This window comes from Medicago sativa, chromosome 4, assembly GCF_051527215.1.
Source record: "Medicago sativa cultivar Bolivia chromosome 4, Bolivia_mono, whole genome shotgun sequence".
Classification (NCBI taxonomy): domain Eukaryota; kingdom Viridiplantae; phylum Streptophyta; class Magnoliopsida; order Fabales; family Fabaceae; genus Medicago; species Medicago sativa.
In genome coordinates, this window is record NC_140752.1 from 5,229,760 (window position 1) to 5,292,781 (window position 63,022).

Consider the following 63,022-nt stretch of genomic DNA (forward strand, 5'->3'; position numbering starts at 1 on the left):
CATATATAAATGTTAAACAGTGCTGATTAACCCTAATCCCGCCACTGTTTAACCTAATCCCGCCTTTTTTGAGGGTTTAAAAAATCTTTATGAAAAAACTCTTCGCAAGGATTCGAACCCACAACATTATAGTTCCATGTAAGCACTCCAACCACTAAGTCAATAATTGTTTTTGTGATATAATTTTGATTCCACTACCTCATATCCAATACCAAACACCCTCATTAAAAAACTAATTAATCCCTTTTTCTTTCTTTACAAAATTGAACATTGAACGTTTGTGAACCCTTATTCCTTTGATCTCAACCCAGAAGGCAGCGGTTTCCATCCATTTCTTCCCTTTTTTCCTTCAATTTATCCTAAAAATTGTGACTGTGATGCATATTTCGTCCATACTAACTTATTAATGGTATGATCACTAAACTAATTTTGATATAAATGCTATTTTATTCATTTTGATTTTGTGGATTGTGATTGTGTCAGTTTTGATGAAAGTTGATGCTTGAAATCCTATTGTGATTGTGTTAATTTCCTTGGTTGTCAATGCTTTAAATAATAAGACACTTAAGGCTTTAAGTAATAACACACTCATGCTTTAAATTGTAATGGTTACTATTGACACTTTCAATTCCAAATCGTATTTTCGAATGTTTAATAGTTACTTATCTACTCTTTTTAGACTGAATGTAACTTGATTTGTGATATTGAAAATGATTTTAATTTGAATTATTCAATAATATAATTGTAGTATTTATTGAAATCTAATACAAAATACATTTATCCAATTTGATGTTTATATTGTCAAAAAAATTTAAACAAACAAAAAATACCCGTGCATCGCACGGGTCAAGGTCTAGTTGTCAACAAATCTTAGATCCAATGGGCATGACTCATGATTTTTCACCCAAGCAAATCTATTTTTTGAATCAGATTTTACAAATAACTAATTTTTTATTTTTTAAGAAAATTATGACTCAGTTATAGATCAAGAGCACACACACTACCATTGTTAGGTACTCTGCTGCATTCAAGTCTTTCATATGACACCAATGCTAAAATTTACGCAAAATCTCCACCTATTCTAACTTCACTTAATATATGAATTTAGCAATTAAGTGTCAATGAATGACACTTAAAGAATGAATTACAAAAGCTATGTTTTCATTCATAAATATTAATAGACCTGAATTTTGTATTACACTCTCATCATATAAATGTCATACACAAATAGCATGATGTAGATACACAAATAGCATGATGTAGATATAAAACTTTTACATACTGCTGCAGTGTTGTAAAAATATCATGTCATGCTAACCAAGTAAAAATACTAACCAAAGCCTTTCCAATGTCTGATGAATGTTTTTATCTAAATTATTAAAGAAAACAGCACAAACCAAAACTTCAAGCCAATTTTGAAAACCTGTCCAAATATTAGAGTGGATGTAATATTACAATCCATGCTTCATTTCTTATAGAAGAATTTATTAGAAATACAGTGGATGTAAACTTAGATGAATGAACATTAGAAAGGTCTCCATTTGTAATTTTCCAAAATTTGCAAAGAGGTAGGGTTTTTTGATAATTGTAACAAGACATGTGTCTAAGTGAATTTCCACACCTTTTTCTTTCATATTGCAAAGCCCATACATAAATTAGTGTGGTTAAGTTTATTTGATACTTTTGTTTATATCCCTCAACTTTTATACAGTTGTTTATACTAGAACATACTACACTTCTAAATCATAGACCATGCTACAATTTGTCGTCAAAAACATTGAAACTAAGATAACTCAGAATACGTATTGTGCTGAATTGTCAGTCTCAGCAACCGAAAACACTGACAAAGACGTAATCCAAAATGTCTATCTTCTGTATAAGAAAATAGTATTATCCTTTGAATAACAATTTGCAAAATTATTGTTCAAAAAACAATTTGCAAAATTAAATGAAAGGGCAATGTAAAAGAAAAATTAGAAACTTAAACTACTTATTGTTTGATTAATTTTTCTACCGGGACTCTCACGACTCATAATATTTGGTTCGACGTACTGTGCTTGAACATAATTTCAAGAGTCGATAAGATTTCCAAGACATGCCCTGCAGGATCAAAAGTAACAAAGTATCATAATCACAAACTAATTACAAATTATAAATTGTAAATAACCAACTTTTATACAAATGGTCATATATAGGTACTTAAAATTAATCTTAGAATTAGATACAACATAATAAGACTGTTGAGGAAGCTAAATACATCACATAAGAAATAGAATTCCTATTAACATACCATCATGCTAAGGTAAAACTATCTGGTGTCCAAAAGCAAGCAAGTATGACTAAAGAATAAAAACTTAAGCTTTTCCCTTATCCACTATCACATGCTTTATGTCTTGTAAAACACCCTTATTTTTGTGCTTACTTCATTTCCTTTCTTATGAACACAACAAAGTTGGTATTGTCTTTTCCTTGGGAATCGTTCGATTTATTGTCATTTTCCTTTACGGATTTGTGTTCTCAAAGTGAACTTCACAGTGACAAGTGTAAGAATAAGTGAAAAACACTCGTCTAGAGAATTGAAGGAGCTCACATTGTCATCGTTTGTTAGTTTTTGATATCTTGTATTGTTCTTATGATTCCCGACTATACCATCATTACAACAAAAACAACAACAACAAAAAATCCAAGCCTTATCAAAGTAAGTAGATTTAATCATAATAGATTTTGTAGATTTGATCTTCTAAGGAAAAAAAAATACTTAAGCAGATAAACAAAGATGTTTTATAGAGAGATTTGATTGAGTTTATTTATATATTCAAAAAGTACAACACATAAAAGTGTGCTATAACTTTGGACTTTGAACGTGTTGTTGAGGAGTAAGGATCATCTCCATTTAGGCTTTGTTTGCGAGTTTGAAGGGGAAGGGAGGGGAAGGTTTGGGAAAAGGGGAATGAGAAAGTGGAAGAAATAGATGAAAATGGGAGAGGAGGGCTCTAGGGGGTTGTTTGCGAGTTTGAAGGGGAAGGGAGGGAAAGACTTGGGAAAAAAGGAATGAGAAAGTGGAAGAAATAGAAGAAAATGGGAGAGGAGGGCTCTAGGGGGTTGTTTGCGAGTTTGACGAGGAAGGGAGGGGAAGACTTGGGAAAAAGGGAATGAGAAAGTGGAAGAAATAGAGGAAAATGGGAGAGGAGGGCTCTAGGGGGTTATATTTTCTTCATAATACTAAACTCTCCTCGTTTGGGGGAACTAAAAAATTGTATTGGAGAAGAGTTTTTGGAGGTTTTGGAGGGTTTATATGAATTCTTCAAATTTAATTTATGTTGTTATATTATTTTTAAAATTAAAAATATAGTAGTCATATGCATTAATTTATCATTCTTTAAAAAAACTACTCTTTTAAAAAAAATTGAAAGATTTCTCTATTTTCCCTCATATTTTTCACCCCTCAAAGTTTTCCCTTCCCCACCCCTCCAAACTCACAAACAAAGCCTTATGAAAATGAATAGAGATTGTCATTAAGAAAGAAATAGACACAAAAAGTAATGGTGGGTTCCACTATCATTAATTATTTTCAAGTTTGATTGTGCCTTTATCTTTTCAAATGGAAGAAATGGAGAAGATCCTAAATGAAGAGGATCCTAACTCGTTGTTGAGAGGTTCCGAAATGGTGTCTAGTTTGTAGGTCAATTTCTGCAAAAGTTGTTTGATTGGTGTTAATGTGTCTACACAGTTTATGGAGTTGGCATGTGGTTTTTTATTTTGTAACAATCGTTTCTTCTGTTTAGATATCTGGCTTACCGATAGGTGCGAATCCTGGAAGTGCAACAACTTGGAAACCCTTGCTTGATCATCTAAGGCTTAACTTGAATTCTTTTGAAGTATTGTGTTGAATTCAGTTTATATTGTTTACCTTTAATATGTTGAAGATCCCGATTGGGGTGTGGAAAAAGATTGTTTCCAAATGGAGTTTCGTTGGAAAGGTGTGAAGGGAGATAGAAAAATTTGTTGGATAATGTTGAATTCGGTTTGCCAACCAACGGAGAAGGGAAGTCTTGGCGTGAGAAATGTTAGAAAAGGTCAATTTATTTGAGCCTATTGGCAAATGGAGGTTACTCCAAGGAGGACAGTGATCTTTGGAAGGAAGTTCTTGTTGCTAAATATGGGAACCGGGTTAGGAGGAAACTTGGTGTAAATTCAGAGTGCAGAACACTAAATTAAGAAAAAACATTAATTAAGAAAAAACATAAATTCAGAATTCGGCCTTAGCAAATACATACACTGTAAAATAATTATACTGCTCTACAAGTACTAGAAATAATCAGACTTCATAAGAGAATACATTCCCAAGTTCAACAAATTATCATTGACAGATGAGTAACTAAAATTCACCAATACCATACAAATTTACATATCAAGGTGCAATCAAATAAAACAGAAGATAAATACTTTTGCCTTCATCCGAAATATGTACAGCTTAGTATGTGTAAAACATATTGTTTAATTTTGACAGCAAGAGCATACAATATGTGATCCTCAAGAATGGAAATTTGTTGTTTGTAGATGAGACGACTTCATTGGAGAATATATATGCTTAGTTGATGCAATGCTCTTGACTTATGAGAGATACATATGCTCGTCACACACCATCTGGCATAGATATAGAAATAAAGAGGTAGTTTTGGTGAGCCAATTTTGTAAAGGAATACCTTTTAAAATCCCCTGGCAAGAAAATTTTAAAATTTAACATTTTTCTAGGAAAATTATATTTTTTTTTTCTCTTTAAAGTAGGACAAGGAAAACTGGGTTGAAATCAATTTATTGAAATTGTACATGCCACTGACAATACCTTACAAGTCCACATACTAGTAATTACTAATTTGAACCAGAAAATCTTTTACAACTTATTTTCTTCAATTTTATAGATCAAATGTAAACTTATTCTTCTAAATTTCATCGATTCGGATCGAAATCAGTAATGTCACATAATCAAATGTAATTATACTGATTGATATTACTCTGCTGATGAACCACGTGTTCACTGTTGATTGAAGCCGAACCCTGATCTTGTTGTTGTTGTTGTTGATTATTAACCTCTTCTTCTTTCACTGTTGAATCTACTGAGATTTTTTGAGCTAGTAAATCATCTTCTGAACCAAAACTGTTAATAAACCTTGAAAAAAACTCGCTCTGTTTCTGGACTTGATGGTTTATTGAAAACATGCTCGTAGAATTTTTTGTCAATGATGTTGTTGAAATATGAACTTGGTGTTGATTTAAACCTTGTTAAACCTGAAGAATTTACTTGTGGTTGTTGTTGTTGATGAAGATCTGACTCCATAGTTTTCTACCAAAGCTTTTTTTTTTCACACAGAAAAATTTTTCTTAAATTTTTTTTCCTTAGCCTTTGTATTCCTTTGTAAAGTTGATAGTGGGTTGGAGAAAACCAACCCTTAGCTTTTGATATTTTAAGGATCTTCTCTTTTGGTTTTCCAAGACTCACCCAAGTTCATAAAGACTCTCTTTGATGTGTTTCTCAATCCTATGAATCTCTCCTCAAAAGGAACCAACACAAAGACGATCAACCTGTATCATCTAAGTACCCTAATGTTGAATTTTGTTTTGAAGTTGTTTGAAATTGTTATTAGTCCCACATTGCTTAGGTTTCAGAGCTGTTGAATCTTTAAATATGTTTGAGTACTTTTATCCTTTGAGTTAACTTTTGGGTTGAGATTCAAGCTCATTTAACATGGTATCAGAGTCGGGTTAAGAATTGCAATGTGGGAATTGTACTCAGATCCATGCTAAACGCCTATAGTGTACTCAGATCCATGCTAAAACGCCTATAGTGTACTCAGATCCATGCTAAACATGAGGGTGGAGGATGTTGAAGTTGATTTTGACGTTAAACATGAGGGTGGAGGATGTTGAAGTTGATTTTGACGTTAAACATGAGGGTGGAGGATGTTGAAGTTGATTTTGACGTTAGTACACAATACAGTACTAAATGTTATCCAAAATTGTGCCATGATTTTATCCTCGCATGGCAAAAATTTTGCCGTGACAAACCTCCGAATTGTTGATTCAAGTATCACGATTTTGCTGATATTATCTTCTTTTGGGGTTCTGGCTTAGTAGTTGAAATCAACTAATGGATATTTTTATTCATTGCAACGTTTTATTAATAATATTGTGCCACGATTTTATCCTCGCATGGCAAAAATTTTGCCGTGACAAACCCCTGAATTGTTGATTCAAAACTGTATCACGATTTTGCTGATATTATCTTCTTTTGGGTTTCTGACTTAGTAGTTGAAATCAACTAATGGATATTTTTATTCATTGCAACGTTTTATTAATAATTTCTCATCAGTTCATTATTATCATTTCTTTTTTCTTTTTCTTTTTTAGAGGATATTATCATTTCTCTTGTTATTGGGTTTGTATGGTCTTTTGTAAAATATCAAATATATTTGTTACATTCCTTTAATTTGTTAATTTCTTTTTTAGTTTTACATTTTTTTTTTGACAAATTTTTCAGTTTTACATGTTTTCTTTGTATGTCGAAAATCATTTTGTTACTCTTGATTTTAAATTTAATTTTTCTTCTTTCGTTTAATATGATTGTGCAGTATGTCAGTCAAAATAATCTCTAAAGCTAAAAAATAATTTATCAATGATCACAATAACACTCTTTTCATATATGGACCGAAATGACAGTAAGTGATTATTTATAAGAACTGATATGATAATAAATAAATATAATAAAGGATTAATATGACAATATTAACGAAACATTTTAATGTCAATGACTATTTTAACTAATAAAGTATACAATGAAAGATTATTTTAAAATTTTGATAAATTGAAACTATTATAACTACTCCTTACATATTAAGGATATGGTTAAATATGTTTTTGGTCCCTATAAATATGTCAACTTTAAAGTAAATTCATATTATTTAATGAAATTTTGCAGAAAAATACATAATATTATAATAATCTCTCCCAAAAAAAAATAGAATTTTTTAACAAAACATGAATTGAATATGAATTTTTATATTTTTGACCTTTAAAAATTCATATTTATATTTAATTTGTGTTTTGTTAAAAAATTCTAATTTTTTTTTACAATATTATACACATTTCTGCACAATTTCATTAAAAAATACAAAAATTAACTTAAAAATAGGGACCAAAAATAGTGATTGAAAATATTATAAGAACTAAAAATTGAAGGAAAACTTAAGAGGGATTAAAACGAAAATTTAATATATTTATAGGGATCAAAAATATAATAATTAACCCTTAAGGATAATAGTGACCTTTTTTATGATTTGATTTGATAAGTAAAAAAAAAAAGAGAATGAAGTGGCAAAACAAAAGCAATACTATATTAATATTAGATTTCTTCATTTGATGAGAAGTTAGAAGGGGTGAAAGGTGACACTTCAGTGACATTAATGTCACCGTGTCATTGCATCTGAGTCACACATTGTTATTGTTATTGCTTCTGGGTCACATAACAAACACATCTAATGTCACCCAATGTGTGGCGCAGATTTAGGGTGTGTTTGGTTATGAGAAGAAAATGGTAAGAGAGAAAAAGGTGAGAGAGATTTTGAGAAGAGAGAAGTTGATGAGAAATATAGTAGATTTGATATATGGTTTGGTTTAAGAGAAAGAAGAGAGAAATAGGAGAGAGAGAAGTTTGTTTATTTTCTAATGGTCAAAAATACCCTTGAGTTAAAGTATTAATAAATAATTGTTTATAATATAATTTAATTAACTTAATTAACCTAAATTAATTTAATTAACTACTTAATTATTATTTTTTGTTACCCACTTAAATATAAATTAGTTTGGACGTTTTGTATTTTATGTTAAAATAAAAAAAATTCTGAAACATCTAATTAGTTTATTGAAATAAATATACTTTTTTTTACCAAATTAAATTAAATACACTTAACTTACTCTTCAACCCACAAAATTCCCAACCTGTTCTTTTTCCAAACCCCCCTAACTAGCGTCATTCTTGGTTCACATAATCACATCCTCGTTTTTTAATTCAATATATGATATGATTTGAGGATGTGCTTTTTGTAATACCCATATCTAGATTCGTTTACAAATTGGTATTTTTGAACTGCTGTGGTATAATAAATGGGAACAATGTCTCTGTTCACTAGTATGATTTCATCAATATATATTATTGTCTAGCTATTGCCATGGCTGTCTTCTGCATCGGTGCTTCATTTCATTATTTCTTGTTTTTGTTGAAAGCTCTTTTCTTTGCAATAAGGGTATAATTGGTAAATAAGACTCTCTCCCCTATTTCTTCCCACCTGAGAGGAGACTAAAAAAAGTGTGGGTCCCACGGGTTTTTACTCTCTCTCCTCTGTTTCTCTTGTCTGCCAAACTATAGAAGTGGGCAACTTCTCTTCTATCTCTCTCCCTTCAACTTCTCTCTCTCCTAATTCTCTTCAACCAAACACAGTGTTAATGTCACCTTGACATTAATGTCACACAAGTATTTCCCGGGTGTGAAAGAGAGTAAACATAAAATCATCATCGTCCTCGTCGAAACCCTAATTCCAAAATCAGAAATTGAATGGAAGAAATGACGTTATCTTATCCCAACGATGAAGAAACTTTGGTCTCTTACTTCCTTGAAATCGCTAGAGGCCAAACCGCTGCCACTGCTAAACACTTCCTTCAGGTTCGTTCATTGCTTCATTCCTATACTTATGTCTATGCTTGTTGAATCTTTCATTTTTTAAAGCGTTTTTAAGTTGTTATTGTTTTAATTCAACAGGCTACGAGTTGGAATCTAGAGGAGGCTCTTAAACTGTTCTTATCTGGGACTAAACCGCCATTAAAGGATACTGCAAATCAAAGTGATCCTTCTTCTCCTTTGCCTCTTATTAGGGAAACTCTTGAATCGGAGCAAGGTGCTTCCTCTACATCAGAGAGTGACAAACTTGCTTCTCTCTATCACCCTCCTTTTCATCTAATGTTCAATGGTTCTTTTATTAAGGTAAAAATACTTTCCTTGTATTATCGGTGGCGGTATTTTGTATGTCGCATGGTTTTGTAAGGATGAATTAGACAGACCCAATATAAAAATTTAATAAAGAGAATTCGTGAGATTTGAGTTCAATTTTGCCCTATTTAACTATGCATGTATGTATTTGATAATGTTTGTGTGTAAAAGCTGTGACTTTTGTGTAAAAGCTGTGACTTTTCATTATTGACTATTTAAATCTTTATTTTTGGGTATTATTTTTTTTTTCCTGAGAATTAATGTGTATCTACTATGCAGTTTAAATTGTAAATTATTTGTCTTATTCCCGCTATCTGCTATTGGAAGTATCTGCACAAACGAGTTAATAAGCTCTGCAAATGCAATTTTACATACATTTATACATGTGCATTTCAAAAGGACTAGCACAGAAACTCATAATCTAATAGTTGATTGTAGAATATTGAATTTGCTTGCATATACTATGTGGCGGGGTTCACTCTAAATGGGTGGTAGTGCATATATTGTGAAATGGTGAAACATGTAACTTATATGCAAATTTTGACCAAGGTTTGATCTTTGAGTGCAGGCAAAGTTTGCTGCTTCTATGCAGGACAAGTGGTTGATTGTGAACATACAATCTACCAAGGAATTCAGTTCACTTATGGTATTATATTCTTGGTGCTCCATTTTTCAATTTTCTTGAATATTTGTTTCAGCACTGTCACTGCTGGTGACATTTGTTTTTCTTTGTAAAGCTTAATCGGGATACATGGGCAAACGATGCTGTTTCTCAGATCATTAGTACAAACTTCATATTTTGGCAGGTCAGTTTGTTTCTCTATTCACTTTAACATTGGTGGTCAAGGGCTCAATTTTAATTTTAAATTTAGTTTTGCAGTGTTACTATGAATGGTGGGTACCTTTGGACATATCCTAACCACGTCATTTTCTCAGTCTCTGTAGAGAAGTTAATATATATATAGGTAGGGGATATCTAAGGAGATTATCTTTTTACGTGAGAATGATAGGAACAATTAAGAACCTTTAGATTATGATAGATGGTTATGATTAAACGACTCATTTTAAACAACACATGTGTCTCTCCTTATTCTATTATTCCTTGTGTGAGCGCTATTCTTTTCATCTTTTCTGCTCTGAATGCAATCTTTACTCCACATTTTCCAGAACTCTCTTTTTCTTACTCCGACGTTGCACAAGAATCATTAATTTCTTTGCTTCATTTTTTTTTTTTGCAAAAAAATTTGATCATTTCCACAACTCTTCAAATCTAGAAGCTGTTGGCTAGTGGTGTCTTTAAACATGAATGTTTTTTTTCTTTCTTTGGGGTGTTAATGGTGGTGGGTGAGAAAGATGATATCGAGAGGGAAAATTGATTGAAAGATGAATCAGACTATTTCTTATAATTTTAAGTGTTAATGATGATTTACGTGATAAGGCCTTGTTTGGCTAGATATATTTGAGACTAACTAAGCGTATCTATGTGTACTTCAATAAGGATACTCCTAAAAACTGAAAACAAACAACAGAAAAAGCAAAATATCAAAGAAGCACATGCGCCCAATCCCTAAACATACTTGAACTACACACTCCCTAGATTTTTATCTGTGGAGGACTTGTTAAACTTCTGTGATGCTTCTAGAGTTTGCAGATTGCAATCCTACTCTATTAGATATTATTCCGCAAATTAAATCCGATGGTTAATTTGGGGGAAATAGTTGCGTTGCAGATATAAATGTTGGAAATCTTACCTTGTTAGCTAACTTCACTGGTTATGGAATCATGGTATGGCATTATGTATTTGGGACTTGTTCTAGGGGTTAATCTATAGGTTGTTAGTATCTTGGATCCAGTGGTTTATAAGCTCTCCGATCAAAGAACCTTGATAATTCGGACCAATTCCTTTTTGCTTTAGAAGTTTGTTATTTTATTCACCCATAGGTGATCGTTTTCTTAGTTCTGTAGGCATAGTCAAAGGACTGAGGTGGTTATGTTGAAATTTGTTTGACCAGGATTGGGAGAGAAAATATGGGTGGGTTGGTTGGTTGGTTGGTATTGTCTGTTTGTAGGTTTAAGAAGGGAAGGTTGGGTCTTAGTGATTTGGACTTGCATAAACATTGCTCTGATTGTAAATGGCATGGCTACTGCTTTAGTTTGTGAATTGACTCTAATTCCTTGGTATTTCAAATGCTTAAAGTGAATGTAGCTTTGGCGTTCATTTGGGCTATATTGTGACATTTGAAACAGTTTTTGTTGCTAATATTTAACATATCATGTATTGTGCACTATTGTCTTGTATGCAATTTGCCTTTGTCAATTTTTTATTGTTTGTTTTTTGCATACAGGTATATGATGATACAACTGAAGGCCACAAGGTCTGCACTGATTACAGACTGGATTTGATTCCTGTCGTGCTTATTATTGATCCCATCACTGGTCAAAAGATGCGCTGCTGGGGAGGAATGGTTCAACCTGAAATTTTAATTGAAGTATGTGATATGTGATACAACTTTATAGCTTACTATGAATGAAACATTTTCTAGGGAAACTGAAACGTTATTCACACATAAATCTTGGGCTCTGTTGGTTTTAATATTTCATACTGATTTGACGAGCCTTGTGGTTTGTTTAGGGTCTGCTAACATTCCTTGATGCTGGTCCTAGAGGAAGTTCCAGCCGACCAAAAACTAAAGGTTTGTCGCTACTCTCTTTTTTGCTGCCGGTTTGTTCAGTTTCAGGTCAGCTCAATGTTGAAGGTTTCTTTATTGTATTGTTGACTAATTTGCTTCTTTTTATATATCAACAATACATATAATTGATATCTTCTACATCGTTGTTAATAGATGGACTTTGCCAACCTACCTTATTTCATTTGGTTTTGTGCTAAAAATCTTTTCTACCAGAATCTTATGCCCATTACGGATGGTAAAACTGTATTTGTCATCGTCATAATCTTGGTTGATGTTACAGCTACTGTAGATTCAGAATCGAGTGAAGAGGAGGATGAGGAAGTTCAAAGAAAACTGGCAGCTTCATTGGAAAGCGTGAAAGAATCAAGTGAAATGACCGGAGGAGATAATAAAGATGCAAATGTTGCTGGCAACTTGCAAGAAACAGCCTCACTAGAGTTTGAGAAACTCAGGATATGACGAGAGGGAAAGTTGGTTAGATCAGAAATTTAATTTTGATAATTTGAAAAAATATCCAGTAGCATATTTTTGAAATTTTTTTTTTTTTTTTGGATATTTCTTGGATATATATATCCAAGTGTACAATAGAATTATCAGTGTTTGATACGTGTATGACATAGACACTTATCTCATCTTGGAGTTTCCGATCTTCATATGGTACCAATGTTAAATAGAGAAATGTTAGGGTCACACATTTTGACACACTCTATTAACAGACACCAATCATAACTAACCACATCATTCACTTATTTTAAATACAAGTTGCTAAACAATTATCATTATTATTATTTTTTCTCACTAGTTTGACTGCAACTTGTCTTCTCCAAGTTCAACGCGTCAAAACAATGAAAAACAAGAAGCTTCATGGCCCATTCTCCTTCTCATCTTCCTCTGGCTCCTTCTCCTTTGGATTCAGTCTGTCACTCCTTCCGATTTGTATCAACAAACTATGTTGTACTTCTCATTACATCTGACCCATCCCGTCTCTGTTTCCTTCTCATCCCGTCTGTTTCATTCTGTTAACCATCTTAGATCTTTTCTTCTTATCTGTCTATGGGTCCTTCGATTTGTATAGGGCAAGCGTTGTTGTCACTTTTGTCGATTTGACCCATCTGGTCTCTACTGTTTTCTACTTAAGTTCTGTTTAATGTTGCAGAAATTATTTGTTAGGTTCCTGTATTCTATAATGTTCCCAATTCAGTTATTTTCCTTCCATATAATTGTATCGAAAGAGAGAAAAAAAATCCAAGATGTTTCTTTTGGGTTTTGCTTTGGAACTGAAAATCTATAGGAACATTCTTTTGAAGTTATGTTGTTTTTCTGTGCAGAATTTCGTACTCCACTTATTGGTATACTTCTAGTTTGTTTTTAACCATCACACAATAAGTAACTTTTGTTTCCTCTTTTCGCTTGGTTCAATTAAGTGGCAAGTTGCCATTCAATAGCTAGCGAGTTCGGTTCGTGTTACTGCTCCATCAAAGTGTTTTTGCTAAATTTGGGAGGAAGATTAATAGACAATTTTGTGCCTCTCAGTTTTGTGAAAGAAATAAATTCCTTTGTGAAAGAACTTGACTGTGTTTGTGGGACTGGGAGCTTCAAGAGAGAAGATGAAAAGTTAAAATCTAAATTAAAAATAAAAAAATAAAATAAATTGCAACACTGCAAGATTAACAGGTCAAATGGATTAAAAAAGTGGATGATGCAGGTTCAAGATAGTCAAAAGTACTAAACCCAAATGCAGTCAATTTTAAATATTAAGCTACCAGAAGCTAAACCCAAATTAAAGTAGGTTCAGCATAGTCAAAAGTAATAAACTATAATTAGACAAGTCTTTAATTCACCATGAGCGTCCTTCTATGACTTAACTGTGCACTAGGATACTATGGTAAATAAATTACTAATGATAGGTGTAAGTGTAGATATATATCTCTGGTAGGTAATTGAGCAAGTGACGTTACATGCACACTGCTGAGTTCACAAATTTCTTACAAACAGCTGTTCCACCATTTCAAAAACAAGTATTCTGGGTTATGTGGAAATTAGAACCCAAATGTCTCTTATTATTTGGAAGACCTGCATGTTGTTTATGGAAAATATTGAACTTATTCATCTTCACTGTGGGAAGCTATCAGTGTATTATTTTGTATTCTCTTCACCAGTTCATTTGTCTGTTTTGGATTTTCAGTGACCCTTTATTGGTAGTGGTCAATTAACACCGACACTTTATTAAACTTACTTTGGTTGGTATGATGGTGTTGCTTGGAACTATAGAGTGTGCTTTTCTTTAAGGTTTCGATTCTTGTCGACAATGGTTTTAATCATAATTGAACAAGACCACTCAATATCCATGCAAGACAACAAGAACATACATTAAACATAATTCGACAATGGTTTTAATCATAATTGAACAAGACCACTCAATATCCATGCAAGACAACAAGAACATACATTAAACATAATTCAACAACGTTAAACACTAAATAAAACACAACATAATACATCATAGATCAACCAAACTAACAACTTTATCTGGTTCTTCCATGCAAGCCCTGGTTTCTTCATAGGTCTTGAGTCGAATCAAACTTTCTCGAATATCATGCAAGCCTTGATTTAGAACTGTACTGACCAAATATTGAAATCATATTCTCACGTCGTCGTTGGTCATGAGCTTCATATATGGTGAACATGACGTTTCAGTTTGAGTCTTTCGATGTACAAAAATACACAACATTGTCCACCTTCCTCGTGTCTATGTGGTTAAGTCGATGATTGATTTGGTCCAGCTAATCCTTCAATCCGCACAACATGAGATCAACTCAGACCCTAAACATATTGGGTTTTCTCCGTTGTAGTAAAATGCGGCTAACTTGGTGTTCAAATTTATTGGATAAGTGATCATGGTTCTTGGTTGTGTTTTACAACAAATGAACCAAACACTTCAATTTATAGAAGTTTTTGTGCGTCATGGACCACTAAAATTGCCGATGCGACCTGAACCACAAAACAAAACCTACAACGATGGCTAACAGTCGCAGCTGGCTACAACAGTTAACTATTGTTGGTACCTAAGTTAATTGTCGTTTCTATCAGTTACAGAGGTAGAAAGATTGACAGAAACTCGGATTTTTTTTATATCAATACTTCATTCGTTCGTTCAATCGTTCATTCATATATTCAATCTTTCATTCATTGAATCATTTATTCATTCAATAATTCATAAAATAAACACAAATTCTTGAAAAATATATTTATCCCTAATAATAATAATAATAATAATAATAATAATAATAATAATAATAATAATAATAATAATAATAACAACAACAACAACAACAATAATAGAAGTTATAATAAGTAGATTAAAATTATTTAATTAATCTAAAAAATTATTGAAAAATTATAAAATTTCAAAATGAATATGAAATTTGAAGGCACATCGACAAAATAACGGTTGAACTTGTGGCTATTATGTAATGAAAAACACATGAATTCTGCTCTTCTCCGAGCAAGTTTCGCTCTCACCCAGTCAAACTGACCAAAATACCCCTGCGTTAGTTAACTAACGCAAGTGTAAAACAAACATTACTTAATTTTACACATGCGTGAGTTAACTCACGCTAGTTTCATTTATACATGTATGTCTCTGTTCAATCATCACCTACCTAAATCATCAAAGAGAGCTTTGTAATGCTAATGTGACACACAAAACCATGTAACCAAATCTACGTGTCATATTGGATTATCTCCACATGCACTGAGCTTTGTAATGCTAATGTGACACACAACACCGAAACCATGTAACCAAATCTGCGTGTCATATTGGATTATCTCCACAGGCACTCCATTATTAATTTGTTTCATTGGATTACATTTTGTTTGTACCTTCAAGACAAGAGAAAAACAAAACTAGTCTCCTAGGCAGTTGTCCAGAATCTATACGAAAGCCACAAAAGGATCAATCTAGATGATTTAAAATGTAGCAAGAGAATCAATGTAGATGGCAGTTATTAGAGATATGTAGAACTAGCGTTAGAGAAAGCCACGATATGGTTACATGGTTTTGGAATTTTAAAACTGGCAGTCATGCTTTTGGAATTTTAAAACTGGCATGAGTTAACTTACGCGGTGTGACTTAAGTCACGCATGTGTAAAATTAAGTAACGTTTATTTTACACCTGCGTTAATTAACTAATGCAGGGATATTTTGGTCAGTTTGGCTGGGTGGGAGCGAAATTTGCTGGGAGAAGAGCAGAATTCAAAACACATTACGTTGGTTATCTAAGTTTCATTCTATCAAGTGGCGTGAAATCTCAGCTACACAAGTTAACTTGATAGTTCAAAAAGCCATATAATGTGAACCATGATCACTCACTATCGAAGATAAACTTTGCGAGATAGTTGCTCAGAATAAACTGCTCTAAAGCGATTCTGTTGAATGTTTTGGGCTATTTTTATTCTTGGACATTATCTTTTATGGGATTGTTGGACATGATTGTTAAATAATTAATCATTTCAATTTCAATATCTTTTATGCAAATTCACTTGATTATTAAGGCTAGGTACGATATATCTTGCATTCATCAATTCTTGTTCATTTTATTCTTGGAAAAGATTCTTTTTAATAGCTAATTTTTAATCTTATTTGACAATCCAACCATGTGAAACATGCATGAGAATCGGTCATATAACTCACCATTAAAACCATGGGCATGTTGAGAAAGATGAATGATGAGTTCCTGTAAGGATTCCATTTTTCATGCAAAAACTCTATAAAGCTTGGGCACGATCTTTTAAAATGCATGAGAACAAGGTAGTTAAAATTGAGATTTTATGCAAAAGCAGAAAGGGGAAGTCAAATCGTAAAAAAACTTAAATCACACTTGAAATATATATGTCACAATTAAAATTCCCAAGCATAGTAGTACACATAACAGCATAGTTGCATAACACTTTTGTGTAATTGAAACTTAAAATATGTAAGTATTTAAGTAATTAAAACACTAACACTCGCATAACACCTGAAATACTTATGTAATTAAACGGTAAATCAAACTCATCAGTCTCAAATAAAACAACTAAAGTTTCTTCAAAAGTCGTCTAGGTGCCTCGACACAAACGCCCTCACCACTACCTTCTATCCTGCTCAAGACTGACTCCACGTCTTCCATGGCCACTTGTTTAACATATTCCAAATCATCATCAGGCTTCACCAAATATAAACTAGCGCCAGCAATAGCATGTTCAAGTCCCTGCAATAACAGGAAATCTTATCAAATCTTTGATTCTCTACACATTTTTAAACATAAAAATGAAGATAAACATAATTGGATATAATCTGGCATAAAAGAAGTCAACTCAATATCACCACGTACCTGGGCAGTGATCTTGATGCCCATCACAGCTTTGATTTCTTTGTGATGCATAAATGATCCCTGAAATTCGAGAACCGTTACTTAGCTGGAAGGCATACTAAATAATCAAATACAGCTCCTCTGTTGAAGACCCCTCAGACTAAGAGGGTGTTTCCCAATTCCCATCCCCTCGATTGACATAGTTCCAAATTCCTTCCAGCATAGTAATATGAATTATGAAGTATGAACCATGAACAACTACACTTGCTATATCTCAGTTCCTTCATGTTAAGAATATAATAATCATTTCCTAAGTTTCCAACACTTAGTATTTGCACCCATTCAAATTTCTAAATGCCTTTTTCCTACCCCAAACCATACTTTAGTACCAAATTGAATAAAATATGTCAAGTCAACCAAGACCAAAATAGTATCTGGTCCACATGCACACTAGATAGTTATGGACCAATGCAGACTAGATAGTTATGGACCAAGGTTACATTGTTTTCCTATAAAGCAACAAATTTGATAGTAAAATTAAATTAATCAAATGCAAAAGATATAACAGTACCTTAATACAAAGTTCCTCCATTGGATGAGGTGTCAATAAAGCTCGAATTGTAGTAACAATTGGACCCTGTATTATAAACTTCATTAGTCAGAGGTAGAAAGCAAGTATGAACAGATGTAGTTAGAATCTGAGATGCTTGCCTTCATTCCAGACACAACTATTCGATCACCTTGACGAAGAACACCTTGAGCTAAAACAACATCAATAGTAGTTCCATAGCCTTCAATAACCTTGACTTCCAAAACAGTACACTGGTAACCACAGTCAAATAATAGTTAGGTCTCTATTGTTAAACAATCAGGAAGCATTCAAGAGTTCAACCACTTCAATATTATGTGAAAATAAGGCTAACCTGTACGTCTTCACTGTACGTAAATTTCTCAATCATGGTCTTTTGGGTCCAACCAAACAATAGAAATAACATGTCCGTGATTCCTTCACCACTGAAATATCAAATACTAGAACATCAATACAAAAACACCGACAAAGAATTAAGCAGCTTTTACGTAACGTTATAGTTATGCTTTATTTCCCGGAAACAAAGATTTTCCGTTCACTCTATGCTCCTACCGAATTATCAGATTTGGGAAGATTTCACGTATGGCACAGACAGGTTAAAAACAATTTGGGAGATACCCATAAAGTTGGGATGTTCTGAAACACATGAATGTTTGAAACAGTCAAAAGACGTCTCTTTCTAATTATGGCAAAAATGATAAAGATTAAAGAAGCACATGCAAATTCAATAGATACTTGTCCATAACCAAAAAAATACTTGATGTAAAATAAACCTAAAAAATGGAGACAATATTGTATGTTGATCCTATAATATCGTTGACACTGTTTAAGGTTAAAAAAAGTAAATACAATTCAACATCCTAACATCGGCACTGCAAAAGATTACATATGTTTTCACCTTGATGCATTGGTAGTCGGGTCATACTTGTCAATCCTGGATAATGGCGGCCGACCCTAAAAGTTGGATAGTGTGAAACGGGATGGCCTTTTAATTTATTTAATAGTTTATGGTTTATATTTGCATATTGGGCCTTAAGGGCCCAAAGAAATGAAGTCATCTCCTCTTTCAACATAGAGTGCGCCTCTACACTAAGAATAAGTAGCAGCCGCAGCAGAAACAGGAAAACAAGATATCTGGCCAGAAAATCAAGACATTTGTCGCAGGAAAATAGATATTTGTCGACAGAAAATGCAGATCCAGCGACAATAACCCTTTCTTTCATCTTCAAAATGACTCCGCACTGTCATAGCGGAGACAACAACACAATATATCTACGATGTACCACGACGAAGAAAGTCATGGCGGACGCTACTCCCTTCTGAGACGTGGCGCTGCAGGTGGGGTGGCCACCCACTGCGACACAAAGCTCTGCCGCAATAGCAGCACTATTTGCTGTTTTTGACAACTCTGGTCTTCCACACACTATTTTCATTTGACTAAAAGGCCGCAGGTTTAGTCATGGTTTCAGGAGCGGAGGAGAACCAAATGCCTCCTGACTCCATTTTGGCTCTCTAATATTGGGGAATTTAGAGGGGGGATAGAAGACAGGTCAGTACAAATTAAAGCTGATCGATGAAAATATCCTTACATAAAATGTAACTGATGGGAACCAAATGGTGATGGAAATATAATCTGATAAAAGTGGAAAAATCCTCCTTAAAACCAGAGAATAGACGAACATGGAAACAAATGGAGCTGGGCACCTTGCAGGATTGAAAATAAAAAAGAAACTACGAAAATAAGAGCAGCCAGCGATCCAACTTTATTTGGTCGACCTAATCCCCAGTAACCACTTACTAGTTCCTTTCGTGCCTTTTGATTACCCACTCTCCTTATAACTTCCCCCTCTTCTCTCTTAATTCTAGATTAGAATCTTCTCTACTACTCTTTTCCATTTGTCCCATTCTGATATTTCTCCCGTACATAACTAACGGGCTTATCATTAATGGTGGGCCTAAAAGTGTACCAAAATGATGTAAAAGAAACAAAAGTTAATTAGCCCCTCCCCTCATATTAAACCAAACAAATTCTAAGTGGATGCAGGAACAAGACCAGTGAATAGGTTTCAAAACTATGACTCGCCCATTTTGTGGTTCTCGTTCTCAATGACAAAAGAGACATTAACTATATCCAAGAATAACATGATTCCATGGCAACTTTAACCACAAAGAATTGGAAAGACCCAACGGATAATGGGGGCTACAAAACCAGCTATTGTGCCATTTACCAACCCCAAAAAAATGATTTCAGATAATAGGTGGAGTGAAAGAGAGTTGTGGCTATAAGAAAGACTACACAGTTACCTTATTGCACTTGTCGGCACAATGCTGAATGTTTCTCCCATTGTATTGTTTTCATAATACAATTGAGCATTTACACCAAGCATCCTGAACTGAGAAACAATCTAGAAGTAAAACAAGAAAAATTAGCACAGCGAACATGAACAAAAACTATCTGCCACAACTTAGAAAAAAAGAAGGAAAAAAATGCTTTTTACTACCTTAATGACCCTCCTACGAAACTCAAGTTTAGCACTCGCATATTGCTGCATCAATGCTTCACGAATTGGAGCATTGCGACATGTTTGCCAGGCACAAATCCTGTCCACCTACAATTTTGCAAGAACAGTGTGACAAAACTGAGTAACTTACAAGGAACAAATATTGGATTTTGGAAGCAGTAGAATGCTCACCTTATTCAAGACAATGATGAAGTCTGTGTTGGTCCTTTTTAATAGATCGAGTGAATCTATAGTTTGTTGCTGTATGCCATGCATAATGTCTACAACCAAAATTGCGATATCACATAGACCTGAACGCTTGAATGATTGGTGGCATGGGGCATCAATAACAAGTAGACTTCTTCCACGGATTTCCTGAGCAGGATAGTGTGTGAAACTGCAAGCTTCATGACCTTGTTGAACATTGCTACCTCGAATACAACGAAGAAGCATGGTTTTGCCAGAGGATGCATCACCCATGATGCTGCAAATAGGCGACCGGAGGTTCCCAGCACTCGGCGGCTTAGAAGGAACAGCAGACAATTGCTTTCTAGGTTGAGTTTCATCAGCCACCACAGGCTTGAAAACAGTTCTATTTGTAGCATCTGTGTAAATAGTATATATTAGGTTACAATATGTTTAACCATTATCAAAATCAAAATCATAATTCTAAAGATTTAGTTAGCATTACCTTTCTTAATGACCGGAGCCTCCCTCGAATTCCAACCGCCTTGATACTGCGGAGGAGGAGGGCGATTCTCTTGGCCGCCACCCATTTTTTCAGATTAGGGTTTTCAAACCACCAATAATTGGATCGATTCGATTCCCACGGATTTCCAAGGGAAAATAAACGAGATTCGTGTATGATTCGATGAACGAAAGAGAAAATCTGATTTGATCGCTCGCTCGCTCGCTCAGAAACCGAAACTTGGAAAACTTGGAGAATAAACGATCAATACCTGTATATAAAGAAAAGAAGGGATTTCGAGGATATTTTGGACCAATCATGTTTTTAAAGAATAAAATTTTTTATATAAACTTTTCTTTTTCCGTAGTATAAGTTTTTTTTGACAAGTTTTATCCGTATAAGTTCTTTTTTGAGAAGCTGTATGTAAATTGTTTATTTATTTATTTGACTTTAAAATATTTGTATAACTATTATATGATGATCCCTCAAAAAAAAAAAAACTATTATATGATGATAATTTTTAGACAACCAATTACAAGAGAGAATAAAAAGATTATCATCAAAATTGTTATCAAATGGTTATTCAAACATCAGTATTTAGCTAAGTAGTGAGCTATTATGCCGAAAATTTAAACTATGAAAAAATGACATTAAAATTAATATAATCCCCAATAATAGTTCTAACATTGATTCCTCTATAATATTAAAAAAAGACGCGTCTTTTGTTGATTCCAACCTCTTACACATAGCTACAACTTCTACTACCTCTAAATCTAGCGATTGAAATATTTGTCCAGCAATAACGACAACACTTTTATTTTCTCGCACTTTTAGTGACATGCTAACTATAAGAAATATGATTTAAAGAATATGCACCATCAATTAAAACCAGTTTTACACTAACATTCAATCAAAATCAACTATTTTGCCACATAACCTCACTCTTGTATGGGTAGTTACAATATGGAAGTATTGTAATCTCCCATTGAATTCGGTGTAAAAATGTTTTACACCGATGGAGTATACCTATTAAACTTTAAGAAACATCCTTAAAAAAACTATAAGTAATAAAATATTATGGAATATTCAATGATTATTATTGATGGACTCAAGGATCTTGTGTACATGATTATTAATTTTTGTTAACTCTCCTATTCTTGAGGGAAAAAGCACCGACAATCTAGAATTTGGATGTGAGGTAAACAAAGTCCGGCTAATAATTGTTCTGTGTAGGAATCAAACTTAAATTTTCTAACAATTCGTCGGTTGGTAAAATTTATTAACCATTTAAACTCAATTGTTTGGTTTCATATGTACATGATGAATTGGTAAGCTAAGAAATGAAAATAAATCATATTAATCGTGGCCCATGAAGGCTCGTATGTATTTGGCCATCGTCTAATTCTACCTAATTAACACACATGAAGACTAATAAAATTGACATAAATAAATATGAGTAAATAGGCAATTACTCCTCTGAAATTGTAAGTTCCGTCAATTACCCCTCTGAAATTGTACAATGTTAATCAATTTACCCCCTATGTCAAATTTTTCATTTAGTGAACATGACTTTTTGGAAATACCCCCCTGAAGTTTTGCACTTATATGCAAAATGCCCCCCGTACTTGAAAATTTATATATTTTTTTATGTGTAATGAGAACTATTGTTGTTCTTTTTTATTTATTTATTTGGGGGGAAATAGGATAGAAAGGTAACACAGTGATTTCCTTGATGATTGATTTATTAAATTTAATCTGGAGAAGTGAATGAATGATACCATCTTAAAAATGAGAACTAATTTGAGGTTTGGTCTTTTCTTTTTCACATTGCATGTCATATTAGAGTACTAATCTTGTTCTTGTCTTGTGAAGGTTGTGCACACTCCTTAATTGTGACTTTGTTTCTCCTTGTTGCTACTCATGCTAAGCCTAAGCCCGGTAAACTCAAAGCGATGAGTGTGAGTTATCTCAGGACCAGTTGTAAAAATAACCATTATTGTCACTTTAAAAAATACACATTTTTCCCTTCCCCAAATTAAAAAAAAAAAAAACTATGGGAAAAGCAAACAGGTATAAGTCTAATTTGATGTGTATATGCATGTAGTTTTCCCAAACTTCAAAATTAATAGTTATCTTTAATATTTAACTGTTAATTGTTTGCCTTTAAGAAAAAAATATATAAATTTTTAAGTTCGGGGGGCATTTTGCACATAAGTGCAAAACTTTAGGGGGGTATTTGCAAAACGTCATGTTCACTAATAGAAAAATTTGACGGAGGGGGTAAATTGATTAACATTGTGAAATTTCAGGGGGGTAATTGAATTGTTAACTTCAGGAGAGTAATTGACGAAACTTACAATTTCATGGGATAATTGCTTATTTACTCAAATAAATATTCGTAATAATATAAAGAATATTTGATCTCACCCCCACAATCTTAGCGGGAGAACGTGATGCTCTAAGATTGTTCCTGAAATCATGAAGGAGTGTTAAGGGTAGACAGTTGGGGAAGATATATGAAATTTGATGATGCAAGGAGACATGAAGGACTCAGTCGTGGTCACCGGAGGGACCATGAACTTTGTGAATTGGGCTATTCAACTCTAGAAGCAAGTTACATCACGTTTGCAACACCATGACCGTATTCAGCCACAACATTGAAGCATGATAATAATGTGGGTTGGTGTTTGAAGGACCATAAAAGTAAGTTGTCACCAAGATTGGATCTACTGGTATGTGGAGAGCCTCCCCAATATGCATTTGTGTAATAAATCAAGGCTTAATGGTGTGTTTAGTCCTTGCAATTAGGCGGCATTTAAAAATTAGTCCCTGCAATCGTTAATCCTGGCAATTTGCCCTTGCATTTGTTAATCATTTAAAATTTCGTCCTTCTCCCCACTTAATCATTGCCACGTCACTAATCTGCTTACGTGGCAGTTTGATTAGCAAAACTTGCCATGAATGGACGAAAATAGCCCTGGCTTCTCAGGTAAACGTGAAAGGACGAAATTACCCCTTAAATCATTCATCTTCCTCTTCTCCTCCAAGATGGGTCACCTTCGTTGGAGCAAAGACAAAACAGAAAATCCTTCGTCCCCGCATCACAAACCACATTGTGGCCAGCATAACCAAAAGCTATATCCCCCCAAAGCACTGAATATACCAAACACGTTTCCTGCTTTGGTAGTATATCTGCTACCATATTGAACATCTGGTAAGGCACCTCTGTGAATTGAAGCTATCCAAGCAATGGTTGAGTAGCTGTTGTATGAGGAAAAATAATTGAAGCTAAGATCCATTATAAACAACTTTTATATATACTCCCGTCCCCTGCTAACTGAACTGAATTCTCATAAAAACAATAGTGAATCGTCGTACCGGAATCGACGATAATCCCTCCATTCCCAGCGGAATCCACCTCAAAACTCGTCTCTGGTATTGCAAGCATCTCGCCGCCGACGAGAAAACGGTGAATCAAACTCTAACGTTGAAACAAAGTCAGAATCACGATCCACTTAGCAATACGAAAACGACGTCGAATTGAGCTGTGCCGGAAAAGAAAGTGGACCACATCATCCCGTCGCCGGAGATCCAGATACGATCCACCGCTTCTCAACCGGTTAAACACCGACGGATTTTCATTATCATACCAAAACTCGTTTCTGATTGTGTTTTTGTTGCAGGGGTAATTTTCCAATTGTGTTTTTGCTGCAGTTAACATGAGTTTGGTGGGTGGTGGTGGCTGTGATGGTGAAGGGAGAGAGGGAAGAAGATGAGAGAGGGGTAATTTTGGTCAATTTGGTCCCTGAATAAGGGCATTTTTGTACATTCAGTTCAGTTTTCAATAACTCAGCATCATTCCCTCTTAATCAGTGACGTGGCGGTGATTAAGTGGGGAGAAGGACGAAATTTTAAATGATTAACAAATGCAAGGGCAAATTGCCAGGATTAGCGATTGCAGGGACTAATTTTTAAATACCGCCTAATTGCAAGGACTAAACACACCATTAAGCCATAAATCAAAGATGTAGTGGATGATGGATAAAGGTGGATGATGGATAAAGGTGGAGTCCATATTGATTGGTGCATTTCATTTTCATGTAGCGTAAATGTGAATATCCATCGGGTTATGCATAAGTAAACAAATATCCCTCAAAAAAAAAAGTAAACAAATATGCTGTGCCACATAAGATGGTTGGCCTTGTGAATGTGAGATAGCAAGACTGCGATAAAAGATGAATCCTCGTGTGGAATGGCGATTTTGATGCTAAGCTCCAATTTTGATTCAACCTGGGTAGGAAAGCATTTTTAACATGTAAATGTTTAACGTGCCATACTTGGTCGCCGGTTTAACAAATGGGTCTAAAGTCTTTCTACAATCCGCACCAATTTGTTGACCTACACAATCATCTTTAAGACGGCATGTCTCTCAAAAGAACCATCAAATTTTTCTTTATGACTAAAAACCCACATAGTTCGAATAACATTAACATTAGGTAGGTGGAGCAGTAAATCCCCATGCCTTATTTTTAATAAGAGCATCATGTTTGCCATTCAAAGTCATTTTCTAATTCGATTTTTGAGTGCAGACATTTGGTCACTTTAAAATAGGTTTTTTTTTTTAGTTTCATATTTTTGTTTAAATATTTTTAACAAAGAATCTTTGAAAGAAAGTTTAAAATGAGAAATTGGTTTAAACAACTTATCTTAGAAAGTCTTTTGTTTTTTTTGGGTATTCTAAAGTTGTTTTAAGTATTTTATAATTTTGGTATAATTTATTTTGGATAATAAAATTTCTAAATAGCTCTAAATTAAGAAGTTATTTTGGTAAAAAAAAAAAAAAGTTATTTTAAAAAGCTTTTCATAAAATTCATTTTTGAAAAATATCTTTCTGAAAAAATATACAACTTTAATCTTTTTTTTTTGACAAGACAACTTTAATCTTTTAAAATTTCTAACAATGAATATTTAAATTAGTTAACACCATAAATTTGCTTTAAACTTATAATAAGTAAGTTTGAAATAACTTATATTATTTTTGAGTATGTTTTCAAAAATTTCGTTTTTAGAAATATAAAAGAAAATCCTCGTAAAAATAGCTTAGTTGGTAAAAAAAAGTACATAGATAGTTACATGTAAGGATCGGAATTCGAACGCCAGATACTTCTCTTATTCGATCTATCCACTATTTTACTTGAAAAATAAAATAAAGATAAGGGATAAATATTTTGATCTTGCACGCAAAAATTTGATAAATAAAACATGGGTACGCAATGACATGCTAATAATCATTGAAGCGTCACTTTATCACTAATGGCTTGTTTGTTTTGAGAGAAAGTGGAACGAGAGAATTACAAGAGAGAGAAGTTGAGGAGAGAAGCACATTTTCTCCTGTTTGGCACAGAGGTGAAGTTGCAACGAGAGAAGTTGAGGTGACAACTTTTCACCTTTTTGCAATCTTCCCATTTATGCGAAGAAAGAGGGGGGAGATTGTTTATTTGATTGCAATTACGTTCATGCCCTTCTTATTTGCTATAAGTGCAGCAGTGTTCGAAAAAACAAAACAAATTTTGCTTCACTCTATTCATACTATCACCGAATATAATATTAATTAATGAAGGTAAATTCTGAATGTTGAAAAAATCTCACTAATAATTTTCGTTTTTATTCTCTATCAAAAAAAAAAAAGTTTCGTTTTTTTTTTCTTCAAGGCAAAACTGAGAGATTTTTTATTAATTAATAAAGTATTGAAATAATAGCTATCTCGCTATAAATAATTTAATTAATTAAACTAAAATAATTTGTTGAATTAATTAACTATCTAAATTTAAATAAATCGTAAACAAACTAAATTTAAGTAAAATAATTAAATAATTAAATTAAATTCCTTCAAAAAGCAAAATAATTAAATTAATTTTAATGGAAATGTTATTTAACATAAGGGTATTACCGTACTTTTGAAAACAAATGACACTTCTCTCTTCTCTATTTCTCTTCTCTTTCTTTTTTACCAATCAATACATCAAATCTACTCTATTTCTCACAATTTCTCTCTTCTCTTACTCTCTCTTACCTATTTCTCTCTTTACAATTTCTCTTCGGAACCAAACACACCCTAAAGTTTCCAATTTTGACACCATCCTCGGGTTTAATTTAGTTTCAAAAAGCAAATTATAGAGGGAATTGTTTTTTTTTTTGAATCATAGAGGGAATTGTTACCAACTCAAGATGAACAAAAAAGACGCGGCTAGAAGGAATAATAGCCCAAACCGAGTTCATTAAAAACCATTAATCCTTACACAAGTGCAAAATCATTTTTTCATTACAAATTTGGATACGCAAAAGGAATGAGTAGATCACAAAATATGAAGCTTCCCCAACACACTTAGACCAACTTTCCTTCCACAATTTATTATTTATGATGATGGCAAAGCTTTGAACCATAAAAAAATTTAATTTTTTTTAAGAAGATCCCCTAAATTAAATGCTTATAATAAGTTAATCATTTAAGTTATTTTGGTTATAAATTGGTTTTTTTAGTCAAAAACTATCTACACCATGATTCTACTTGAATTAAATAAGTTAAAAAATGACTAGACTTTTGACCCGTGCGTCGCACGGGTTTTCTCTACTATAATAGAGACCAATAAATAATCTTTAAACCGTAAGATCATTGATATGGTAGAAAATATTTTCTTCAAAAAAAAAAAGGAAAGCGGATAGGAATGAAATTGTTGTGCAATGCATTTTTTTATATGGAATTTGTTAAGTTAAATAATTGCAAACCTAACAAAGCAAATGAGCGGGAAAAAATTAGGTTAAGTTGCTGCAGACGTAACAAAATTAATAAATATAAGGATTTTTGGACAATTAATGTTATGTTGTTGGGTCTAAATTCACCTCTCTCAAAACTAAAGTTTGCAGGTGTATTATTCAATCTTAATTTAAAACAAAAACCTTCGATTACTTGATTTATAATATTGTTGATGAAATGTTTATATGTAAAATTAGGCTTGAATTCAAAAAAAAAATTGTGAGTAGTTATGTTTGATGTCATAAACACTTCTGGACCTATCATTTTAATATAAAATTCGATTAAATAGTTTTTAGGGGAATTAGGTCTAAATAACTAGGCCAAATTCGAATATCATGTATGTATGTATGACTCAAATAAATCTATACAAAATTTGAATCAAAAAACTTAACAAACACTCAAAATAAACAAAAAGCCTAACTAACCGAGACGGAGTAGTAAGTTCAATTGGATCTCAACCGTTGATTTCCAATTCTTTCCTTAGCATCACTCTCTTCTTTTTTCCCTCCAACAATTTGATATTTCCACTCACTTCGAATTCTCTTCCCTCTCTTCCAGAATCTTCCAATTTCCTTCACACACACACACTCTCTCTCTCTCTGTAACCGCAAATCACCACACACCACCACCACCACCACCATCATCATCATCGTCATCGCCATTGTCAATTGCAAACATTGTTCGTCCTGCTCTTCGAGTCCAGTTCTTGATTTGATTGCATCAAGTAAACCAATCAACCTCTCTCAAAATCTTCAGAAATGGTAAGTGTCATCTTTATCCGTCTTTCTCTCGATCCGTTTCAACATTCTTGAAACTCATTCATTCGCTTCAATTTCACGTTTTTTGTATTTTGTTTCTAAATTTAGTTCGTGTTTTCATTAGAACTTTTCATAATTTTAATTGATTCGTTTTATTTCAGTTTATACGATTTTCAGTCATTTGGATCTAATTTTAATATCAAATTTGTTTGTTTCTTTGATTTTTTCAGCGGGATATCTGTCTCCAGATGAAGGTACTATTGTTTTGCTTTTGCTTTTGATTTATGTATATGTTCTTTTACAATTTTTTGCTTTTATTTTTTGGTTGATTGTTCATAAGTTTTACCCTTAAGATTGTGTTGATTTTGATGTTAAGGGTGTCTTTGGGAGTTAGGAGGGATTTGAGATGGAAGGGAGGGGAGTCCCTCACTTTGTTTGGATTTCAAAACACCTCAATTTGAGGGATTGGACAAAAGAGATGGATAAGGGTTTGGGAGGGTTTTTAGAAAATCTTCAAACTCATTTTCTCTGTTATAAAAACTCACAAACAAGGGAAGTGTTTGCCATAAACCCTACCCTCCTAAAACCCCCCTCATAAACAAAGACTTAGCGTGTGTTTGGCTGAGTGGTGTAGCTTCTGATCCATGTGATTTTCCACCGTGATTTTGGTGTTTTCCAAACACACATTTAGTTTTAAACTATTTGGTAGGTTTGGTGTGAAGAGAAGAGGAATGGAGAACGGAGGAGTTGATTTTGTAATAGGATGCTATGCTTTTAATAATTTGTGATTTTTGCTACGGCTGTCTAACTATCTTTTTCTTCTAGTGTTCATATTTGCCAAATGCACCCTTAATTGGATCGTGCGGTAACTAAATGATGCTGTCTTGTTCATCCCGAAGTTTTAGGATGTATCTGTTGCTATATGACGCTGGCTTGATCATTAAAGTTTGTTATTTAGGTTTTTGTTTTTTTAGGTGGGTCTGGGGTGGTGATGGCTGGGGAGTTCCTGATTAAAGTCCTGCTTTGATACCAGACAATGGATTGTTATATTTAAAACAAGCTTTTCCATAAATTTAATAAAATGTTGGTTTATACCAATATTGTGGACCCCTTTTGTCAAAGTGATTTTACCATTAACATACATGAATTGGTGTTTCTGGTGGGATGGAGATTGATTTATATACCTGCATATTTGGCAGAGGGGATGTCCTTGTTTTGTGCTTTCTGATATACTAGGAAACTTTACAGCCATCAAAGCTTAGGAGTGCTGACCTAATTTATGCTTCTCCCAAAATATGGTTGGAATTGTTTTCTTTTTAATATTTCGTCAGATGTTTGATACGAGATATTGATGTGGAGAAATGTGTAGAGGTTATTTAAAACAAGCTTAGGTTTTTGATTTTTTTGTTTAGGTTTATTGTGTTATTAGTGTTTAGTTAATGAGTCCTTTTTGTTGTGTGAATTGAATTTGTACCAAAACTAAGAATTGGTTGATTATTGGTTAAACAGATGTGTTGTTTTGGCCTTTGGTTATGAGGTTTATTTTGTGTTTTAGTTATTTAGTGTATTGATATTGTGTTTTTATGAATTAGATTTATCAGCAACTAAGGTGAGTGAAAGTGTCTTGGTTAATTACACTGATATGTTGGTGTGTAATTTTATGATTTTATCAGTTAAAGGTTGTCCGAAAAGAACCTATAGCTAGCATGAATAGCAGCGGAGATATCATTTGGGCTAAGGATAACAAGATTCAAACTGTTGATATAACGAGTGCAGGAGCTGAAGCAGAGGTATATGCTCATTCATAGTATAATATGCAAGCAAGAAATGAAAATTAAATTTTGTATTAATGACAAAGATGAGTATTGTAATTTTTAGATTGATGATGGAGAAAGGTTACCGTTGGCTGTTAAGGAGCTGGGAACATGTATTCTCAATCCACAAGTGAGCGAATTCTTACTATTTATTTTCCTTATTTTGCATTACTAATCTCTTAACGGATTTTAGTAAACAATCATATTTACGTTATTTAGCAATTCACGCGTTTTGATAGAGGTGGGAAATTGAATCCAAGACCACCCTTATCACTCCACTCCTTAACTCTCCCACCCCAGCCACCAAGCCAACCTTATAACTCCCAACCATTTTCCTTCAAAAAAAAAAAAAAAAAACTCCCAACCATTTTTTTAATGTTTTGATACTGTATGCTAAAAGTCCGTTATTGTTTTATAGGATTCAATTGATCATCAACATTTTTCTATACCTTATAATCTAGTATACATGAGTATTGTTTTAAATGAAGATATGTTTTATTATGTAATGTGCAATCATTTACCGGTTTGAATTCAAAACTTAATAACGCCTATATTTTATTTTGGAACTTTATAATTTAGTTCTTTGGCTTCAATTACTGTTATTAATTTGTTTCTTCATGTACATCGATTGATAACTGACTCGTGATTTGGTTGTTTATTTGAAGAGTTTAAGGCACAATCCAGATGGGAGCTTTGTTGTTGTTTGCGGGGATGGTAAGTATATTATACAGACTGCCTTGCAATGGAGAAATATGTTACGTGGTTCAGCGGCAGAAATTGTGTGGTCCTTGGATGGAGAGTATGCTGTAAGGAAAAGTAATTCAAAGATTCAAATTTTCAGCAAAACTTTTCAGGTTTGAAATTCATTTTGATGATCATGTGATAACACCATTTAAATATATTTTTATATTGCCAATTGAATTTCCTAAATAGAAATTTTTTGTAATAAGAACCTGGGATAACACTTTTAAAAAATAAAAAAAATTCAAAGCCTGACTTGGATCTCAAAATAGATTTCTCTTATTGAATAGCCGTCTGCTTACTGAAATAATTCTTCTCTAGGAAGTTTTAATTAAAGTCATTTTTTTGTTTGTATTTCAGGAAAAGAGTATCCCACCAACTTTTTCTGCCGAACAAATATTTGGTGGCCCTGTATTGGCATTATGCTCAAATGATTCCATCTGCTTTTATGATTGGGCTGAATGCAGATTGATAAGGCGAATTGAAGTGAATATGAAGGTAATTGCTTTCATGCAGTGACAGTTTTTGCCTTTTTTATTTTACTTTCCATTATTTTTAATAGAAAACTATATGAATACAGAACATTTTCAACAACCAAACCGACTTCTAACTTTTTTTTTTTCTCTCTTATTCCTTAAATTTTTTGTAATTTTTAGTATCTTGAGAACCTCTATTGGAACGATAGTGGTGATCTATTTGCGATTTGTGGTGATACATCATTCTACACTGTAAAATACAATGTGAGTCTTCTGACTTGATTTCTTAGTTCATTGCTTTTTCTTGAAGGCATTATGCCTTCTCTATCTTTTTCGGTTTAATAAGTATTTGGTAGTTAACGACAGTAAACATTTTATTTTTACTGTTGCAGTGTGATGTTGTTTCATCATATTTAGATAATGGGATACCTATGGATAAGGAAGGTGTTGAAAATCCTTGCAAGCTCCTTCATGAAATTAATGAACGTGTCAGGAGAGGGATTTGGGTTGAAGATTGTTTTATCTATACCAATTCTTCTTGGAGGCTTAATTACTGTGTTGGTGATGAGGTATCGACTCTTTCTCCTTTTTCCTTTTATCAAATAAATTAATAAATTATTTATTGAGTTACAAGGATCATATGAAATCTGTTGCTGTCTAAATTAATTCAGATAACAACAATCTTTGACTTGGACCGTCCGATGTACTTGTTGGGATATCTTGCCAGCCAAAATAGAATTTATTTGGTTGACACAGATTTCAAGTAAGTGGAATAACTGGAATAACTACCTGCTTTGTTCGTAATATCTCATGCAGTAATATTGATTATTTTTCTTCTTCTCGATTGTTCTTCAGTGTTGTGGGCTACACACTGCTTTTAAGCTTGATTAAGTACAAGTCTCTTGTGATCCGTGGTGAATTTGAAAGGGCAAAAGAAATTTTGCCATCAATTCCGAAAGAGCATCATAACAGGTAATAGTTAATTTTTTCTGGTTACTTTATTTCATAATGACTTTTCGTTAACTGGGTTATACTTACTAAAATTTTGTAAATATACTTACTGAAAAAAACACGCATATATATGTAATTATTGTCATGCACCAAATGCCCTTTCTATCTTTGACAAAATTTTCCGGTCTGATCCCGACATAAAAGTGGATCTTATGTGGTTGATAGCAAGTCTTATCACATTTATATGATCTTAAGCTGTTAGTTTGTATTCTTGTTTCAAAGGTTATTAGTTTGCATATTAGTGCGACTTTACTTCTTGCCCCATTCGATATGTTAGTCTGGACTCTATCTAGTTTACTTCCATATTTTTATCTTTGTTTGGCATGATTTTATGATTTTAATGTAAAACCTTGTATGGGATATGTAGTGCATGTTCTTTATAAGTTGTAGGTTTGTAACGTTTTTCTATTACACAAGGTGTTACTAACTATTAGTACACCAGTTTTAAAATTTGGAACACTTAATTGCAATACTTGTTTTTATGGCAGGGTCCTTCGTTTCCTGGAAGCACGAGGCATGATTGAGGATGCTCTTAACGTAGCCACTGACCCGGAGTACAGATTTGGTCTAGCCATACAGCATGGAAGATTAGAGGTTGCAAAAGTAAGTTCTTCTGTCCCAGGAAGGCAATATTACTTGTGAAAACTCATAATCTTCATTTCTCGTTTTGATGAGTTTGATTTGTCAGTTTATATTGGGAGTAATGTTCATCCTCTCTTTTTCCAGGATGTTGCTGTAGAAATGAAGAGCGAATCTAAATGGAAGCAATTGGGAGAATTAGCCATGTCTACCCGAAAGGTGTTTTTTCCCCTGTCAAACAAATTTATGTTTTTAGAGTTTTTTGTTAGTAATTGGCTGAACTATGCTCTTGAATAATGCCCAAAATCTATTTGAGTAACATATCTAAATATTCGTCAATATCTACCACTGAGCTGTCTTCTTTGCTCTTTTCCTCTTCATCTCTGCCACTGTTTTCTTTTTCTACATTTTCTGTTCCACCAGACTCCAATATCTTAATGCATTTTGTTGCCTTCTAAAATACTCAAAACCTGGGTCATCCGCCTATATGTCTCTCTTCACTCATCATATTTTGGAATCGTCGGACTGCTCCCTGCTCTTAGCCCTTCCCATGCTTCCATTATGATAGATACCAATTGATAGGGAACTGAGTTGAATAAAGGAAACTTTAATTCCTATTTATAATTAAATAGCCACTAAATTCAGAGGAAGCATATGTTTACAACACATAAATACAAACGGTAAACATGACAGTAACCAGAAAAGAAAGACCCCTGCACATAAAGCATATGTTCCTTCCATTGCTTCGATAAAACTTCCAAAATGTACAATAGTATTTTACTTAATCTCATTCCAAATCAATCCAGTAGGGAGCATTTCACTCCCGTTATTAACTCCCAAGGATCTTAGTGGATGGTTAAGGCATTGAATATTTATTTATTCTTGTCATTGTAAGTAATGTTTTTGTAGGCACTTGATGTTTATTTTTGGCCGCTCACTGTATTATCTGTTCTTGCAGTTTGAAATGGCTGAAGAGTGTTTAGAACATGCAATGGATTTCCATGGATTGTTGCTTCTACATTCTTCTATTGAAGATTTTGGAGGAATATCAAAACTTGCAACTCTTGCTAAAGAGCATGGGAAGAAAGACTTTGCTTTCCTTTGCTTATTTATGTTGGGTAAACACGAAGACTGTCGTCAACTATTAGAAGAAAGGTAAGATTCCACCATTGCACAATTTTCATTAATGTCATTAATTAAATAGGCGGTGGGGGGTTGATTAGACTGTGATTACGCGTAGCTGACTTATGCTTTTTGCATTGCAGCAATCAGAATCCAGAAGCTATCTTGATGGGTCAATCATATCTTCCAAGCAAGGTCTCAGAATTATTGGAAAAATTGAGAAAAGATCTCAGCAAGGTAATTATTTCTTTTTTATTAACAGATAGACAATAGCTTACTTAAATAAATTTTTATATTTATTTGGTAATTTACACAGGTTAATCCAAAACATGCCTATTCTTTGGCTAATCCCGAGGAGTATCCGGGTTTGTGTGAATATTGGCAAGTAGCAGCAGCGCCAGCTCTCATTCCCTTCAATGTAATTGAAGAAATATTCTCATATCTCCCTGTAAGATCTGTGTTAAATGTTGTCAGCCGTCTCAATAAGTACTTCAATTACATCATTCGCAATGAGCATTTCGTTCAAATGCATTTGGAGAAGTCTGGATTTATAAACCCATACCTCATCATGATTTCAGAACCAGATGAATATCATTATTATGATTTTCCTTTGGTAACCGTTTCTGTTAATTCTTTACTGGATGATCCAACTTCCATAACTCTTCGGGAGTCTTTTTTATTTGAACATTCTTTCAAAACTACCTGGTGGCTTCTTTGTTCATGTAATGGGCTGTTATGCTTTCGAGATATTTTTCAGCCATCTCAGCTATGCTTTTGGAACCCTGCCACAAGATTTAAATTGGAAGTCATTTCCGAAATGGAAAAGGATAATTCTGTATACTCTTTCGGATTTGATCCTTTAGCTAAAACTTTAAAGTTGGTAGTGTTCTGTGTCCAAAGAGTGGGTGCATATGCCCTGGAAAATACAGTTAAAGTTTTCAATTTAAACAATAAATCATGGAAGGATGTTCAACAGTTACCGGTAGTTCCATTGTATTGGTTTGAAAGGTCTCGACGAAACAGTGGTTTCCATTTAAATGGAAGTATAAACTGGTTGGCGCTTCGCAATTACTCCTTTTCAGATTACAATCCTGATCATGTTCATTATATTACGACTGATCGATATGTAATCCTTTCACTCAACCTGTCCACCGAGATTTACACAGAACTGTTACTACCGGAGGGATTTGAGAAAGTACCAAAGCGTCAACCTCGAATTGCAGTTTTGATGGACCAAATTTGTTTTTGCCACGATGCTGAGGATACCAATTTCGTTATATGGCAGATGAAGTGCTTTGGAAATCGTGATTCTTGGGTAAAGTTGTTTACATTTGGCTACGAGAATTTCCCTTCAGCAAACCAACTTCAATGCTTGGATTTTAACCCTGTATATCTTTCTCCGGATGGTGATAAACTGATTTTGGTTAGAGCGGATGGTGTAACCGAAGTAGCATTTGTCTACTACCATAGGGACAATAGAGTAAGTCGGATTGGTATTGCAAACAACTTACTGTGGACAGAAGCCATGAGCTATGTTGCGAGTATGGTTTACAGTAAGTTTCTATTCCATATATTAATTGAATTAAATGTGAACCTGACTTCTGCATATTATGTTTCTTATTTTAAAATTATGCTCTGATATTGTTTTTTTAAGTTGTTGACTACATACTGATTATCTCTGCTTTGATTATGATCTGTGATATTGTTTTAATATGTGGACTAGAACCTAAAAACAAGAGTGGTATTGAACCATGTCTGTCCAAACCTGAGAAGGAAAATAAAAAGAAATTTCTAAATGTGTTTGATATTTCTCATAGTTTGGGTTGAACTCAAACCAACTCAGGCAAAGATATTTGAATAGGATGCCATTTAATTATATTATTTTGGAATTTGAGATATTTTATAGTTCATGATATGGCGCCCCTACCCAAATGGTCATGCTCATCATTAAGTTGAGTTTGACAGCAATCTACGGGTTTCTGACCCCATACCCAAATTGAGGACATATGTTGTTCAGGTAACAAGTTTGGTTAAACATTACATAGAGCAATATTACTTGGCACAACCTACAGCTTTAAATGCATTACTGTTTCCAATACTCACAGTGCTGTTTCTAGCAATTCTCATAATGATGTTTTTCTGCAAATTGAAAGATTATACACTTATGTTACTTTATGTCCTTTTGTTACAGTTAACTGATGAAAATGGAGAGGGTTATACTGAAGAGCAGGAAGAACTATAAGAGGCTGATGAAGAGCTGAGCACAAATGAAGGAGCCCAGTCATCATAAACTCATTTGGTTGGGACAACGTGAAAATTCAAATTTTGTTTCTGGTGATTGATTGTTTCTGATGTGGACTACTGGAGATTAATATAGAACTATTACCATTTACCACCCAAGTCCTACCAATTATAGTTTAGTCATATATTTTTACCACTTATAGGCTGTATATTTCGGAATTATAGATGATAACATAAAATTAGGTCCATTGTTAGGAGTACCAAATCTCTGAACCATTTTGGCCTATTCTTTTTCATAATTTTGTGCAGTTATTTTTTTTGTGGTAAAAATACATGTGGGTATAACGATGCTAAAATTTTCCTTCAAGCTATTAATTGCTTAAGAAAATATGAAGACCACAAGGAGTTGAATTGTATGTTACATCTTAATATTCTTTCATCTGTTAGATTTTAGAGGTTATGATCCATGCTAGGGACGTCTCTAAAAACTGCTCAGGCATCTATGCTCTGTCATAGTTATGCAATGAAGGAAGAGTAGTGAAACCAATATTTCACTCATAGTTACACATACTTGTCTCATAGAATTTAAAAATTGAAATAGCTTATTTACGAAACCTTCAAAAATGCTGCTCAAAATGCGAATATGGGTACTGCACTGTAGGGATGATGTGTCATATATGAAATTTTAAACATTTTAATTCATTGAATATGATGCTAGGCATCGACGTGAGGACATGCACGAACAATAGATACTAATTAAATCATTGATATTAATCAAGAATGTTGTATTAATTCCCGGTTATTGGGGGCAGTATGGAAAAATAAAGTATTGTTAAGTGGTGTTGAAGAGGGAAATTGAAATTCTATGTTTTTTTTTTCTTCTCCTTTTTGATACGTGGTACTTCATTTTAATTTCTTTTGTCAATTTGTACTTAAGGTGCTTCATGTATGTGAAGTACACTGTGATGGTTTATAAACTTTATACAAATATTTCATAGTGGCATTAAAACTGGTTTGGGTATGATCTAATTCACCTTGAAAGTATAATTGCTCGAGTGATAACTGGGGTAAGGTTTGTAGAGAGTCAACCGAACCTGAATGGTAACTTTTACTAGGCTTCACATATTCGTATGTCATCGTATCTATCAATTAATTCTTCAACCTCTCAATATGGTAATGTGATGAATGAATAGTCAATTTTATCGGTCTGATATGACATGCTTTGGCATATATCACTTGATTCAAAATATAGCATCAGAAAGAATTTCTAAAGTGTAGGACACTTCAAAAGTTCTGATAAACTGAGATTTTGCCAAAATGAAATGGTTGTTACTTGTTTGAGAATATCAAAAGTTTATATAGTCACCAGGAACTATGTATCCTTAAGGCACTTTAAACGTCTCACTATATTTTTATGCCTTATTGATCCTAGGGTTTGAACTTCTTATATAAATATATATCTCTTTGGTTCCTCTCCATCCTTTATTGGCCATAGCTTCTTTACAGCAATTACATGTTTTTTGGAGTCTATACACGATAAACAACTCCAGAGCAACCCTTTTCCTATAATATAACGTCTGAATTTGACAACTTTATGATAATATTCTATATACTTCTTTTCAGATTCTTCATAACATTTCCTACTATATACAATATTAATTCAATCTAAATTCTACTAAATTGTTCTAGAGAAATCTAGACATACATGCACATCAATTCTTAATATTCTATAAATTACTAATGTATTTTAAAGAATTAAAAAAAAATTGCTCCACATCTTAACAACTTCTAAGTTTGCGTGTCACATTTTAATCATCCTTCCAAAAACTTGTCAATCCACTTAGGCTTTGTTTAGTAAAAATACTCACTCCGTCCTTATATTTAAGGAGTGCATCTTTGCTCCATTTTGGTTTCCTCAATTTACCCCATTTCAAGTCATAGATGTGTGACATGTGGAAAAAATAAAATAAACGGCTGAGATTAAAACCTTACAAAAACCAAACTTATCAATCTGTTGTATTACCTGCCTCCTTTCTTCTTCTTCTCAAGTATAGGCGACCTCCGTCAAAAACGAAAACACATTTTTTCTGGTACTGCATTTGTGAGATTTCTTCATTGTTGTTAACAACAAGCTTCAACGAATTGCTATTTTGATTCAAACTCAGAGATCAGCAAGTGATTACAACAAACACTAAATATTCATTATTTACACAAAGATCATTAGAATTTCAAATTCTAATTTTCAAGCCCCCTTGCATTTTTCATATTTTTTAAGAAAAATTGTCAATGTAATTAATGTGTCTGTTTTGTGTGTTAATATTACCAAATTGTCCTTTGTTTGTATGTGTATTAAATTTGATTTTTCATATTTCAAGACAATTTAGTAATATTAATTATGAGTATGTTTAGGAAAAAAATAAATGCATCTAGTAATTTGAAAAATGATTTATATTTAAGGACAAAACTAAAGTCAAATGAGTATTTAGATATAGAGACGGAGGGAGTAGTTGATAGTTGATGACTACTAGCAAATAGCTTATAGCGATAATCTATGACTGATGACAAATAACTAATAAACTAATTAAAGTATTTGGCAAATTTAACAGTTCAACTAGCTTATAATTGTAAAATGACATTGAATGACATTCTTAATTCTAATAAATTATTATTATTATATATATATATATATACTAGTATGGATACCTGTGCCAAGCACGAGCTAGAATTCAACCATACTTAAGTGAAAAAATGTTGTATGTATCAAGTGTAAGTTACATTTCAACATTGAATAAAAGTGGAGGTTGGACAACATATAAGTTGGAAGACTCATATACTTAATACCTTAAATATTCGGTGAAAATGTAATATCATTCTCACTTGGATGATTGCTCTAGCTCCAATGGATCGATCCACACCACCGTGAGTTCCCCCCATAAATTCCAACGGTCGTAACAAAACTTGGTTCGACTTTGTAGCGCGAGCGCGAGTGGGAGAGTTGTTATTGGGTCAAATGTGAGTAAAAGTTCAACATTGAATTCAAGAGTATATATCGAGCAACATAATATATCTAATGTATTAAGATTTAGGGTGAAGATGTGGTGTCAATATCACTTATGTGGTTTCTTTTAGTCTAAAGTGATGATTAAACTAAATGTATGATCCCCGGTAGTAAGAAAATTATGAACTATTTTTTTTTTTTAAGTTTTTAGATGTCATGTATTTCTTTCAAATAATTCTTAATTCATTCTTTCAAACATTAATTTTAAATGAAACATGAATTAAATTTGTATGAATAAAAGCTCTCGCCAATTTGAGATTTTGAATGAGTCGCTTATACACATTACTCATTTATCTTTTAATAATAATACTTAATAAGAATGTAATTTCTTCAACAAATGTGTTCCACAAATAACTATATTGTTATATTCCAACAACACTTATTTATTTTAAAATAATTTATTTAATTAGATCTGTATAAAAGTGAAGAGATACGTTTCATAAACATTATTCTCTATTAGGCCCACCACTGTTTATTACGGTGTTAGCCCTATGGCTTTAAAGCTAAAGGGGTCCTAGTAATCTTAAGTTAAGTCGGGAGGTTAGTAAAGTTTGACCATTAACTGTAACACCCATACCAGACGTATCTAGAAAGTCCAGCACGTGTGTTAATATTAGTACTGGATACATTAAAATTTACAACATAAATTACACACGAATGAATATTTATACAACAAATTGCGTTCGTACATAATTCACATAAACAGCTCATCTATACCTTTATAATTACATCCTTAAACTCCAAAGCACCCTACAGCGACACGAACGCACACTTGCTGAAATATCCATCCGACTTCAAGCTTGCATAGCATCCTGCTTATCTGAAACAAATAAGGATTGGGATGAGACATAATGTCTCAGTGAGTTCCCCTAAATCCTAGGCTATTGGCAACCTCAAGGGGAAACCTACGGTCACCATGTGTCTACATTACAACCTGACGGTTGATTATACGTGTGTGGGGACTTACATACTTAGACGGTAGTGCATACTAGAGCCGTCATATCCTTATCTTAACTTGTTATAGGTTTCACTTCCTATACGTGTCATGGCGGTCGAGGGGAAATCTAAGACCGCATTGCCAAGAATACGCTCTACGTATCGAGGCCTAAACATAACATAATCATGACACGATTCTAAACCGGACGATTAGGGGAAACCTAAGATCGTCATCGGTAACATATAATTTACTTGCTCTATTCCATGCCTTGTACTTATCATGTAGCATCTAGTGCTTTTGTTCTTAAACATAAACGTGCATGGATTTATTCTTGCATAAACATTAGATACATAATCATATTCATATCGTGCATAAACGTATTCTAAGTTCATTCATTTGGTTAGCGTTGAACAAACAATCATTATCTTGGTTCATTTTACGGAGAGCCCCGGGTGGAGTAACCCCGAGTACAATCCCATACATGACCGATGTACGTACATCGGACTCCCTCAGTGTTGTGCGATCCCCTTACGGAGTTTCCCCCGTTTCCAAATGGAAACCCCTTGAATCCATACCTTCATGGATTGCAAGAGACACGAACACCTACATCTTAATTACTCAGTACCATGTGATCCCCTTACGGAGCCTTCCCCGTTCCCATCATGAGAACCCCTTGAATCCATACCTTCATGGATTGCAAGAGACATGGCACCTACATTACATTAATCATGGTCTTGTCATTCATTTAGGTTAAACCTAATCATGCATACATATTTACCTCAGAACCTTGATCGATCCGATTAATGGTAAAGTCTAGTGATTAACTAATCAAACCACATCTTAACATACTTGCTATCTTAATCTTAAACATGTGCGAAGAGATTAACTTCGCGTCTTATCTTTCTAGGGATCTTGCTATCTAGCTAGTTCTCGACGACTATGTCGAGGCTCTAGTTTTCCCTTGCTTAATGGATAATTTACTACCCAATTCATATCATGATTCTCTCGTATGCCATGCTTTACTAACATACATAATACTTGCCTCTTTAACGTAAGAATCTTGCTTCCATTGATCATCATTTGGGACCTTGGTTTGAGGGGTTTACATTTATAAAAGACTGCACAAAAGATCCGGAACGAAAATCATCAAAACTGCCAGAACGTGCAAGCAGCACCAGGAGGTACCACTTGCTCGCCATTGCGAGCTATCCTTACTCGCCGTTGCGAGTTCACTTACTCGCCGTGGCGAGTTGGTGGCGAGTAACACTCCAGGGTGGGTGTTTTGCTTGCCATGGCGAGTAATAGCTCGCCGTGGCGAGTTATGACAGTCCAGAACTTGTAAAAATGGTATTTTCAACCCAAAAACCTCAAACCAAGTGCCTCTAAGTATTTTGAAACATATTTGATCATAGGATACTTATAAAACACTCATATTGCAAGTATTATCATGTTTAGCAAACATGACAAGAAAAGGGCAACTAAACATATACTTAAAAACCCTAGAAATATCATATGATTCATATCAATTAACAAGGCTTAACATAATCCCAAAGGGTGGGAAATCTATCTATGGAACTCACCTAATCACAATCTTGAAGCAACTCCAAGCTCCAAGCTCAAACATGCCCAAAACCTTAGTTTTGCTCCCTTTGCTTCCTTGCTCATACCATTCAAACTTGTCATCCCTTTCTTGCAAACCAAGACACCATTTCAAGCTCAAAACCATACTCCAACATTACCCTCAAAACACATATTCAAAACTTGAAATCAAAAGGAATTCTTGGTGAGGAAGGATAAAGATATTAACCCATTCAACCTTAATATTCTTACCTTGATCATGTAGAAACCATTCCTTGTACCAATTTAGAATCCATCTTCACCATACACCAAACCCTAGTTTTCCAATCACTTCTTCAAGAGGAGAAAATAGAAGAAATCAAACACAATCCATACTTCCTTAAGCTTAAATGATCATAAGAAAACAAGTTTGAAAGCTTACCATGAGAGGATGAAGTTTCATGAAAGATTGGTGAAGAGGAAAAGAGATGGGATTATCTTCATGAAAGGTGGAAAAGGAAAATCAAGAGACCATGAAAGAGCCATTTTATTTCACTTGCCATGGAGGAAAGAAGATTTGAATGATTTGGTGGAGAAGGAAGGAGATGTGCGTGGGAGAAGAGAAGAGAGAAGGGAGAGAAATGTTTTCCCAACCTAGAGAGAGAAAAGAATAAGGGAAATGAGATATTTTCCCATCCAAAACATATAAATATCCTTTTCCGTGAAATTGCCATTATGCCCTTGCCTTTAAACGGGTTAAATCCGAGACTGATACTTTTCCCGTAAATAGCTGACATGTCATAAAATATTTCCAATAACTTACTTTCCATGAATTAAATTCATCTGACACGGTCAACGGGTAATATACCGATACTGTCAGGCGGGATATTACATTAACTGTTCCACCTAGAATCAAACTCATGTTCTCCATAATAATTCGTCGTTGATGGACCTAATTGACCACATGAACAAAATTTCTTGTTTTATTAATTTAATTTTTTAATTTAACATCGTGGTGATTTTGTTTGAATCTACTACAAATTACTAATCAACATTTATTTATCCTCTAAAAAAATTAGCATTTATTTATTCAATATTGGTATTAGCATTTTCTTTCTATTTTCATAAACTCCTAAAACATACAACACTCATGACATTCTATTTTCTTTATATTTTCTTTCTATTTTCTTTCTATTTTCTTTATATTTAAAAATGGTTTTTATAATATATGGTTTCCATTTTTTTTTTGGAGAGAATATCCTTTCCATTTATATAAATTAGTGCAATTAGAAAAATATACTCATGAGATATTTTGTATTTTTTCTCTCAAGTACTCCAGCGGTTAAATTCACACAATGAGGGGTATAAGTTTGAACATTGACACATGCATATCAATATCAATGGAGCTTCCAACCGAGTTGCAATTATAGGACTGTAAAATTTATTTGAGCATTAATATGAATTATGAAATTAGAATTATTTGAAATATTTTTACTAAAAAAGCATTGATTGTAATGTGATTGAACTCAAGTGGTTAGTGAGTTCCAAATTAATCAGGAAACCTGAATCTTTCGATCAAACTCCGGTATACAAAGAGTCCTTTATAACAAAAATATTTTTTTTCACAAAGAAAAAAAATCCTATTTTGAGAGGTAAAAAATTAATTACTTCACAAATATTTATAATTTAAATTTAATTTCAATTGAATACCGGTATTAATCATATTTATGTGGTTAAAGGTCACTGCATGAAATATATTAACAATATAAATATAAATTCCATATTAATAAAAAATGGGAATGCAATCTTGGTTTAATTTCAAAGTAACTTTTTAAAAATTAGCAACAAATTTGCTTAATTTTTTTTTTGTAGCAATTCTCATGGTCCAAGACAAAAAATTGTAAATTATAATTAGTGATGATGGTGCTATGAATAAGAAACTTCTATAATAAGCTGAAAAAATTTAATGTATATAGTATAATATTTAAGGCTTTAGTAAAAAATTAAGACATTTTTTTACAAAAGTTTAAGGCATTGTTGTATACTTAGAAATATTTTATCACAAATTAATTTTAGCATCTGTGGTCATATCAATGAACAAAGTTCATTTGATTAAATGTCATAATATTTTCAAATGAAATTCAAGATGATAAAAACAACAATTGAGACAAAGACTATCACTGAAATGAATAGAAAAGACCGTGTTGGCTCTTTTTTTGGATTCGATTTATGTCCCTAATTTTTTATCGGGTTAGATTTACGTCCCCTACTTTTTTTTTCTCCATAAATTTTATTTTTATCTTAAAAAAACTTGTTAGTGTAGATCCTTAAAATGTCAATTATTTTCTACTTTTAATTTACAAAATGTCTTTTTTTTAGGGAATTAGCAAAATGTCTTGAATACTATTTAAAATGAAAGACATAAGATTTTATTGATTATCATAGTTTAAAAGTTATATATTTAATTAAAAAAAAAGATATCCTATAAAACAAATGCTTTTTTAATGTCAAATGTTAGTAATTAGTTGCTAGATTTTTTTCTTTCCCGAAACAAAATTAATTGTTTTCTTCTTCATCCAATTTTGTACCAAAAACCTATAACGTCATGGAAAAACACATTCAAACCAAACCAATAAATACATTGAATTAGACAATTGATATAACATTAAATTCTTGCATGGTTTTTCATCTTTTGTAGAAAAATAAAAGAAAAACATACAATTTTCTTGTCAACATGTTATGTTATGGTTGAAAGTTGATTGGAAAAACATACAATTTTCTTGTTATAAGAATTATATTTGTTGGAAAAAAAATTATATTTAGCTTATTGTTAAAAAATACGTGTATGATTGAAACCTTTCATGATTTTGTTAAATATAATTGGTCAAAAATTAAGACAAAGGGTGGATGAATCCATTTGATTGGTTGAGAAATCAAACAATGATAATAATTTGATGGTTGTCATTGAAACATGTTTTTTTTTGAGGGGGCAAAGTGCCATTGAAAGATATTAATAAGAAATCAAAAATTCATTTAGTTTTGTCATTATAAGACTTTTACAACTTTCCACTTATAAATAAGGTAATTAATATAAATATTAATGCAGTTTTAAAGCATATGTGATTATTAATTTTAATAATAAAATGAATGATGGATACAAAAATATGACGTTGAATAAAACATAATATTTTTTCACTTAAAAAACATAATAATTTAATAATCTTTAATTAGGATATTAATTTTAAAAATAGTATAAATTCATTTAAATATTTAATTAGGATAAAGGAAATAAAATATAAATGATTGTATGGTTTACTATTTTTTTGAAAATGCACTTATATTTTTAGGGTAGCACCTTGCTCCCTTTTAGTTAAAGAAAAAGGAACTTTTTGACTCAAAAAATAAAAATCAAAGGTGCCATAAAATCGATTTTCTATTATGTATTTATTATCTTTTTCACTCCAAAGTTATCGATTCAATCAATTTTTTGAAAATAGGATGCATTTCTTCTTGTCTATTGACTGTTTCCATCTCAAGCATAAAGTAGCAAAAAAAAAAAAAAAATCAAAAACCAAAATAACATATAAAAGAGCAAGATATTAAAAGTAAAATAACAACATAAGAAACATAAGAAAAATCAAACAAAAAAGAATAGATAGATAGAAAAAGTTGTGAGTATTGAGGGATTAAAATAAAACAAAAGGGGAATGAAAGTGATTATATTTGAACGTGGTAATCCTTCGTATATATTCTAATTTATAAGTGATGCATTTCTTCTTCTCTTGATTGGCTTCCATGTCCAAAATAAAGATCCGAACAAAAACAAAGAACATATAAACACCAAAAGAAAAGTTGAAAAGAGAATATGAATAAGAAACATCAACCTATGAAATCACATAAAAAGGAACATAACAATAAGAAATGTTAAATAAACAATAAAACAATAAAAAATAAAACAAAAAGATAATGAGGTTGAAAGCAATGATTTTTTATGGGAGGAAGAGGTAGATGAAAATAATAAAAAAATCAAATTGTCTATATATAGGGAAAAAATCATATCATGATCAATTTTGATTGGTTGGTGAAAAATAAGTGAGTCATGATTCAATTTTGATTGGCTAATAGAAAATGAATGAGTCAAGATCCACTTTGATTGGTTGATGGAAAAACATTAAATGAAATGGGGAGTATGAAGATGCCACGTGTACTTTTGCTCAAAGATGTAAGCTTTTGTATTATATAAAGATTATTAACTTATTATTTTTTGTTATAGTTATATTTTAAATTTATTCCAATTCAGTTTTTATACTTCACAAAAAATTAAAGCATAAAGTTTTTTTTAAAAAACATTAAAGTATAAAATTTTATTTTAATATCATAAAGGCTACAAGTAAAAACAAAGGTCGTATATATGGAACAAAAAGAAAATTGTATGCCACTTAAACATAAGTATTCGAAAGTGGAAAAGTCGTCATATGCACGCATGAGGATTGAGAAGAAACATTGAAAATATAATAACTTGTTTTTAAAGCAAAAAAATAACTTGTTTTTTTTTTTAAAGCAAAAATGAAATATATTAACACTATAATAAACATGGCTTTTTTTGTTAGACAAGTTTATAAACTATCTATTATAAAGGCTCTGTTTGGCAAGGCCGAAAAACGAGCTTATAGCTTATAGCGGATAGCTTATAAGCTCGTCTGACAAAAAAAGCTCTGTTTGGTAATAGTTTTTTACAACGAGCTTATAACTTATTTCACGAGCTTATAAGCTATTTTTCAGACGCTATTTCAAGTAGCGTTTGAGCTTATAGCTTATAACTTATCATATTTTTTCCATCTTTACCCTTATTAATTTATGTAAAATCCATTCCCTTTTATAATTTAATTCAAACGTACACTTCCGTAATAAATATGCCTGCCTTGTTTATTCATCAGTTTTTTTGGTTGCATGCCTCGTTATTATTTATCTCTCTTGCCTTTGTTGACAAAAATATGTATATATACCTCCGTTGTGTGTTTTTCTTTTTAAAAAATAATATACCTCACTTTTCCTCAAAAAAAAAATATATATACACCTCACTTGTTAAAAATACTTTTGTTTTGTGTTATTAATAATTCACATAATAATAATAATAATAATAATAATAATAATAATAATAATAATAATAATAATAATAATAATAATAATAATAATACATTATGATAACGATCAATTTTTTTGAAAGGATGATAACGATCAATTGTTATGTTTAATTGTTGAGTAAAGTATAAACACTCAAATAAAAATAAATATCAAGTAAAAAATTTAGTGAATAAAATTTACTTTATAATATAAAAATATATTAAATTTATAAATTTAAATTACTTTTAAAAAAGTACTTAAATATCAAGTTTTTTTTTAGAGTTAAATATCAACTTATATAAACTTTATTATGAATTTTTTTTTTTGACCGAAGCAAAATTAACTATTATCATTAATCAACGAATGTTCAATACAAGAAGGATAAGAATCAAAAATATGGTGACTAGCCCAAGAAGGCAAGAACAGGCCGCCCTAGCTAAAGTATGAGCAACCATGTTCGCTTGTCTCCTAATAAACTTCACCTCAAAGTTGGAATGTAAAGCTAACTGATAAATAATACTAGAAACAATAGCACAGAATTCTGAATCACCGTGACCCTGAGACGATAGAGCATGCACTAGAGTAGATGAGTCGGACCCGAAGGCAACCCAGTCCCATCTGTTTGCATCAGCAAAGTGAAGGGCCTCGAGTAAGGCTACTGCCTCCCCCTCCAAAACTGTCATATTTACCCGCTGCCATTTCGTTTGAGCCCGAATAAATTGCCCGCGAGAGTCAGTTGAACTGCTAATTTTATCAAACACTTCAATTAGCTTATAAACTAACAGTTATCAGTTATAAGCTATCAACTATTCGCTATTTTTACCAAACAGAGCCAAACTAGTTTTTTTTGGCCTTGTCAAACATAGCCCTACTATCCTTTCTAAGTATTTCCCTTTCTAAATATTTCTACCACCTCGATCAAGCGATCCTAACCTGGTAGTCATATTTAGCATGCCAAATACCTCCCTGGGTCCTTTAAGTTTCACGTTTGTAACAGATAGGTCCTTTAAGTTTCAAAGGTTAAAGATATGTCCTTTAAGTTTCTAAGGTTTCAGATAGGTCCTTAACGGAGGTTGATAGAAAGGACCTATCTGAAACAAACTCGAAACTTAAAGGACCTATCTGAAACCTTAGAAACTTAAAGAACCTATCTGTAACCTTTGAAACTTAAAGGACCTATCTGTTACAAACGTGAAACTTAAAGGACCCAGAGAGGTATTTGGCCTATTTAGCAACAATAACTTCCTTCCAAAAGCACCGTCACTTTTGGAGTAAACTCCACATTTCCACTTGGCTAATAGGCCAAACGAATTTTCCTACCTCCTCTCACATCTCCCCAAAGAAACATCCTTTAGATATGCCCAATCTTCCACACCCCCAACTGGGATCTTCAAAAGAGAAAGATAAAAAATAGGAAATGAATTAAAAACCGAGTTAATCAACACAACACAACCACCAAGATATTTTTCAAATAAATTCAATTTACGACTAAGGTGATCTAGAAATTATTTCCAATATTTGGCATTTCTAGGTAAATCCAACTATCTAAACGGAAGAGAGTCTTCTTTACAATTTAAAAAATTACGTGGCAAATCCATAAACTCTATAGGCACAACTATATCAATCAAACAACTTTTTCAATAATTTTCTTCAAACCCTCTCAACAACTTCTTCAAAGTCTAAAGACTCTCCACCGCCGTCTCTCCCATACACTGCCTTCTCTCAACTTCGATTTGCACTTACGATCTGGTAACCAACACACCCTTTCCTTGATCTCTTTGCAAAAGGTTCACAAACCTCACTTCCCTCGATCTCACACGCTTCAGTCCATGGACTTCTCTCTATCACCGAGTTATTCCTCTTCGCAGATTGTTTCCCCAATTTGCAGTGGTTTGAGTTGAGGCATTGCCATGACATGTTTGAAGAAGGTATTTACCATGTTTTAAGGACATGTTGTAACATTACACAATTGTACTTATCAAGTGCGAATCTACATGGAATGAACTTTAAAGTTCACAGACTATAGGTTTTGAACTTGTCACATACATTTGTTGACGATGAAACACTCTATGTGATCTCGTGGGCTTTTGCATATGTTACTAGAAAAGTGTAATCATATCACTGATAAGGAAGTGATGCATGTGGTGGAAAAATGCACACAACTAAGAGAGATCAATTTGAGGGGTTGTTGTGATAATGTACACGGTTAACTGCTCCAGCTCCTTAATGTACTAGTGCATGCAGAGTTAAATGTAAGATGTTTTGTGTTTTCAGAATTATTTCTCTAAGAAATGACTTTAATTAAAAAAAAAAAAAAACTGTATATGCTCATCAGGTTGTGCATGACAAATGCTGAAGTTATTGTGTATCGCAAGTAGTTGGGTGTTTTATGTAGGTCTTACATTGCATTGCTTTTCATTATTGCCTTGAATGATACTTGTGTCATACTTATTGAAGTTCTTATTATCATTTTAGTGTTTTGCATACTTGTTGTAACACACTTTTATGTGTTGTACTTTTTGAATATATGAAATCAATCAAATCACTAGAAAACATACGGAGTAAATTGGCAATTGAAGTTCACTTTCCGAACACAAATGTGTAAAGGAAAATGACAATAAATAGTAATATTCCCCGGGAAAAGACAATATGTTTATAGGAAAGGAAATGAAGTAAGCACAAAAATACTGGGGGGGGGGGGAATCATTCGATTTTCGATTTTGGCTTACTCGCAGCAACGTTGTCGGCGCTTGTGTACCACGCGCCGCCTTCCAGACTGTCGTTTCTCGTCGTATTACATCAGTTTCTTCGTCGGCGCTTTCTTGTTCCATTTGAGTGATCAAAATTCAAATTGGAGACACTTGGTTTTTTAGTTTTCTTTGATTCACACTGTTGATTATAGTTTGCCAGCAATTTGGCTTTGGTGGTTGTTTGTTGCTCTCTTCTTTTAAAGATGGCAGAGGTTATTCATGATAAAATGTTAAACAATCCTTGGTGTGATTACTGCAAACGCGAATGGCATACGTGTGAAAATTGTTGGAAGCTCAAAGGCAAACCTCCTAACTGGAAGAAGAAAGGTGATTGTGCATTTCAGGCTAGTAATTCTGATCAAGGGCAGCAATCCTCTTCAACTCAGCTTCAACTCACTACGGAACAACTAGACAAGTTGTACAAACTCCTCGAGTCTCCAACTCTTTCTTGCTCTATAGCAACAAAAGGGAATTCTACTTTTCTTAGTGCCAGTCCCAATAATGCTTGGATAGTAGATTCAGGTGCCTCTGATCACATGACAGGTGAGTCCACTTTGTTTTCTTCATACAGTCCATGTGCAGGTAATCAAAAAATAAAAATTGCAGATGGCTCTTTTTCAGTCGTTGCAGGTAAAGGGTCAGTTGTGTTGTCTCCAGAGTTATCTCTTGAAAATGTTCTTCATGTTCCAAAATTATCATGTAATTTAATGTCTGTCAGTAAATTAGCCGAAGATAAAAATTGTCAAACTAATTTTTTCCGATCTCACTGTGTTCTAGACATGGAATTTAGGTTTTGATAATCACTTTGAATATTTGAACCCAAAGCTTTTGTATCGTTTAATAACTTGGGAAATCAGCTATACAACGATACAATCGACTATTGGATCGTTTAATAGTTTGGGAAATCGACGATTGAACGACCCAATAGAAATCACGACATCATTTGGACACGAATGATGTTGCCGAGCAATATGTGATAATATCAATTGATAATTAGGATCCGCAACACTAATCCGAGAATACGTATAAGCAGGTTGATGACGTTTAATCCCAGCATAATCATTTCTGTGTTCATGGAACTTGCGTTGTTTCTTATTCAAAATATAAATGATTTTTTCTTTAAAATTACAAAAAAAAAATCAAACTAACTATGATTATCTATTTGACACAATTATGGATATGAGATAATAAGTCTATACATAGGTATAAAATTAAATATGACACACTTTATTATAGGCTTAATAGTAGTTGTAGCCCCCTAACTTTCCCAAAGTTGCAATTTTGGCCCCCTAAGAAAAAAAAACTACAAAATCATCCCTTAAGTTTTGCACTTGTGGCAGTTTTGCCCCCTAAGATCAATTTTGACTTGATCTACGCTGACGTGGCACCTCAGGTGCCACGTGTTATTTTTTTATTTATTTTTATTTAAACGCTGACGTGTTTCCTCTCTTGTTCTCCAACGAAAACAACTTACTGTCTGAGACCATTATCCTTCTTCCACCACCACCACTGCTCATAGTTTTTTGTCCCTTACTCCGGTAGTTACAAGCTTTATCGACGGAAAACCACCACTCTTGTCAGCCTGGTTAAAAAAAAAAAAAAAGGTACCACAGCTATACTTTATATTTTTTTTACTTCCAACAGGTTGATTTCAAATCCTTGTCGTATCGTATTAAAGGTTTCAGAACCACCACCAATAGTATTAATTTTAGGAGGCTGATTCCAAATCTTTTTCATATTTGATTAATAGGATATGTTTTCACGGTTGTTACGTTTTCATGTTTTGGGGGGTTTAACGGAAGCAAAATGGGTCTGATGTGGATTAAGTAGTCCACTTGTCAATATTATATTGGAACATTTTTTAAAGTAGCTTAGTCATTATTAAATAAAAATAAATTTGAATCTGTCAAAATAAATAAATAAATAAATTTGATTCTCTCTCAAGTCTCATTTTTTCGATTTCTTCGATTAATAAAATTCTCAGTAAAATCTCAACTCGCGCCGCCGTCCCATCTCCGGCGCCGTCCATTCCGTCTCCGACCAAGCTGCTGCTGTCGCCTCCTTCTTCTTCATTTGGTGGTGTGTTCTCTTCTTCCCATTCACCTTTTCACTGTTTTCTTCATTTCTATTAAGAAAATCCTAATCTAATCTATTTTTTTCATTTTGTTTCATGCGATTTTGGATTGAAATTGTTAATTGAGTTGTTGAATTGATGGAATATCCTATTTCTTGAGTTTATTTAAAATGCATGTGTAATTTTTTAGATTAACTATGAAGCACTAACTTGAACACCGGACAGACACGACATTGACACTGACGCATTGACACCAGTAATATTTTCGAAAAATCGAATAATTTTGATGTAAGCGCATGTGTTGGACACAAGATACTGCTTCAATTTAATGTGTCAGTGCTACTACATTGACAAAGGTCGTGCTTTTAGCCTCACATAATGCATTGTTTACTTTTAGTTATCACTTGCATGTTTTTACATATAATAGTAGAGAACTGCATTGTCGTCGACATTATTGTCTCGACACATGTGCTCCCATTGTGCTAAAAGCTATACGCAATGCTTGAGTTTTTATTTTCTTGAAGAGGTCATGGCTTGATACTCTGGAACAGCTAATAGTCGTCAACATTAGGAGAAATTGTAGGCATACTGTTAGGTACCGGGTTTGTTAGAGGGGAATGACAGTTATATGAAGGATTGGGATAGTGAGAGAGGGCGTTCATTACTTTTCAGTTACAACCTTAGAAGGTTTGGGCAGAGAAATTCCTTTCTCTGAAGGAGCAGTGTTGTGGGTAGTTAGGGATCTCCTTCCCTACTGCAACGTCCTTTTTCATCATCAATAATACACTGTTATGTCATTATTTCTGCATTTAATTCCTATTTGTTCATGCATTGGAGCAACTATGGTACCATTAAAATCGACAAGAGAAGGAGATATAGATGCTCAAATCAATCGGAGAAGGGCATAGCAAAGCACGACAAGCTGAAAGAAATTTTGTATATCAATTGTATTCTCAAATGAGTATATCAATTATGCTTGAAGGAAATGAGGTTTAGGTTCAGATATGTATTACACCCGATAGGAGATAAAAATGACACTAAAAGCTTTTTAAGTTTTAAGGATGTGAAGTATAATAAAGGGAATGTAATTCCTAATTTCTATTGTCATGGACTAACATGATTAGATTTGTCTAATATATGTGTGCATGTGTTAAAAGGCTAAGGAATTAGGCAAAATAATTAGGAAATTATATGTGTTTTTGTGTGTGTGTGTGTGTGTGTGTGTGTGTGTGTGTGTGTGTTTGTGTTGTTATGTTATATGTAATTCAGTATATATTATATATTTATGTGTGTGACTGGAAATATATATCGAGAGTGCCCATGTTTGAAACCTTTGGCATAAATAAATTATGGATTATTGCAGTTGTTTTGATATTTGTGAGTTTGTATTGCAATCAAATTATAAAACAAGTGTTGTTTATTTATGTTTATAATTATTTATTTGAGCTTTTGATATGTAAAATTTTCATCTGCTTTTTGTTCAGCTTGGCTCTTACGTCATTGCCATGGTTTTGAATTTGAAGAATGAGTTGGTGTAATTATGTTAATTTGTGTTGTGGTTTTTGAAGGTGTGGTATGTTTTCTTAAAATAATTTTTAAAATTAAATATGTTTTGTAACAATTTTTTGGATCCATTGATTTGACCAATGATTTACCGACCCACTGTTTTGACTGAGCTGATGATTGGTACAGGTTTAACAACATTGCTCCAATGAAATGATAAAAAATTAGCTGGGACTTTTAGAGTGAAAAGAGGATGTTTGGCAGCGGAAGGAGGTGGTTGCGCTTTGTGCAATTCAAGCTTTATCCAACAACATCATTATGCAACAAATCTGCCCAGAGAAGTGCCTTTTGTACTTCGGCAAAGAACAACAACAACAACAATAACAAGGTCGTCATCACTGATGAAAGGTATCAGCAGCTCGAAAATCTCAACATGATGACTGCCCTCAAGATGCTTTTCACTGATCCCCCAAAGAAGAAAAAGTTTGGGTATTTATCCCCTTTTGATGATCTTTTAATTTTTCTCGCATTTCGTTGAACACCTTCATGATTAAGTAACCCTCCTGTATTTGGTTACAATGTTTATGGATAACCAAAAATATAAATAGAAATTCTTACTTTGCATCTCTGTCTTTCTTGATCAGGTTTGATTTCCATCTTGTGCAATTTTTTTTTGCCTGCATGCCTTCCTTGGGTATGATAGCATATTTGAAGCTTTTCTCCAAGCATTGAACTTGAGCTTATTGTTATTCATCGTTTTTTCTATAAAAAAAATCTAATGCCGACATCTAACTACAAACTTTTTTTCTTTACTGCTTCAGCTGTATATTTGGTGGCTCAGTATGCTCGTTATGAAATCAGAAGAATGGAAGCGGTAAGTTTCTTTTTCCTTTGTAATGATTGTAATGTAAGAGTGAATTTTTTGTGCATTATAGAAATGCTGGTAAGATGCATGGGATAATTGGATCATCTTATCACTTATGTCTCTTCAAATTTTACCATATCAATTCAGGGGTCCATTTTAATGTACTCTTTATGGAACCCTTTAGGTTGTAACTTAAGTGTAACCGAATTTTTGTTAGAATATTCAATGTATCTGATTCTTTTCTTTTTCCTAGCTAGACACTGGTTGTAAATAAATCATGTCTTGTGCAATTATTTGTTGCTGCATCATGGTGGAATTGTATGCTGAGAAGTGAGAACTAATGAGATACAATACAAGTTTAGGAACTATACATTATGAAAAATTTTGAAATTTAGTTGAACTTCTAAATGAATTCTATATAATGTTTGGTCTATTGTTGCATGAGATATATGGGGTGTTGTGCTTTTTTACTAATACTATTTATTAGGAGTATAATATGTCCTGGATTATATATCCTTTTTTATTTGCTGAAACTGTTTCTTGCTGGTACTTTGTGAATAAAAGGGTTTATGTTTAGCAATAATACTATCATCCTTTGGAGTTGATTTTGCCTTTTGATAATGAATTTTCTCCAAATCACTTCATAGGAAGTGGAGGAGAAAAGGAAGCAGAAGGAAGAAGAAGAAGCAAAGGAGAAAGAAAAAGAATTGGAACTAAATCCCCCTGAGGAAAAGGATAAACCTGATCCCCAGCTGTCAGAGATGAAAGAGAGACTTGAGAAACTTGAAGAGACTGTAAAGGAGATTGCTGTTGTAAAAAAGAAACAATCAACCAGTAACATAGACACAAATCAGGTAGCTGGTGATGAGAAAAAAGCCATAAATTTGTCTGCACCAAGTAACACGAGTGGCGGTTCAGTAACTATTAAACCAGTCGAACAAGACAGTGTTGGTAAGGATAATTCTCTCAAGTCAAGGACAGAATTAGATGAAGAAAGTAAGGGTTCGGTGGCAACTCCAAGTTCTTTTCTTAGGCTTTGTTTGCGAGTTTGGAGGGGAAGGGAAAGGAGGGCTTTGGAAAAAAGGGAAGAGTAAGTGGAAGAAATAGAATCAAAGTGGAAGAGCTTCTTAAGATGCTCGGATCTTACGGACTTTTTTGAATTAAAGAGTACATAATTTATCAGAAGCTGTAGTACAGGGCTCTCATTGGCATGCTTTCCTTAAGAAGAGAATAGTTATTAAATTATGCCTTACAGGATACTGACCTGTCGTCCCGCTTCGACTAAGGGGAAGATTTTGAGTTTATTGTAAGGAAGGAAATTTTAAATGGGAAAGCTATCTTTGGTGCATTAGTTTGATTTTATGCTTTATGCTTTATGCATTACAATCATGTACAAAATGCATGAAATTGATTGATATTTTCTAAGCCATGATCATGTTGTCTTGAGATATTAATTTGGATGCATCATGGATGGCATCCCCCCTATGAAAGGGTTGGTTGTGTTTTGACTGAAAATCCTGGTAGTTTCTATTAGAGGCAGTTCACTTTGCTTCTTTCCTATAGATGATATAATGTAAATCCAAAATTGGAGAGATGGAAGAACTGAGATATTGAATGTGGATATTTCTTCTTAAAATTTTTGTTGGTATCTTGTTAGAATAACTTTCTATTGATTTAGTCAAACACTTAGTTTATAATTGCTATCAACTACAGCTCAATAAAACAACTTACTCCCTCTTTGTATGTGTAAGAAAAAAGTTAAGTGGGTTAAGGGCATTAATTGATGAGAAATTTTTTAGTTGGTTATCGTGTTACTGATACGAAGTTTTCATTACTAATATTTTAAGTAGAAATTTTTTAAATATTTCAATTATATTTACTACTTTAGTAGTTATCTCTTTCAAACCAACTACATGAATTCTAAATAAATAAATAAAGTTCTTCTACACATGAAGAGATGTTTTAAATTTATTTTTGGTCCTCTAATTTTGGCGATTAACAATTTTGTTCCATCATTTCTAAATCTAAAGATTTTGTAGAGGTTCTAAATTTTAAGATTATATCTCTCAATTTAATAAATTTGTAATTCATGGAGTGATAATAATATAAATTTGTGGATTATATTTTATTATTTTTGTATCCTACAAAAACATAGTAAAAACAAAAAGGAGACAATATACGTGGTGTTAAGGACTTCATTCATTTGCATAGTCATTTGTTCAACTTCTATTATCAGCGTAAATAATATAGAATCTTTAACGTTCATTGAATCTTAAGATCTACGTTGATGATCTAAACCCAAAGTTGAAATCATATTGTTTGAAATAAATAAATAAATAAAGAAATATTAATGTCTCATAAACTAGAGATAAAAAATTATATATAAAAAATTTGTGCCAATTTATTTATCAAAATTTTAAAAATTATCTAACTATTTATAAAATCATTTTGATGACCCCCAAAATAAAAATAGTCTTAAATCTCTGGGGTTGTATAGATTGATTCATTTCCATTTGGTTATTATAAATCCTAAAACCCTTGTCTCTGATTCTAAACCCTGCAATGGCACGTTTGTTTCGTTCTCTCCGAAAAACCCTAATCAACCAAATTCCCATTCAACAACAACGACTATGCATTTCTCCTTCTCCTTCTTCTCAAATCATCTCCAGAAGAACTTACATCTCCCAAATGCGCAAAGAAGCTTTCGAAGGTAACATTTCCAGACTTCTTCGTAATGAAATTCAGTACGAGCTTCAAACCTCTTCTCCTTCCAATCCTGTAAGTATTTTTTTTTCTCTTGTTGTTTGTGTAATGGGTTTTTGTTATGGGAAAATGGGTTGTTAGAATTTGCTTTGTTCTTGTTAGAATCATGGAAAAAATCAGAACTTTTTACTTTTTTTAAGGTAGTTTGGATTGAATTTATTTGAACTTATATACTTGCATAAGCTAAACTCTCTTGGATGGCTTACGTAAACAATTTATATATGAAAATAATTTGATTTTAATTTCCCTGTTTTTGGATAAACAACTTAATTTGTAGCTTATTAAAGTAAGTGCTTATCATGATAAGCGCTTATGTATAATCTATTACTATAACTAAAGATGAAATAAAGTTAAATTGGCTTTTGTATAAGCTATAAGCTGTTTTCATAAGCTATCTTGAGCTTATGAAAATAAGCTCAAAACGGTTTAGGAACTACTTACTTGTTTTTGTATGAGTTAAATTGTGTCCGTATAAGTCATAAGCCGTTTTCTTAAGTTATTCCAAACAATTTCCAATTGCTTATACCAGTAGATAAACTCAAATAAGTCAATTCAAACAGACCCTTCATCTTTTGTAATAGACGTAGTTTATGCATCAAGTTTTTTATCCTAACATTGTCTTCATCTGAATGTGTTTAGCTGCTCATAACCGATTTTGTAAAATTAAGCTTTAGGATAAAGCTACATTGGTACATTTTAGCTTTTTCCTAAAAATCAGGCGTCGTAGCTACAAAATATTTGGAGCTAGTTTGGAAAAACTGAGGTGGAAGCTATTTCTATAACAAAATATGAAATAAAGTTAAACTGTTTTTTGTATAGGCTACAAGCTGTATTCATAAGCTATCTTGTCAGAGCTTATGAAAATAAGCTGAAAACATTTTATGAACATGTCATAAGTTTTTTTCATAAGCTCTACCAAAAAGTCTCCAAGTGCTTATGTTGGTAGATAAGCTCAAATAAGCCAATCAAAAAGATTCTTTATATTTTGTTATAGACATGGTTTATACATAAGCACTTAGACGAAAAGTGTTGTAAACACTTAATTAAGTTGTCTATTCAAACAGAGTCTTAAAGTGGGAACCTTGGCGCAACGGTAAACTTGTTGTCACGTGACTGAAAGGTCACGAGGTCAAGTCCTGGAAACATCTTGTGTAAAAAACAAGGGAAGGTTGCGTACAATACACCAATTAGTGCACCAGGCTGCCCTTTATTCAAACAGAGTCTTAGTTTTAAAAAGCTACATTGTTACATTTTAGCTTCTTCCTAAAATGTGTTTAGGAGCTTCCCATGCCTGATTTTAAAAAATTAAGTTGTGAGAAAAAGCTACATTGTTACATTTTAGCTTCTTCCTACAATCAGGTTTCATAGCTACAAAATGGTTAGCTAGTGCGGATAAACTGTTGTTGAAGAACATAGTAAGAGAAAAACAAGATAGATGAAGTGATTTTATAATAGTAATGATGATTATAATTAGTAGGCTTCTCTCGTAAGTTTAACTTAACTTGCTATAGATATGGTTTGTACATAAGCGCTATAGACACTTAATGAAACTATTTATCCAACTATTGTCTTAATCTGAATGTTTTTAGGAGCTGCTCATGCCTGATTTTGAAAAATAAAGTTGTGGGAAAAATCTACATTGCGACATTTTTAGCTTTTTCCTAAATATCGGGTTTCATAACTATAGAATATTTAGAGTTTGTTTGGATAAACTGTTGTGGAATGTTTGTAAGAGAAAAAGAAATTAAATGAATAGCAATGATAATTCTAATTAATAGCTTCTCTCAGAAGTTGAAATTGAATGGATAATGGCTTTTCTTATCATGGTAGAAAGGGTAAGGAACTGTCCATACCTGATTTTGTAAAATTAAGTTGTGAGAAAAAGCTACAGTGTTACATCCGTAGTTTCTTCCTAATAATCAGGGGTCGTGGCTGCAAAATGTTCAGAGCTAGTTTGTGTAAACTGTTGTGGAAGTACTTGTAAAAAAGATGAAATTATCCAATAAAATATTTAGAGCTACTTAATTGTGTAAACTGTTGTGGAAGTGCATTGTTTTACACTGACATCCGATGAAAATATACTATTTTGGCACATCACTCCACTTTTATAACCGTATTTTGAAATTGATTGTATGAAATTGCAAAGTAGTCCCTTTAACTCTAGTTCTAACTAACAGCTTCTCTCAAATTGAAGTTAACTTGTATATCTCGAATTTTCAGAAACTCTCATATCTAGTTTCTTCATGAGTTAGAAGTTGAAGACTTATAACAGTTGAAAAACTTCTATCTATAACCTAGAATCTAAAACAAACTTGGCATTAGCCAAATGCACTGTTTGTGTTTACTTGAAGACTTGATATTTTGATGGCAATAAGTCGATGATGTTTTTATTTCTAAAAGGTATTGTTACTTTTTAATTGTAAAAGTCTGCAATTTTGTTTTGTAACTTTCTTTCACAATATTCTTTGCAACTAGTATCGTTTGGGGAAATTCTCTAGCTTTTTTCAGTTGGATTTTGGTAAAGTCATTCTTGTAGACATGAATAATTAGGGTCTGTTCTTATTTTGCAGCCTACTGACAAGTTCGGTTCATTTGTGGTGGATGGCCGACCCGGTGAGCGATGGATTACATTGAAAAGACAATTTGCCAATGAAAACATTAAGGTTGAAGCCACCATGTTTGATGGAGCTGTTCCTGCTCCGAAAAAAAGCGGTGGTGTGGCTAATGCAGATGAAGTGCAGCTACACATTACCTTAATTGTCAATATCTCCAAGGGAGATGGTCATGTGCTGGAAATCATGTGCTCTGCTTGGCCGGACAGTATAGTGATAAAAAGGCTGCTCGTTCGCGAAAACAAAAATATGACAGCTGAGCCCTATGCTGGTCCTGACTTTGAGTAAGTTTACTTACTCATTTTTTACTCTACTTGTTTGCTTACAATCAGTGTTGTTAAATAATGACTATAGTAGTTCTAAAGTGATACTCTATAGCCGAATTTGAACAAATGGTATCAGTTATTGTTCCGTGATGCGCTATTTAGTACAAAATGGTGTCAAATAGAGGCTATAGCACTATTGCATAATAGAATTTTGGATGATAGTTAGATTTAGAATTGTGTTCACACCTCTTAATGTTGATTCTTTACAGGGAATTGGATGATGAGTTGCAGGATAGTCTTTACGATTTCTTGGAAGTAAGGGGTATAAATGATGAACTTGTCAAATACTTGCATCAGTACATGAAACACAAGGAGAAAACAGAGATCATAGGATGGATGGAGAAGGTTAAATCTTATATCGAGAAGAAGTAAGTGCATTGAAATTTAAATGTTCTAGATGAGATAAACCATGAGATCATATCTCTTTTGTGACTGAAGTCTATTTCAAAGAAGGTAATCACTTACTTTTTGTTCACCACTGCTTTAGAAGTAGAAATTGTATAAGGTAAGTAGGAAGTGACCATATTGTATTTATGGTTTTTGCTTCGGAACCCCCTTTCCCAAAGAGAAACGAGTGAAAACATGTCAGAAACTATCTTTTATGGAAGGTTTATTCTCGGTGAAAAGTCAGACGTGTTTTACTTTTGTTCATGTTTATAATTATAATATTTCAATCTATGAACAGCAGCTGAATAAGAGCTGTAATTATTTTAAGCTTGTTTCAAAATAATGACTTAAAAGATTCTACTTATACTTATTGGTGTTCAAGTTATATCTGTATTCAAGTTGTATTCACCTTGATTTAATTGACAAAACAGAAAACCATGCTGTGACTCAGTTATCTATACTGTGTTGTTATACATGTATTGTACCTTAAATGTGTAACAAACTAAAATTACATGTCCCTCCTAACCTGTTAAAATTTAGATGTGATACACTTTACATACATACTTACATCAAATAACTTTTCCTTGAAGTACAATTTATTAATTTTCCATCCATGAACCTATGAACCACCAACAAATACCGGACACAACACAAACGCTCAGATGTCAACGCCGGTAGTAATTTGAGAAAATGATATAATTGAATGTAATCACTTGTGTCGGTGTCGGACATAGATACATATTGGGCATTGAACACGTCTTCTATCCAAAGTGTTACAAAATCACTTATGCACAATTCTTTCTTGTCTCGGTATCATAAAATCATGTATTTTTTGATCAATGGAAATGATATCTTAGTCTACACCCCTTTCGAGATTCTCACCCACTTGAATTATATCCAACATACACCCCCTTTCCTTCATTTATTCAAACACCCCCACCATCTCATGACTCCTTTTGTGGATCCTTCCATGATAACCATTTTTCAACAACTGCCCCTTTAATAACAACCATCACTTAGACATATACCCCTACTCCAATATTCTCTGTCCATGCCTTTCATCTCATCTTTGATGGTGTCCTTTTTGTTTGCGATGAATGTTCAAAATTCAAATGGAATACTTGAAAAATAAGTTTATGGATCTGTAAATCTAGATACAACGTATTGAAAATTCAAATACTATGACTGTAACTTGTAAGGTTAGTTTTTGAATGTACAATTTTACGTGAAAAATTCTAATACATTGTAAAAGTCATTTTTCTAAATATACGTTGTGTTTAAAAAAAAAATAGGGTGTTTAATGTAAAAGCATAATTTTCTATACTGTATCTCTCTTGTGAAATGATTAAATGTTTTCTATCTCTTAAAAATTATAATTTTTTATGTGTGAAATTCCAGAACTAAACAAAGATATATTTTGAATAACACAAAAACTTGGAGAAATATAAGCAAACTTGAATCCACTAGCTTTTTGGTGCATGATAGAACTATTTACAAGATTAGTAATATGATTAAAGATAATTGATCCTTGCCACAGTTTAGTTTGTTGAGTAATCTTGAAAGGGACCCCAGTTATGTTCACATGAACTTACCCTCATAAAAAGTCTTCAAAGAAAAAGACATTTGAATCTAATTATTGTCCTCCTATTTTGTTAAGGTGGAGTTTGAATGAGTAGAGTAAACCATAAAAATTTGCCGACATTAGTTTCTTTAGAGAATTAGAGATGAAGTGATTATGACATGACTTATTTTGTTGAAAGGGGACTGAACTATATAATACTACTAGTTGTTAAAATATAGTATCTTGATATATATGCTACTAATTGTTAAATCCAATCTATAAAGCACGGATACGGACACGAAACGGACACTGACACGCCGATACAGCTAATAATTTGAAAAAATCAAATAATTCAGTGAAATTACAAGTGTCGGTGTCGTGTCGGTGTCGGACACGACACATGTCCGACACCGAGACACGCCTAATCCGAGGAGTGTCCTTGCTTTATGGAATTCAATGCATATCACTTGAACTAGTGATACCAAATAGAAAGAAAAGAAAAAGAACAAACATGTTGCACTGTTTCACTAGCCTAACTAACTAAGATGTTGATATTAAAACTCAAGTTTCATGTCCTATCTACTATTATTGAAGATGATGACATGCAATCTCAAATTTGATTATTCATATAACATCTTGATGAACAAGAAGCATGTTTTTGCTTCAAATGATAGCTCAACATGTTCCCTTATGTTTGTCACTTTGTGCTTCTTTCTTGGTTAGGAGGCAAAATTAAAAGCTATGATGAATAAATATTTTATTGGATGAATGGTGAAAGACTTAGGTGTGCCACCACAAGTAAAACAGACAGCACAACTAAAGTACTGCATATGGCAATAAAATGTATCAAACTCAAGAATCCATGTTTGGAAACATCTTAGATCTTACATATAATTAAATGTCATAATGACTAGACTTTCAAGTCTTTTGAACATTAATTTCATCATAATATTGCTTGTGTTTCATGATTAACATGAGATTAGTGTAAACATCATTTGGATATGGACCTACAGGTTTGAAGTGTACATAAGATGTCATTGGTTGAGAAATCAATGTTGAAGATTTCAATCAATACTCCCTCCCTCCATCC

The 63,022-nt window shown here is 32.9% G+C and overlaps 4 protein-coding genes and 1 pseudogene across 11 annotated transcripts; 4 read left to right on the forward strand and 1 right to left on the reverse strand.

The window, feature by feature from the left end:
- The first annotated feature begins 8,587 nt into the window (after positions 1-8,587).
- On the forward strand, positions 8,588-12,486 carry LOC146925698 (plant UBX domain-containing protein 7-like). The gene is made up of 7 exons (XM_085758095.1): positions 8,588-8,716; positions 8,813-9,034; positions 9,609-9,686; positions 9,778-9,846; positions 11,386-11,529; positions 11,673-11,733; positions 12,011-12,486. The coding sequence occupies exons 1-7, from the start codon at positions 8,609-8,611 to the stop codon at positions 12,187-12,189; spliced, it is 861 nt and encodes a 286-aa protein (XP_085614221.1). The 5' UTR covers positions 8,588-8,608; the 3' UTR covers positions 12,190-12,486.
- A 4,104-nt stretch (positions 12,487-16,590) lies between these two features.
- Positions 16,591-21,110, reverse strand: LOC146925699 (eukaryotic translation initiation factor 5B-like). Its single transcript, XM_085758096.1, has 9 exons — positions 20,863-21,110; positions 20,364-20,776; positions 20,172-20,279; positions 19,975-20,075; positions 18,005-18,095; positions 17,793-17,903; positions 17,653-17,718; positions 17,103-17,162; positions 16,591-16,979 (listed from the first exon to the last, which is right to left on the reverse strand). Exons 1-9 carry the CDS (start codon positions 20,945-20,947, stop codon positions 16,806-16,808), a joined length of 1,209 nt encoding a protein of 402 aa, XP_085614222.1. The 5' UTR covers positions 20,948-21,110; the 3' UTR covers positions 16,591-16,805.
- An 8,682-nt stretch (positions 21,111-29,792) lies between these two features.
- LOC146925700 (coatomer subunit beta'-1-like) lies at positions 29,793-36,590 on the forward strand (annotated as a pseudogene). The gene is made up of 16 exons (XR_015006038.1): positions 29,793-29,802; positions 30,024-30,040; positions 30,105-30,221; positions 30,310-30,375; positions 30,911-31,099; positions 31,347-31,484; positions 31,643-31,726; positions 31,855-32,031; positions 32,134-32,225; positions 32,318-32,434; positions 32,962-33,076; positions 33,200-33,271; positions 34,011-34,207; positions 34,318-34,411; positions 34,491-35,727; positions 36,385-36,590. The product of XR_015006038.1 is annotated as a coatomer subunit beta'-1-like (transcript).
- A 14,686-nt stretch (positions 36,591-51,276) lies between these two features.
- Positions 51,277-55,919, forward strand: LOC146925701 (uncharacterized). Of its 7 annotated transcripts, none has more exons than XM_085758102.1 (6): positions 51,767-51,920; positions 53,400-53,488; positions 53,608-53,907; positions 54,063-54,112; positions 54,240-54,292; positions 54,931-55,919. In XM_085758102.1, exons 3-6 carry the CDS (start codon positions 53,672-53,674, stop codon positions 55,375-55,377), a joined length of 786 nt encoding a protein of 261 aa, XP_085614228.1. In that variant the 5' UTR covers positions 51,767-51,920; positions 53,400-53,488; positions 53,608-53,671; the 3' UTR covers positions 55,378-55,919. The 7 variants fall into 7 exon arrangements, with proteins under 7 accessions (XP_085614223.1, XP_085614225.1, XP_085614228.1 ...); XM_085758103.1 differs by having other exon boundaries at positions 51,781-51,917; XM_085758101.1 differs by having other exon boundaries at positions 51,781-51,917; positions 53,400-53,483.
- A 713-nt stretch (positions 55,920-56,632) lies between these two features.
- LOC146925702 (uncharacterized protein At2g39795, mitochondrial-like) lies at positions 56,633-60,735 on the forward strand. Its single transcript, XM_085758105.1, has 3 exons — positions 56,633-57,061; positions 59,617-59,942; positions 60,194-60,735. Exons 1-3 carry the CDS (start codon positions 56,846-56,848, stop codon positions 60,354-60,356), a joined length of 705 nt encoding a protein of 234 aa, XP_085614231.1. The 5' UTR covers positions 56,633-56,845; the 3' UTR covers positions 60,357-60,735.
- Positions 60,736-63,022: the final 2,287 nt, after the last annotated feature.

Coding starts and splice junctions, on each gene's coding strand:
- LOC146925698 (XM_085758095.1), top strand. CDS start 8,609: ATGGAAGAAATGACGTTATCTTATCCCAACGATGAAGAAACTTTGGTC. Junction 8,717..8,812: donor CTGCTAAACACTTCCTTCAG/GTTCGTTCATTG, acceptor TTAATTCAACAG/GCTACGAGTTGGAATCTAGA. Junction 11,530..11,672: donor AACCTGAAATTTTAATTGAA/GTATGTGATATG, acceptor TGGTTTGTTTAG/GGTCTGCTAACATTCCTTGA.
- LOC146925699 (XM_085758096.1), bottom strand. CDS start 20,947: ATGGGTGGCGGCCAAGAGAATCGCCCTCCTCCTCCGCAGTATCAAGGC. Junction 20,280..20,363: donor TCATCATTGTCTTGAATAAG/GTGAGCATTCTA, acceptor GCAAAATTGTAG/GTGGACAGGATTTGTGCCTG. Junction 17,904..18,004: donor CGTACAGTGAAGACGTACAG/GTTAGCCTTATT, acceptor TGTGGTTACCAG/TGTACTGTTTTGGAAGTCAA.
- LOC146925701 (XM_085758097.1), top strand. CDS start 53,672: ATGTTTGGCAGCGGAAGGAGGTGGTTGCGCTTTGTGCAATTCAAGCTT. Junction 53,908..54,062: donor CCAAAGAAGAAAAAGTTTGG/GTATTTATCCCC, acceptor TTTCTTGATCAG/GTTTGATTTCCATCTTGTGC. Junction 54,113..54,239: donor TGCCTGCATGCCTTCCTTGG/GTATGATAGCAT, acceptor TTACTGCTTCAG/CTGTATATTTGGTGGCTCAG.
- LOC146925702 (XM_085758105.1), top strand. CDS start 56,846: ATGGCACGTTTGTTTCGTTCTCTCCGAAAAACCCTAATCAACCAAATT. Junction 57,062..59,616: donor CCTCTTCTCCTTCCAATCCT/GTAAGTATTTTT, acceptor CTTATTTTGCAG/CCTACTGACAAGTTCGGTTC. Junction 59,943..60,193: donor TATGCTGGTCCTGACTTTGA/GTAAGTTTACTT, acceptor GATTCTTTACAG/GGAATTGGATGATGAGTTGC.